Source organism: Zea mays, chromosome 6 (genome assembly GCF_902167145.1).
Source record: "Zea mays cultivar B73 chromosome 6, Zm-B73-REFERENCE-NAM-5.0, whole genome shotgun sequence".
Taxonomy (NCBI): domain Eukaryota; kingdom Viridiplantae; phylum Streptophyta; class Magnoliopsida; order Poales; family Poaceae; genus Zea; species Zea mays.
In genome coordinates, this window is record NC_050101.1 from 164,930,530 (window position 1) to 165,002,618 (window position 72,089).

The window sequence follows — 72,089 nt, forward strand, 5'->3', positions numbered from 1 at the left end:
ACAAAGCCATGATAGTGACAAATTTTGATAATGTCATGTAATGGGGGTCACAGATTGTAACCTGTAATGGGGGTCGCAAAATTTGTCATGGGTTAGCCAAAAACCATCACAAAGCCATGTTCATGACATTTTCTAATTACGTCATCGAGAATTCATCATGGATTAGGATTTCTTGTAGTGATAGTTAATACATTAATGGATGCAACTCAATCTTTCTCTCTACCATATGGTAAACGAATACAAAAAAGTGAAAGAACAAGAAAGGCCCAAGCTCAGTCATCGTCCTACCGATGGCTCCAATCAATGCCAATGTCATTGTCCTCCTCATCCTCATCTGCTACAATGGCAACTACAAATTTTCCTCGGGTATCCTTGTCCTCCTCTACCATCTCTTCACTAGATCTCACTATAGCCCAACCACCACAATGTGTAGTCGTTGTGTGTCTCTGTGCCTAGAGGAAGCTTGCTGATGTATAATAATGTTCAACATTTGACCAAGAATCTCTTTGCTAGGTGGAATGATTGCCTTGTTAATTCATAATATATAAGGAGATTTCAATATGAACTTTATTCTTCACCTTCACATTAATGTTCAGTATTGAAAATATTTCTTCAAAGAAGTGTTCTCCCTTCAAACAATTTTTTCTGTGTAGTGCGTACACTCCATAGACCGTTTCTATTCTTCATAAGTAAAATATATTCATGGACACCATTTATTTCAGAGAGAACTTACGAAAGTTGAGGAACAAATAGTTAAGCTGGAGATGGGACTCTTTGTTAAGGGAAAGGTACCATTTAAGGTCTTAAAAGAACTACAGGAAACAAAGCTGGTTAAGCATCTCCAAAACAAGGTGACTCAAAACAGTGTCCTAAAAACAAATTATTACATCATTCAAAATGTTTAGGACACTGAAAACAAATTGCACTCCATCAGCCTAAATCATGATTTTTTAGAAGTAAATTACCTTATTAGGAAAGAAACTATTGAGAATAATATAGAAAACAAAGATAGGGCACTAGTGTGGGTTGTAGTATATTTGGGCCACTTTATAGAGTGTCCTATATTATTCGAAAACATATAAAATAGGGTACTGTTGGAGTTGTTTTTATGAGTTGAGCCTAATTTTAAAATAGGGCACTGTGTTGTAGATGCATAGATGGCTTGAAAGTACAAATAAAGAATGTAATAGTGGAGGACACAAACACAGCAAAATGCCATTTTGATGCGGGGCGGTACATCCACTTCCAGACTTCCTGATGTGGAACATAAATCCAGAAGTCAAACCGAGCCACCAATCTAGAGCACAAAAGGTACACAACCCCCACTAACCACATTGATCAAGCTGAATCAGGCAAAAACATTCTTTAACACAGACATCGGTGAACATGTTAGGGCTAGTTTGGAAATTTAAATTCTATTTAGAATTTTTCGAGATTTTTTTAACAGAGAGGGGATACCCCCCTATTTCATTAAGAAATAGGAACATAGTTTGACAGACTCCAACAGAAAGCTACTTATTACAGAACTTAGCACTTCAGGCTAACGGAATAGAAGCTAACCATCCATACATGTTTTGGATTACTCCAGATTCCAACATCTAAACAAACCATCTAATCAAAATGAAGTAACTCATAAGAACCCTAACAATACCAACAGGTTTTTGGTAAAGGCCCTCGATTACAAGTCCAAACCATCCAGAATTGAACCAAACAATTTAAAACCAGAAACTGACTCCAGCTGACAAATTGCAAACAGATGGAGCACACAGCAGAAAAACCAACGCACTTGACATCAACTGCACAAACGATAGTCTACCGGCGCCCAGCCAAACTCCCTGCTGTAGATCTCTTTAACTATTCTTCTGAGAAGTGAACTTCCTTCCAGCAACATCTTTCTTGACATTTCTTTCTGAAGAACCGCCCAAGCATCCAACCATGAACAGCATAGGAGCACAATGTTAGCAGCATTAGGGGGAGATGTTATTGAAACAGCAATCATTCCTAATTTTCCATAAAGACCAGAGCACAGCACTACAACCAATAGTGATTAGATTTCTTTCATATTTTTTAAAGCTACCAAGCCATAACCCAAACATTTCATTGGCAATTTTGGGAATGGACAAAGAAACTAAAGCCATTTGAATCACTCTCCAAGTGAAAGTGGCAACCTGACAATTGTAAAAGATATGATTAGTGGTTTCCAAACAACCACACCAATTACAATTAACATTACCATGCCACTTTTTTTCTTCAGGTTTTCTTTGGATAAAATTTTATTTTCTAAGATCAACCAAAGAAAAACTTTTATCCTCTGTGGGATTTTCGCTTTCCAGATAAACCAATATGATTTTCTGATCGTATTTTGTTTAAACTTCATATATAACGACTTCACTGAAAACCCTTTCTTGTCCAGAATCCAAGAAGGCATATCTTTACTATCCTCAAGACAGTAATCTTCACAATCCTTTTTTAAATCTTCCAACATCTTAGCTCCAACTCCAAATAATCTTCTTCTGAAGATTAAGGAGTTGCAGTTGTCACTCAAAGCCTCATTCACATTTATCTCTTTATTCAGGGATAAATCAAATAATCTTTTGTATTTTATGGAGAAACGTTCATCTCCACACCATTTGTCTATCCAAAAATTAGAAGAAAATCCATTTCCAATCTTCATTTTTCTGTTGTTGCAATATTCTTCTTTGTTGTCAATGATGCCACGCCAAAATTGAGAGTCTCCTTGTTTTTTTCAAAATACATAAGGGCTTGCCTTTCATGTATTTTTTAACTATTGTCTGCCAAAGACCATCTTCTTTCTCAAGTTTCCACAGCCATTTAGTCAGTAGACTGATATTCATCCATCTAAGATTTAAAATACCAAGTCCCCCTTTTTCTTTAGCAGTACAGACTGTATCCCAATTCACCAAATGATATTTTTTTCTTTTCTCCACCATTCCAAAGAAATCTCTTTCTAAAGATATCCATATTTTTTAAAATAGAAGATGGTGCCATATAAAGAGAAAGCATATAGAGGGGAATGTTAGACAGACTGCTATTAATGAGAGTAAGTCTTCCCCCAAGGCTGAGATATCTACCTTGCCAAACTCCTAATTTTTTTTTCAAATTTCTCTTCAGTCTTAGCCCACTGAGAAATGCTCAAAGTTTTATGGTCAATAGGAACACCAAGGTAGCAAATGGGAAGAATTTTAATAGGGCAAGTAAAAATCTCAGTATAAGCATCTTTGTTGTCATTAGCATTACCAAAACAATAAACCTCACTTTTATGAAAGTTGATTTTCAGACCAGACATCTTTTCAAACAAAATCAAGATAAATTTTAAGTTCCTTGCAAATTCAAGATTGTCCTGAAGCAAAAAAAATTGTATCATCCGCATATTGAAGATAAGCACAACCATTACTTATAATATGAGGAATCAAGCCAGCAATCAGATTTTTTTCTTGTGCTTTTTCAATAAGACACGCAAGACCATCAGCTGCTATGTTGAAGAGGAGGAGGAAAAGGGGTCACCCTGTCTGACCCCTTTATGAGTAGAAAAATAGGGGCCAATCATGCCATTAGTTCTAATAGCAACCTTCCCTCCTTTCACAGTTTTCATCACCCAATCACTCCATTTGTCTCCAAAACCTTTTTGTTGGAGCATTCTACATAAGAATTGCCAATTGACTTTATCATAAGCCTTCTCAAAGTCAATTTTAAGAATAATCCCATTTTGCTTCTTTTTTTTACTTCATGAATAATTTCATGAAGAGCAACAACACAATCAAGAATATATTTTCCTTTAACAAAACCAAATTGATTTTCACTAATCACCTTGTTGATACACGAAGATAACCTATTATTCAAAGTTTTGGTGATGATTTTATAACAAACATTCAATAGACAAATTGGTCTGAAATTTTTCATTTCCATGGCATTATCTACCTTAGGAATTAAGGTAATCACACCATAATTAAGTCTTTTGATGTCCAAATTTCCTTTACAAAAATCATCACACAAATACCAAATATCCTTTTTAATAATATCCCAGAAATCCTGGAAAAATTCTGCAGGGAGACCATCAGGGCCTCGAGCACTATTATGTTTGAGGTCAGAGACAACTTTGTAAATCTCATCGAGACTAAAGGGGACAGTAAGATAATTTCTGTCATCTCCATTGAGCCTTCGCATATTCATATCATTCATATTAATAGTTGTAATATTTGAAGGGCCAAAGAGGTTTTTATAATAGTCAGTGGCTAACTTATTAATTTCATCCTCATTATCCACAAGTCTCCCATTATCGAGCAGAGAATGAATTCTCAGACGTCTTTTTTTTCCATTAGCTTTTAGATGAAAATACTTAGTGTTCTCATCTCCAGCAATGATATTTTTTTCTCTGGCAATCTGTTTCATCTTCGTTTCTTCCTCAAGAAGTAAGGATCTCAGCTGCAATTCATACTCCATCTTTTCATTTTTCTCTCTATCAGAGAGATTTTCAGACTCATTTTTGATGTCCAATCTATTCAGATTCATTTTCAGAGTGTTGATTTTCCTCCTATTGGAACCTTCTTCATTAATATTCCATCCTTTCAGAGTTCTTTTAAGTCTTTTAACTTTTTTCTTTCCAAATATCAATACTCTTCTTACTTCTAACTGGACGAGTCCAGCTAGTCCTCACCATGTCATAAAACTTTGGTCTAAATTTCCAGCTGAGTTCATATCTGAACTCATGAGGGACTTTTTTTTTCTTCAGTTTGCAGAACAAGAGGCACATGATCAGACAAAGATCTATCAAGACCTCTGACTGTAGCATTATGAAACAACAAGTCCCACTCAGGATTTACCAAAAATCTGTCAAGTTTTTCAAAGGTATGATTATTCCTATTGTTTGACCAGGTATAGAGTCTATCAGACAGATCAAGGTCAATGAGACCATGCATTTCAATAATCGAATTAAAGATAGCACTCCATCTACTAAGACTCACAGGTTTATTTTTTTCTTCAATAGTTCTAATGATATTGAAATCACCACCAAAAATGGTCGGTCCTTTACAATTAGAACAGACCAAAGAAAATTCACTGAGAAACCTACTTCTATGTTCAGCTTGAGCCGCGCCATAAATGTTGATAAAACTAAAAGTGACATTTTTATTCTTATGATGAATCAGACAATTGATCATAAACTCACAGATGTCCTGACTAATGATATCAAAAATATCAGAGTTAATTCCAACCAGAAGCCCACCAGATCTACCTCTGGGGAGAGAAGAAATCCAGATAAAATTTTTCTGAGGGTTCAGAGCCTCAAACCATCTTTGATCAAATTCCTTTTTTTTTGGTCTCTTGAAGACCAATAAAGTCTACTTTATGTTTTGTAATAAGTTCCTTTAGGAACTCAAACTTTCCCGGTTTCACCAGACCTTGGCAATTCCATATGACTCCTATCATTATGGAACCAATAATTCTGGAGTCTCTCTTTTTTAACTCTCCTTTTATTAGGTGTACACCTAACCTTTGGAGAATTATTTTTCTTTTTATTTCTTAGAGAATATTTTTTCTCTCTTCTTAGATCCTCTTTTTTATTATAAACCAACATTTTTTCTTTATCAAATTCACTATCAAGCAAGTCCTGAACCATTTTATCAATAGAATCAGAGATCTCAATTTCTTTTTCAGTCTCAGTTATGTTCAAATCAACTTCAGAAACCATATTAGAGCAACTAGCAATAAATCTTTCTGACTCCATCATTTTAATATCATTAAGATTCAAACAAACTTCCTCAGCATTTTTTCCTAGACTAACATTAAGCAAATCTGCCATCTCAACCAAAATGTTATCACTAGTGCTCAAAACAGAGAAAGGGTTAGACGACATACCTTTGTTCAGGAAAGCATCTTTAGCTACCGCCCTAGAGATGGCTTTGTCAGTTATCTTGATGTCTTCATTTGCCTCCAATCTTGTACTTTACCTAGTTCCTTCCAAAGGATCAGCTCCTTTGCCTTTGTTCTTTTTGTTCCTTTCATCTATATTCATGTCATGTTTTTCTGGATCATCTTTCTCAGAAATCATATCATCCTGAGAGTTTGTTACATCAACTCCCATGTCTTTAACTAGCACATCAAGTTCTTGTGAACTGAGAAGGTCATCTTCACTTTCATTAAATTCCACATCTCCTTCAAATCCTTCTTTTTCACCAGCTTCTTTTATCACTTCTGTCAATTTGCCAGTCTTATCAGAAGTGACCATGCCCCCAATCATTTTAGAGGTCGATCCAGAATGATATTTAATGCCCATACCATTTTCCTCTGTATCAAACTCTTCATTTTTTGCCTTTTCCCACTTTTCTCCATCACAAATTTTCCAGGCCTGTGGACATCCACAGAAGCCCTCTTTCCCAAACTAACAGAGTCATCATTCCACCCTTCTGCATCAATATTCTCTACTTTAAAGAATATGTCATACAGATAGGGTTTAACTCCCACCTCTATGACTTCAGGAATCATATCAATGCTTTTGACATGAACTTTAAATCTGACCATATCTTTGGATTCAAGAGAATTCAAATCAATTTCCTCAACGGCCCCAATAGTTGAGCCAATCTCACAGATAGCCTGGTAATTTAACAGCTCTTCAGGAACATTTTCAGCCACTACCCAAGTAGTATGAAGCCTAGATTTGGCTTTAGCTTGAGAAGACCAGGGGATAACACTAATTTTAATCCCAGATATTTTCATTTTTTAGCTCAGGAAAGTTAACAACCTCATCTAATCTTTCCTGCGATGGGAACTGCATTAAAAAACCTGAGGGACATTTAGTGGCTTTCCAAGTTTTTCCCCAAGGAAAATGGAAACTGAAATCTTGTTCCAGATCCTCACACCTAGTCTCTCCCTCAATGACTTTCACCAATCCTAAAAAACTTTTTCTAGGTTTCTTAGCAGCATTTTTTGCAAACTGAGAAGCATAGAAACCTAACCCATCAGCCGCCATACCCACTATAGGTATGGTAGGTTTGCTTTGTTTAGGCCAAACACATTTAGCAGTCACATGTGTTTCCTTCCTGCAGATCTCACACCAGAGGGGTTTGGAACATTCTCTAGCACGGTGCCCTTCCTCCCCACATTTCTGGCAAAAAAATCGGCGACCTAGATCTAGATCCATAGGAACGGGGGGAGTGGGGTGGTTCATGTTACCTGGATCCGCACTCTCACCAGATGTTGCAGCCTGCAGGTCCGGTTTGGACTCAGCCTTCATCGGAGGGGGTCTCAAGCGCCAGCTAAGGTTTCGGTGTCTTCCCCAAGGGGGAGAGTTTTGTCTCTGTGGTTTAGGAATTTGGCGATCCCACTTCGTATTCTTTCCTTTTGAATCCATCGCGGTCGATTCTTTAGGGATTTGGAATCCAATCCCTACTCTCGGCCACGGATCCGAAGGAGGAAGAGGACGAATGGGAACGGATTTCCAGCCACCACAGAAGCTGGTTTTCACCGAGGAAGGCAAGCGCCAAAGGGAAGAGAGGAAAGCAGCAAGGTGAGGAAGAGGGCGACCTCCGATTAGGTCATTGGGAAACCCTAGTTTTCCCCTTTGAGTCACCGCGCTGGAAAGACGAGGAGAAGGCGAAGAAGACGGGGAGGAAATACCTGAGGGGTTCAGACTTTTCACTGCACTGCATGGGCCACGTCCATTTGCCTCGTCTCTCACCTTCGTGTATGGGGTCGTCACCCCTGAAGTCCAGCCGCGCCAACGACCATCGCAAGGAACGGCCCATTCCTGTAGCGTCTTCCTGGGCTTAGAGTTTTTCGCTTTTTGAGGATGGGGAAGGATTTTCCCGGCAATGACATTTGAGGCATGGGGTGGTTGAGGAGGGGGACGGCCAGGAGAACGAAGGGGAGAAAGACGAGCCATCTCGCCAACCGCACGTGAATCTAATGGCTGAGCCTCGAATTTTCCGAGATTGAGGGGGAAAAGGCTTAATTTTTCTCTCAATCCTCGGAAATCTTATGGATGGTTTAAGTTTCAAAGTAGTCCTTAAAAAGACAGATAGAGGACGAGAAAGGTTCACTTGAGAAACGGTGGAGGGCGTGCGCCGGCTGTGAACAAGGAGTCAAGGAGGGGCAACGCGGGGTTGTCGCAACGTACCCGCACCCCTTACTGGGCCAAATGCTACCAGCTGCTCGCCGATGGGCCCGTGCAGCTAGCGAGCCTCAACTACGGCCTCTCTTTGTCTAAATGTCGCGCGTGTGATACTGGCTGCGATCCAAAGCCCATGGAATGCGGAATAGTCAGCCAAGAGCCCAACGAGTCCGCTGACCCTGCGGCCCTAGCCAGTAGCCACGTACCGAGCGCGCGAAAACCACCTCTTCCAGCCACACCGCGCGCCAACTCCCGCCAAAACGCGCCGCCTTCATCCCTCCCCACCCTTGCCCCCAAATCCAAATCCGCCCGCCTGCCGCAGCTCCCATTCTCGCGCCCCGCCTTCTTCCTCCAGCAGCCCCGCTCGTTCTTCCGGCCTCGCGTTCCGTCTCCGAAGCCGCAGGCAGCCATGGAAATCAACGAGGAGGCAATGGCGGCGCATAAGCGCGCCTTCCTCGACTTCCTCGACCAAGACGTAAGTCCCTCCCCTCGCCGTCCCGAGCGCCGCCGCGGTTCGCAGGGTCCTCGGCTGACGTTCTTGCCTTCCGCCGCAGGTCGGGAAGGGGGTTTACATGCAGGCCGTCCGCGACATGGTCCAGAACAAGCGCCACCGCCTCATCATCGGCATGGACGACCTCCGCAATCACAATCTCGATCTCGCCCGCAGGTGCCACGCCGGCCGCCGCTGTCTTCCCTCACTTTCTCCTTTCTCGTGCGTCTCTGTTGCCATGTTGGGCAAGTTCCTGCCTTCCTGGCTGATGCGGTCTGCCCTTGCGTGTGAATAGGGTGATCCGGACCCCCGGGGAGTATATGCAGCCGGCGTCGGACGCGGTGTCGGAGGTGGCGAGGAACCTGGATCCCAAATTTTTGAAGGAAGGGGAGCGCGTGATGGTGGGCTTCTCGGGTCCGTTCGGGTTCCACAGGGTCACGCCCAGGGATCTCATGTCCTCCTTCATCGGCACCATGGTCTGCGTTGAGGGCATCGTCACCAAATGTAACGGCTCACTTCTCCCTTTCAGCAGATGTACCACGTTATGCTCTGGTTCCTGCCATACTGCTTATTCGGCGAACTTTGTTTACATGGTACCAGATTGCGCTGTCAGGGTCTTTTGAACAAGTTCCAATTAAACTTTACTAGCATTCTTCTCGCTGATGGGTAGAAGTTTTGTGTTAGTTTCAGTTTCAGTTGGTATCTTTGTGGTAAAGGGAAACTGCAAACGGAATGGGTAAAATTGTCCTTGTTAGGTGTGTAAAAAGTTGAACATGAATGACAATGTCAGAACATACGAATTCACAATGAAACTTTAGTATTGACTTATGCTAATTCATCATTATTGCTGTGCATATAGCACACTATTTTAATGCTAGCTACTTGGTCTATCAAATTATAACTCCATAGCAGATTTCTAGTGAAGTACCTATACACCTTTGAGTGCTAATATTATTTTTTCCTCCTGAAAAAAACAGGCTCGTTGGTTAGGCCAAAAGTTGTTAAGAGTGTCCACTTCTGCCCTGTGACTGGGGACTTTCTCTCGCGTGAATACAGGGACATCACATCTTTTGTAGGCTTGCCTACTGGCTCGGTTTATCCAACAAGGGTATGCTCCTACTGTTTGCTCTCTGCAATTTTATTCAATCAACTCCATTTGGTACTGTAATTGTAATGCTGCTCAACCTGTAATGGCTAGGATGACAATGGTAACTTGTTGGTTACCGAGTATGGAATGTGTGAATACAAGGATCACCAGACATTGTCCATGCAAGAAGTGCCTGAAAATTCTGCACCTGGACAGCTCCCAAGAACTGTCGATGTTATTGTAGAAGATGATCTTGTAGATTGTTGCAAACCTGGTGACCGTGTCTCAATTGTCGGTGTGTACAAGGCTCTACCAGGGAAAAGCAAGGGAAGTGTTAGTGGTGTCTTCAGGTTAGTTCAGCTATGACCCTCACCTGAGCTGGCTTCAATTCACCTATTTCGGAAGTATGATGTGGTTTTGTATTGCTATGTCTGTAGAACTGTCCTTATCGCAAATAATGTGTCGCTTCTTAACAAAGAGGCAAATGCACCTGTCTACACTCGGGAAGATCTGAAGCGGATGAAAGAAATATCAAGGAGAAATGACACCTTTGACTTACTGGGAAATTCTCTTGCTCCATCCATATATGGTCATCTATGGATAAAGAAGGCAGTAGTACTGTTGATGCTAGGTGGTGTCGAGAAGAATCTAAAAAATGGAACTCACTTGAGAGGGTAAGTGATGTTTCAGATCATTGCTGATACATGATTTAATTAATAATGCTTTATTTATTCATCCATTCATTTCTATATTTTGGCATACAGAGATATAAACATGATGATGGTGGGAGATCCTTCAGTTGCCAAGTCCCAGCTCCTAAGAGCTGTCATGAACATTGCCCCTTTGGCTATCTCAACAACTGGCAGGGGTTCATCTGGTGTTGGTTTGACTGCTGCTGTGACTTCTGATCAAGAGACTGGTAAATTACACAACTCTACTTAGTGCATTGGTATTCATATTCCTGTAAAAGCCTCATGGCGAGTTTTTGTTCAGGGGAGCGAAGGCTTGAAGCTGGTGCCATGGTTCTTGCTGATCGTGGTGTTGTCTGCATTGATGAGTTTGATAAAATGAATGATCAAGATCGAGTTGCTATTCATGAAGTTATGGAACAGCAAACTGTAACCATTGCAAAGGCAGGAATACATGCCTCACTAAATGCAAGATGTAGTGTAATTGCTGCAGCAAATCCAATATATGGAACTGTAAGCTGCTAAGCTCTTATCATGTCTTTCACTTGCTCCATAGTACCTCTTGATTGTTTGCTATTTCTGACAACAATTCCTGGCTTTATGACAGTATGATCGTTCATTGACACCAACAAAGAATATCGGGCTTCCGGATTCACTGCTTTCCCGTTTTGATTTACTTTTTATTGTTCTTGATCAAATGGACCCTGAGATTGACCGGCAAATCTCAGAACATGTTGCCCGAATGCATAGATATTGCACTGACGATGGAGGTAGTTTTTCTGTTTTACAGTCCAATATATATTTGTTTTCAGTTCTTTAATTCTTTTCGTTTGGTTAATAAAAGACAAACCTCATAATCTGTAGGAGCAAGGTCTCTTGATAAAGAGGGATATGCTGAAGAAGATGATGGTGATGCTAATGCAGCCATTTTTGTCAAGTATGATAGAATGCTCCATGGTCAGGATAGAAGAAGAGGAAAGAAATCCAAGCAGGACAGGCTAACTGTCAAATTTCTGAAGAAATATATTCATTATGCGAAGAACCTTATTCAACCAAGGCTCACTGATGAGGTAACCTTTTCCAATCCTGGATACAGTCATACAGAGCAATACAAAGTTGTGGAGGTATTAGTGTTTATGGAAGAGCTACAGGTCTGAGATCCATGCAGAATTTAGAGTTTTTATGATGTCAAATACCCTCAATCTGCCCACAGTTTTAGCTCCAGGAATTTCTGGACCTAGTGACGACCAAGCTCCAAAAATTCTTGGAGCTGGAACTCTGCCAAACAGGCCCTTGTTTTCCATTGCAATGTGACCTTGTGTGTGCTGTTTTCTTTTCTTCCTCTTCACAACTCTTCCTGTATTTCAATGTTTCTTGATTGTTTTCTCAATTGTTCAAGAGAATCTTACATAATATAAAGGTCTCCCTTCAGATATAGCATTGAAATTCTTCTGCTGCAGGCATCTGATCATATTGCAACCTCATATGCTGAGCTCAGGGATGGTAGTGCAAATGCAAAGGTTTGATTCAAGCATGTCTGCCTGCTGTCTTGTTGATGGTACTTGTTTGAAGCTCTCATTTATTCACCTGCGTATTTTACAGTCCGGTGGAGGTACACTTCCAATTACAGCAAGGACACTGGAAACCATAATTCGTCTATCGACAGCTCATGCCAAGATGAAACTGAGGCATGAGGTATTTTGTTTATTCTACCAGCAACCTAGCCACATCAATAATTTTCTGGATGAAAGTTCACCAAGAAATGAAGCAATTTCTCTGTTTTACAAACACTTTATTTTTTGTAAGGATAAACTGAGCCGTTTGTCCTTGAGAAGATCTCATCATGGCGTCAATGTCTTGTTGCAGGTTCTGAAATCCGATGTTGAGGCTGCATTGCAAGTTCTAAATTTTGCAATATACCACAAGGAATTGACTGAGATGGAAGAGAGAGAACAGAGAGAAATGGAGATGAAACAGCAAGCTGATCATGATGCAGGTGCAACCGGTGGCACTGTGGATGGGCATGGAAGGTGATTTATATATTTTATAACTTTGTCCATATACCCTCTTGTTTCAACTTTTTAAAGAACTAGGTAGCTCATTTCCAGTATGTTTCCTGGCCCATCTGTGCCTTTTATTCCTTACCCATTCATGTATCTGAAAAATATCTCTACTCTTCACAGCTCTGGCAATGATCCAATGGATGTGGATGTAGGATCAAATGATCAGAATGTTTCCGCAGAGAGGTCACTACATAACCTGCAAATCTTAACATTCAGCATTGTTTTGTTTACGCCTGACCCTTTGCTGCCCTTGTTTTTGCAAAACCTGCAGAATTGAAGCATTTGAAGCACTTCTGGGTCAGCATGTGTTGGCAAACCATATAGATCAAATGTCAATTGATGATATCGAGCAGATGGTTAATAGGGAGTCAACTGCACCTTACACCAGAAGCCAAGTAGAGTTTATTTTGGAGGTATGAAAAAAAACAATCTACTTTTATTTCAGGCCTGTAACATATAGCTAAGCATGTCGATTGCATTAACATTCTATTTCCTTGTGCTCTCAGAGGATGCAAGATGCAAACAGGGTAATGATACGAGATGGTGTTGTTCGAATCATATAACTACCAGTCTACCAGGACGTTTACCTGTGGATCCCATGGTCATGCTGTGTCATGGTGCCTGTCTGTCTGTCTGTAACCAACTTATATGTCGAAGTATTTGTTTCTTAGTGTTTGTCCACAAAGGATTGAGGCAATCATTGCCCCCCTTGGTACTTTTAGTTCATGTGATGTATTGCTTACTTACCTGACCTAGTGATATCTAGTACTCAGTCACGTCTGGTTGTGTTCGAGTTAATTTGCAAATGCAGTTGCATTCTGACGAGTAAAATTCACACGTGCTGAGTTGCTGACGGCGTAGGCTTTCTAGGTACCGATGCCAGATGAGATTTGTTCTGATTCTCTGTTGGGTTGGCAACGTGATACTTAATTGTATTGTAAAATCTATAAGGTTAGAAAAACTACACTACATTGCACTGTAGAATGTGAAATGTCAATAAGGTTGTCTTTAGTTTTTTTAAAGCTAAACAAGATTCCATTAACCACTTGTGTCTGGTATATCACCGGTCACCAGCAAAGCTACAACATTACACACTCTAGGTACATCAGATATTGAAAATCCGGAGAACTCAAGGTTTTAATCTCCTCGAACAGAACTCCTAGCACAGACCATCAACACTTGAGTTAGACAGCGCTTCAGCTAGAACAGCTGCATCAGTCTCTAAAACAACAATTCTGATTCCCAGAACAGCTGCATATTCCAAGCCCTTGAAACAAGCTATTGCTTCAGCATGTAGAGCTGACATCAGAGCATAAGAACCTGCTCCTGCTGCTACAACTATACCAAGATGATTTCTGATTACAAAAGTCCCATCCAACATTTTTAGAAGGAGTAAAAGCAACGTCACAATTAGGGGGTGTTTGGTTTCTAGGGACTAATTTTTAGTCCCTACATTTTATTTAATTTTATTCCAAAATTGTCAAATACAGAAACTAAAACTCTATTTTAGTTTCTATATTTGACAATTTATAGACTAAAATGAAATAAAATAAAGAGACTAAACCTTAATCTATAGAAACCAAACACCCCCTTAATCTTGTACACATCTTCGAGAGGAGCCCTCCATTTTGGCTTTGTGGATGATACAGTAAGAAGTTTGCACACACGGGTTGCCTCTCTCTATGCCTGAAAATGGAAGAAAACATCATTAAACACTTCTTGCGCCAATTTCCTCCTTTCACCAGAAATAATCTTATTACATGCAGACCACCAACACCATAAAAATAAAATCATTTTGCATTGGCAATCATTATCAAATTTTCAGATTATATGCAACACCACCAAGGAGAATTCTCTCCCATTAAGGGCTAGTTTGGAAATCCCATTTTCCAAATGGATTTCCATTTTCTCAAAAGAAATTAGTTCATTTTTCTCTGAGAAAATATGAATCTCTTAAAAAAATAGAGTTTCCAAACTAGCTCTAAAAGGATTCTTTTGCCCTCCATATTTAGCAGTTGCCAGCCGTGCCTTCCCTCCTTGCATTTGAAAAATAGATGATCCGGTACTTCATTAAACCTTGAGCACACTGGGCAAAGAGTGTCCAGATCCCCTCCCATTCTTACTATATTTCCCCGCTTCACCTGCAAGTCATTGTGAGCCATGCGCCATACAAACATTTTTTGAATTTATTCGGGACATCCATTGTCCATACCCTACCCCAATCAAAAGCACTCTCTTTAGGATCTGAGGTGGAAGCGTCATTATTATCTAGGTGACATCTGATTTTTGTGACTAGGACATATGCAGATATAACAGAAAAAAATCCTTTCAGATGAGGGTGCCACGCCAAGAAATCTTCTCTCTGGACAGAGATTGGAAGGGATAGAATGATGTTGGCATCTTCTGTACAAAATATGTCCCGCGCAAGCTCTTCATCCCAATCCTTATTATTATTAGAGCTTGTTCGTTTTCATCTCAATCCATGTGGATTGGAAGGGATTGAGTGAGTTTAAATCTCAAACAAGTAAAATTTTTTTCAATTTTTTCCAATATCATCCAATCCATATGAGATGAGAGTAATCAAATATGCCCTTAACTGGATTTATCAGTTCAAAAATTCTTTGGACGACGGATCGACCCCTTGGAGTAATTATCTTCCTGGTTTCTCCACGTGGGATCCATGGATCCTTCCAAATATTGATAGAATTGCCATTACCAACTATATATATATATATATATATATATATATATATATATATATATATATATATATATATATATATATATATATATATATATATATATATATATATATATTTCTAATAGTTAAAGGAAGCCCAGGCCGACCACCCCGCAAACTGGTTCAACCAGCGCGCCAAAATAGGTTGTCGGGTGCGCCACCTGCTCCACGTCTGTTAGCGCAAAAAAAGGAATGCATGCATGAGTCAAACACGATCCAATGCATGCGCATAAATTTAGGAAAGATATGTGCGACAGTTTCTGTTTTTAAAATCCTTTATTTCCTCCATAAATTTAGGATCGCTGCAACAGCCATGCGTTAGACGCGTAAGGACCATTTTATGATATGTACTGAGACTAAATATGCTACACTGTGTTAATAATTATGCAATTCGATATACTGCGTAAAAATCTGTTACCAGTTGCATGCACACAAATTTATGATAAAAATAATGTGCAATAAAAAGGAAATGAATTACACGCATAGAAACAAAAAATCGTATTTAATATTTTATTTCCTTCATAAATATAAGATCCCTCCAACAGCCATGCAGCTAAAACACATTAAATCTAGTTTATGACATATACTGATACAAATTATACTATATGGTGTAGGTATTTATGCAATTCGTTACACTGCGTAAAAAATCTGGCATGTTGTTCACTGGTGGACGCACCTCCGGGTTGGAGCGTAATAACCTTAAGTTTTGAGCATAAAATCCCTCAATTATAAGCGTATATACCGAGTCAATGTGAGAGGTTGATAGCTCTAGTAGACTGTTATTACGATCCTATTTTATGGCAGATCCGAAAACATGGCAGTCGCATGTATGCGGTTATACAGATCCTAAAATTATGGCAAAATGCATGCATGAGTCAAACACGTTCACTTGCATGCGCGTAAATTTAGGAAAGATATGTGTGGCAGTTTCTATTTTAAATGCTTTATTTCCTCCATAAATTTAGGATCGCTGCAACAGACATGCAACTAAAACTCGTAATGACCATTTTATGCTATATACTGATACTAAATATGCTACACTGTGTAGATAATTATGCAATTCGGTATACTGCGTAAAAATCTGCTACAGGCTGCATGCACACGAATTTATGATGGAAAGAATATGCAATGAAAGGAAATGAATTGCATGCATAGAAACAAAAAAAATCACATTTAATGTTTTATTTGCTTCATAAATATAGGATCCCTCCAACAGCCATGCAGCTAAACGCATTAGAACTAGTTTATGATGTATACTGAAACAAATTATACTACACGGTGTAAGTATTTATGCAATTCCTTACACTGCGTAAAAAATCTGACATGTTGTTCACTGGTGGACGCATCTCCGGGTGGAGCGTAAAAACCGTAAGTTTTGAGCATAAAATCCCTCAATTATAAGCGTAAATACCGAGTCAATTAGAGGTTGATAGCTTTAGTAGGTTGTTATTACGATCCTATTTTTATGACAGATCCGAAAAACATGGCAGTCGCATGCATGCGGTTTCTATTTTTATACAGATCCAAAAATTATGGCAAAATCGTGGGAGTTTACATTGCATGCGCGCAAATTAAGAACAGCATAAATCAAGGAATTGTCTTTCCAATGTGCATGCAGTAAACTGATATACGAACTCTGTGTTAAAGCATAAAATCATACAGTTTTTAGCGTAAATAATACATGTGGTAGGCATAAAACACAATAAACGAAAAGAAAAATGCGCCGGATCGGAGGATGTCACGCGCGATCATCGCTGCGCGCATCTCGCCCCTTCCGTGACGTCGCTCGCTCGAACATCGCGCCTCATGCGTCGCCGTCGCTACTCGCACGTCGACGAGCGTCGCTTGCTCGTCGGCCTTGGAAGTGCCGCCTCCTCGGGGCTTCGGGGACGCCGCCGCTTGCCCGCACAAGGGCCTCGCTGCGGATCGAGGAACCTCCGCCACCGCGCGTCGAGGTAATGGAGTTGCGGCCACCGGCCTGGGATCCGCCGTCGCCGCACAAGGGCGCTGCCGCCGCTCGCCCTCTGGATCGGGGGCCGCCACCGCCGGCCTGGGAACCGCCGCCACCGCATGTCGAGGTCGGGGAGCCACGGCCACCGCAGCCACTGGCCGGGGTCCGCCGCCGCGCGCGCTATAGGGCAACCGCCATCGCTAATGAATTGAGATGGGGCATGAAAAACTGAACCCTAGCACTCCGGGTCCTATTTTATAGACGTCCGGATATGGTCCGGCTCGACCGGATTGCACTGTCTGGCCCAGGCTTCCTTTAGTTATTGGAAGCCCAGGGCTTCTAATATACAATATATATATATATATATATATATATATATATATATATATATATATATATATATATATATATATATATATATATATATATATATATAGAAAAAAGAACATGCATCGTCGGTGAACAGAGCAGCCATATAGCCTATAGGACGGTTCAGTAGCCAACGGGGGGTGGTGCATGTTCGACCGAGGGGCAGGTCATATGCCACCGGTCGTGATTTTACCAAAAAATAGCACGTCACATGCCGTGCAGGCTGCCGCCTGCAGGTGGCCGCACCGTGCGGGCCTCAAATCTGCCACACGCATTGTACAGCAGCAGGCTGTGTGTGCCATTCCCGCTTGCCGCCTGTGGCTGTGCCGCTGTGGCCGCACTGCCATGCCCGTGTACTCCTATGGACTGTCTACGAGTGCTAAAAAATCCAACTACAAACTCGCCAAATGGCTGCCCTACGCTTGGGGCTGGAAATGGATGTCTAGAAATCTGAATTATCTGTATTCATATTCGCTAAAACGGTTAATTTGGATATCCATATCCGTATTCAATTTCAATAGGGATATTAAATAGATGTATCCGAATTCGATTTATAGTACTTTTCTCTATCTGATTCTATATTCGTATTCGAAAAAACATGAAACATCCGATACTATCGGTATCCATGGAAAAAAATATATCCCATGAAACCATTTAAAACCTAACTTTATCACTAATTACTAATTAAAATGATTTAAGTTTAATAATATAATAAAAAGATATATCATCTAAAATATTAAAAAATATTTATATGATAAATAAATAAATATATCAAACTTATATTTCTAGTGATATTCAATAATAAAATTCAATAGATTCCATAAACATTCAATTATAACTCTCCACTTTATATATAGTGAATACATTTCAATGGAGTTCCATAAACATTCAACTATAACTCTCCACTTTATATTATATAGATAATTTTTTTTCATGTTTTCATTTAAGTTTTGGTACACACATTTATATAAGACATTCATTCATTTTAGAACGAAAAATTTGTTTTTCTTGGTACTTTTACTATTTTATATCAATTTTATTTTACTTGTATCTCTACTACTAATTATGTTAGTAGTGTAGGCGTCCAACACCGCGTGGCGCACGTTCTGCCACGCCCGCATCCCGCGTACGCCCTCAGCAGCCCCAGCCGCGCATCCCGCAGCCTCCACGCTCCTTCCATCCTCGCGAGGATCCCCCAGCCGCTCCTTCCATCCTCGCGGATCCGGATCCGCGCATCCCGCTGCCGCGTCGCAGCCGCTCCTTCCATTCGCGAGGATCCCCCAGCCGCGCATCCCATCCTCGCGAGGATCCCCCAGCCGCTCCTTCCGTCCTCCTGGATCCGAGCGTGACCCCTGGCCCCGGCGTCGGCGGGCGTGGCCCCTGGGCCACAACGGCGGGCGCGACCGTCCCAGCCTGTGTGGGTGCGGCGGCTCCGTTCGCACGGCTGCGGGACGGCGCGCGGGCAAGCGTCCCCGGTGCGCGGGCGCGCGGCGCTCGGTGGCGGCGGCTCCGTTCGCACGGCTGCGGGACGGCGCGCGGGCAAGCGTCCCCGGTGCGCGGGCGCGCGACGCTCGGTGGCGGCGGCTCCGTTCGCACGGCTGCGGGACGGCGCGCGGGCAAGCATCCCCGGTGCGCGGGCGCGCGGCGCTCGGTGGCGGCAGCTCCGTTCGCACGGCTGCGGGACGGCACGCGGGCAAGCGTCCCCGGTGCGCGGGAGCGCGGCGCTCGGTGGCGCGCGGGCACAGGCACGGCGGCCGGCCCCCGGTCTGCGCTACGGCCGCGGCCTCGGCATGCGGCAACGGAGCCCCATTCGCACGTATGGTACATCCTCTGAGGGGTCGAGGCCGAATCCGCCGATGAGAAGGCCGAATCCACCGATGAGAAGGCAACAGCGGTGATGGAGAGGCTGGCGGTGGCCACGAGGGCGTTCTTCGCTTCGGCCTCCGGCGGCGGCACTGGCGGTGAGGTCGGCGACAGCATGGGGAGGAAGACCACGGCGGCTCGGTGCCCTCCTACCATCGGCAGCACGTGATCTCGTGTATGATGTCGACTCCCAGCTCTACTACCACACCAGGTAGCTGCCTCCTTTCTCTCTACGTGTTGTAGGGTTCCACTGATTGGGCGTCGATGGTAGAATTTCGTGATGAACTAATGAAAGGATTCGACCAAGGGAAGTTTAGATGGTGACAACCGGCTTCTGGTGTATGAATTTATGCCCAAGGGAAGTTTGGAGAACCATCTGTGAAGAGGTTCTCTGTTATACTCTGGTTTCTTTAGATATACATCTCCGATAGATCTTGAGATCTGCAGACATGACCTCCCCTCATAAGTAATATCACCGGAAGTATCTTGACAAGACTACATGAATAAGAACAAACGATAGAAACTGGGAGCACAAGCTAGCTTGATGGTTTTGTGAATAAAGAAATAAACAATAGCAGCACTAAATACATCGTTCTGCTGTATATGGTTGGTGCACTCACCTTTCACTAAAGTGAAAGCCTGAACAATGAGGGTTAAGGGGGAGGGCAGATAGTATTAGTGAGTGGGTAGTATATTGCACCACAAGTTACATCTTACCATCCACATAAATTTAGTAATAGAGTTCTCAGCCACCAGGTTACATGTGCCTCCTTCAAAAATACTTATGCTATTAGAGTATTTGCTCTGGTACTAATCTTTTTACTGCATCAATTACATATGCACCACACAATAAATCATCTTGCTCCACATGGTTAGGTTCAAATGTAAGTTACCTTCGTTTCTAATTATTGCTAGCAATTGGTTAGGTTCTGAATAAAATTGAATGCAAAAACTATAGTTCAGTTTTGTTCTGTAATAGAGTTCAACTCATTATTAAAGTTAAGTTCTGGAATTAAAGTTCAACAATATAGTTCTCAGCCACCATGTTACATGTGCCTTCTTCAAAAAGGATTGTGTTATTAGAGTTCAGTATTAGAGTTTAGTACTGGTACCTGGTACTGCTCATGGTCCCATGACTACCTAATGTGAGAACAAAGGGGGGCATCCAGAGCACTGACTAAATCATTCAATAGTAGCAGTAACACACTAAGTATTATGTACACTAGAATCTTGACATGGCATGTATCTACAATCTTTAAATTATCTGGTATGTATTTTGTATACCTCTATCAAATGATAGCATGCAACCCAAGGTTCTCAGGTCTTGCAAATTTTGTTGATTTAACAAACTATGACAACTGGATATTTTCAGCATTCTTCATAAGCAAGTAACTGTGTGTTAGGGTCAAGAAATACTTTCTGTATGTAGATATGGATCTAATTCTCTAACCTCCTAACAAACCTGCTACTTCTCTCATCCAAAATTTTGTAAATAGAATTAGCGTAAGTAATTCTGCATCGGAGACGCCATGCCACGATGCAGTTCTTGATCTAAATTAGCGAAGCGTCGGAGGTACGGGCATAACGATACTAAATTCTTGCGTTTCTTGATCTCTGTTGGATGCCTCCGGACGAGCCTGGGGAGCGCGCCGTTCGCGGCTTCAGCTTCCACGACATGGTCATCGAGACGCCATGCCACGATGTGCGCCTCTAGGACTTGGACGCTGAGGGGGTCCGCGACGTGCAGCTCGCCTACGCGGAGCGTGTGCGGCAGCTCGGGGAGCACCTTGCGGTGAAGTATGTTCAGGTAGAGCCGTAGAGGGGGCTTTTAACGTGTGTGCATCCCATTTCTGCTTAGTTTGTCTTTATCATACGACTGGGACATTTAGTAAACACAAATATGTTCATTTTCCAGATTGACTTGCTTCTACTATCCGATTGTTTGTGGATAACTTTTTTACTTTTTTATGCTGATTTCATTATGATGTAGGTGTTGCATTAGATGTGAAATGTGATGATCTAAATGGGGAGGAGAAGATGCAGCAACATGAGATGGTGATGGATACATAAGCACAATAATTATCATGATTCCTGAGGCCAGCATAAAATTATTTAGGCTTCCTTTAATGTTGTAAATAGTCTAATTCTTCTTATAAATCTTTTTTTGCAGCCAAATACTAAAAACGACGATGGTGTCACGATATTGTTACCCACTATTGTTGCATGTTCCCTCCCATGCTTGGAGGTCCTAATCGAGGTCTGTAGTATAATATGATAAGTAAAACATGTGTATTCCCTCTGCTATACCTTCTTACTTCACTGTCATTTTCTACTAAGACCTTTGGCTCTTGGCACACAAGTCAAACTCATCACTGATATCTTGCACGATCTATTTGATTTTATTTTTGAAATTGACCTTTGCACCCACAAAGATACATTCGTTTCTATGATTCCATATCCACCATGCTACCAAATGATCAACAAATTAAATCCCCTATGATATTGTTGAGACCTTGGTTCCCCTTTCATACGAGTTAGACACACACTTCTTGTATTTTTTGTAAGTTTACAGGTGTTATGTAGCCTTTTGAACATTTATTATAAAACTATGTTCATGATTTGTTGTGTGATCACAAACAACTCTGGGAGTCAGGGACTACGCCACTACCGAGAGCTCCGGGAGGGATATTGCTGGCCAACGGCGGCCAGGCGATCGCCTCCATGGCATGGAAGCTTGAGGGGTCATGTCCATTAGGGAGAGCAGAGGAGATCCGATGAGTCCATTCTCTAGAGTCCAGACTCCAGACTAGGATAGAACAAGGCTGAGGCATCCAGTTTCATCAGTTCATCACGTCAGTTACCAGGCGCACGCCACATGGCTGATTACCAAGGTGGGCCTTTCCTATCCTCTTCACACCTTTCTTGATGCAGTGTCAATCTTTAAATAATCTCGACATATATCTTCTCCTTTCATTTTCTATGCTAGAGTTACCTTCATTCGATATATTTTTTCCTTTTATTTATCTTTGCTTCAAACAAATATATTATTTTCTAAAGTACTGACTTTTTGTGTCCTGTAAAAGTAAAACCTATTTGAATAGTCAAATCTTAGTTGTATCTATAACAAGATGAAAGTGGTGGCAGCCAAGATGAAAGTGGTGGTGGCCGCATCAAAGGAGAAGGTGCAACAAGACGAACCGAAAGGTGAGAAGATTTCTTTTCCCAAATCAACTTGCATCTACCTGTGATTGTTTGTGAACAAGTTTTTATGCTAATTTTTTTATGTAGCTGCTATCTCAGATGTGAAATGTGACAACCCAAAAGAGGAGGGCAATGTGCAGCAAACCAAAAGGTTAGAGGATTTCACTTCCTCAATTTCTTTGGTTACACTGTTTGTTTGATGCTGATTTTGTTATCATGTAGTTGTTGCCTCAGATGTGAAATGTGATGACCTAGAGCAGGAGGAAGATTCCAATAAAAATGGGGAACTGGAGGAGTGTAACAAATGTGTAATTTATTTTTTTCCACTCTATATGCTATCTTAGAAGTTTCAAAAGTTCCTTGTTTGTGCGTAATTCAAAATTTACTATTAGTCATTGTTCCTGAACAACCCTTGATTTTATTTCTTGAATGTGCACCTGATTCGTCTAATGGAATCATAGAACCACATGTTGTGCTACTATTTTGGTTAAGAATTACAATGATCTTAAGGCATTTGTTTTGTATGTTGTCTCTTAATTTTGTCTACTTTTTATATTTCATTTTTCATCTGTATTGTTGTGTGCTGATTACAAAATGAAAAATGTATGATACCAACCATTAATATTTTAGGACTCACTAAGCAAAGCCAAAGATAAGTGTTTGAACAACTATCCATCTACCTATGTGATATATATAAAACCCGTAACAACGCTTCATCTATGTAATCGTTGTGCACTAAAATTTATCGAATAATTTGTACGCCGTCGCAACGCACGGGTACATACCTAGTTTGTACAAATGTCATTTATTAAATATCATGTATTGTTGTTTACCTTTTGTTGTATGATTCGATTGTTTAAAAATATTATTTATATATTTTTGTTGACTTGGATATGGAAGATCACGAGAAATCTATTTTAATTTAAGTTTGTTTTGACTATCTATTGACTATCTATAAACTTGTACTTAAATAAAAATCCATATGTACATATGTTAAATTTTAGGGTATGTTATTTGAGTTAAATTGAGTAAATATTTAAATAACCTATCCATTTTATATTTGTATCAAAGATATTCGAATTCGTATACTAATATGAACTAAAATATGGTAAACTGTGACATTCGAATCCGTGTGTATTCGATCCGTTAAACTTCTCAGATTTGCCATGAATGCAGCTGCTCGTGCCGCGGACCACGGTAGTACAGCCACTCCCAGTCCCAGATACTGCTGTAGGATTACTCCCCGCTCCTCTCTCCACAGTCCACACACACAAACTGTATTTCTCATTTTTTCAAGAATCATAAAAATTTTAAAGACATGCACGTCTATAAAAAGGGTAGTAACATTTGTGATACCAAATAATCAGGAAATCTGTTTCGTAGAATCGCAGTTATCTATTTAGAGACATAAGTATTAATAATATTCTATATACACTGAATCAATCCAAACTTGGACGCGCATCTTTTCAGTGACTGAGGCAGCAAACATGTTGTTGGCTAATGCAAAATGTACGAATACGCAACATCATATACACATGTAGCGGCTGTGAAAATGGCAACACGCAAAAAAAAAAAACGGGTCAATTCGAGAAGGCGCGAAGAGAAAAGTAAAAGAGGAAAAAAAATGGCATTGAGTGGCCAAGAAATCAAAGGCATACGTCCAATCGTATACGAACAAGGCGAACAGTACGGCGAGGCAGAGCAGGCGCAGCCTTTTTCTTAATCACCACGGCGCCCTGCCTGCCGTCGTGCCCGTGCGAGCCCTCGTGGTAGGCCCGCGGCGGACTGCCGGGCGCTCAGCTCAGCGATAGATGCGCGGCGCGGGAACGCAAGCGCTGCGCCTGCGCTGCACACACGCGGGCACGGCACACGGCAGCGCCGGTTCGCAGGCCGTCTCTGCCCGGTCGGCCACGCGCCGGTCCAAGGCACAGTGGCACACGCCGCGGTGCCGGTGCTGGTGCCAGTGCCAGTGCCAGTGCCACGCGCGCGCACGGGCGGGCCCGCGGCGCTGGTCAGGTCGTACGCTCCCGGCGTCGCGACTCGCAGCCATTGGGCTTGGGCAGCGGGCAGGGCCGCCCTTGGTCGTCTTCGTCTCCAGTTGGACGAGCGTCGTCCACTCACTGCATGTGACGACGGTCACGGCATGTAGAGCTGGTTCCGGCACTTGCACCGCCACGCCTCCGGGTAGTACTCCGTGGTGACCAGGACCCCCGGCGGCACGGACACGTGCACCGGGTAGCATGGGTTGCAGCTGCCGCATTTGGACGCGCACCGCGGCGGATGCGAGCCCGGGCCGCCCGACAGCAGGCGCCGCCGTCCGGTGTAAACCATCTCCTGCAATCACACGCGAACGAAAAAGAGAAACAATTAGTCATCAGTACTCCCTACCCTATTAGTAACAGGTTCAACCGAGCTAGAGCCCTTTCCTAGCCGACATATGATGGTGTTTTGATTGCCGCAACAGAAAGCATGGTATGGTATGGTATGGTCGCTCAGGGTACGGTGGGCCACCGGGCTCTGCCGCCGTCGGGACGGGACGGGGACGTCGTCATCGGACGTAGGCCGCCGTGAAGCTGGCGGGGTCATCGGACGACAGCGCTGCGTGCTAATACTGATCGAGACCGGCGGACTCGCCGCGGCCCTTCTACGTACGAGAGGCGGGGTCACGATTCACCACCCCCTGCATGGAGATGGACGCGCCCGGCTCGCAGATTCGCAGCTGCTTGGAATGGTGCCGCACCGTACGTGCGATTTAGACATGTCACCTACTACACACATGCATGCATGCATGCTTGCATAACTCTAAGCCTCTACTACAAGTCTACAAGCTAACAACCCAACGCCAAACATGGAGCGCGGACATCCCGCATGATTCAGTCTCTGTGTTAATTTCTTTGTGTTTGATACGGTGTTTAATTTCTTCTTCATAGCTGTACCAACTTCGTTGCACAGCGAACCAGATCGTACCCGTGTCGTGTTCGTTAATGAATGAATGAATGAACGAATCGAGACGACGAACGCACCTCATCGGTCGTCGCCACCTGACCGCCGGGATGGGCTGCTGCCGCTGCCATGGTCCTCCCGCCGGAATCTGTTCATCGAGAGAAGGAACTGGAATGAGAATCATCACAAGGCAGTACAACGTTGCGCGCTACAAAATGGAAGCTGTCAGCTGTGCTCTGCAGCCAGCGGATCATGCGGCTCTGCATCTACTACTGAGACAGTGGGACTTCACCCAAGCTACCAGCAAACCGCATGCGCACTCACCTGAAGGAGGGCGAGCAAATTTTCCCCCGTTCTTTAGAAGATATAGTATTTTGGTTTTGTACGAAATATGAGCAAAGCTAAGCTTCTTTTACGCAGGATCGGAGAAGATTGAACAGAGAGCTAGCTCTGGGGCGGCTCACCTGAAGCGGGGGTGCCGCCACCCACCAGTGTCCCCGCGAGACGACGGCCGCCGATGAAGGCGAAGCAGAGGGAGACGACGAGGGCAACCACCACCGCGACGCCGACGCCCAGCGTCCGCGCGGATCCGGAGCCGCCACTCCACCACCTCGTCGACTGCCTCCCCATGGGCAACGGCGGCGGAATCGCCTGAACTCCCACCCACCGTCCGCGCCGTACCTCTCTCTCTTGCTTTCGCTTAGCTAGCAACGAGCCAACGACCCGGCCGACCTGCGCTGCCGGACGGAACAAGACGGCCACTAGGTAGCTGCAAAGCGCTAGGCCTCGGAGGTAGGTGGATTAGATAGCTCGCTCTAGCTCTAGCTCTATCATCTCAAGCTAGCGTGGATCAGGGCTCGCGTGCTCGAGCGGCTGGAGAAGGAAGTAGCTACTACTATAGCAAGGATCGGAGAGGCAACAGCCAAATGCGTATCCGAAACCCGGAAACGGCCGGGGGGCCGGGCACGAACAGACTCGAGACGACACGAGGGAGGGTGGATGGCGACGACGAGATGATCAGATGAGCGGACGTGAGCGAGGCAGCCTGCTCGCCTCTGGACGGTGTTCCCCCCGCACGCACTGTAGCCGCATCACATCGGCCTGCCTCTGGGGCAACTGATACACAGCCAGCAGCAGCAGGGAGTGCGTGCGCGGCTCCGGCACGCACGGTGTTGGCCTTTAATATCGGCAAGCACGCAAGCGTATGATGGCCTGGGAGGAACTCGGACGTGTGCTCTGGAATGCTGCCACCTAAAATCGCTCCGTACAACGTGGACTGCTGCGGTTCCTTGTCTCTTTTTTCTTTGGTCTTCCTGAGGGCCAGTTCGGAAACTCGAACTCGCTCTCCTCCAATCCTCGAGATGATTTGAGTTTCCACTTTCCATTTCCAAAACAGTCAAAGGAGAACGCTGCCCGTACCCGTAATGGACCTGTAACAGTACTGTACTTTCGGGCTCACATTTCATCTTTATTACACCTTTAGAGTCGATTTGGTGACAAGAGGGTCATTGAGGATTGGAGAGGATTAAGAAGGAATAAACTAATTTCTTCCTCAATCCACTCTAATCCTCCGTGATTCCTGGTCACTAAACCAGTACTTAGGATTTGTTCGGTTGCGCAGGATTTGTTCGGTTGCATGTGAATTAAAGTATATTGAGAGGGAATAAATCTCTTTCTATTAATTTTGATTATGGAGGAATTTAATCTAGACACAATCGAACAATACCTTAATAACCATAATCATCAAGGGGGAACAGTATAATCACACACGTTCCACACAGGGTAGTAGGTAATCATCGTCAAGCTAGGGGGTTAGTTCTGTGTGCACTCGCCACTGCCGATTGGTGTTTCTTTTCTTTCTCTCTCTGTCTCTCTCTCGGTCAATGGGATCTGAGATTTCAGAAGGCGATCTTTTTGGTTCTTGCACGGGGTTAACAGGGACATGCATGGTCTGGACCACCCAGTTGCATGTGTGCGGCAGAGACACACTGTGGCACTCACCAGGCTTGCGACATGCACGTTGATGGCGTCCTGTCCCGCAGGTGGTCCAAGGCGCGCTCGCCGGCGAGGTCATGTGAGTGGCAACCGACCGCGACAAGCCAATGGCCCCGGTCGTCGTCGTCGTGGGACGTGGGGGCTGGGAGGGCTGGGCCGGCCGCTGACAATTATTCTGCAGCTAGCTGTTGGATCCGACGACGAGGATGGAACGGGAAGCCATGAATTTTAATTCCGCCTCTGATACAGCCATAGTACAGGAGGAGTAGTGTTTTCAGTGAATACCATTCGCTCTGATGAGGTGCACTTCAATGAATGCCATTACGTACCATGCATCTCGACGAGTAGTTAAGGATTTAAGGGCAATGCCGAGCAACGGATGCAGCAGCAGTAGGTCCTCCGTCGCTTTCCTCACCATGCTAATGGTGGCCAGGTCGAGCTCGTCGCTCATGTGTTCTCGTTGTCATGCAGAGGCCCTGTTTGGGTGGATGCTACCTGACAGATCTGACGCAGAACGCGATGGATGGGGCGGGGGCCTCGTTGAATACCTGTTCGCTGAACAGTGGTCCTCGATCGTCGTGTGTGTGTCCTCCTACGTTCAGCTGACCGCATTATGCATGGCTGGCCGCGCGCACCGAAACGATACGCCGGAGCCCGGATGCATGTGTGTGTGTGGTTAATCTTCTTCTCCATCTGGGATTTGGTACGAGAAAGAAAGAAAGAAAGAAAGAAATGCGATCGACATGCGTGAATGGGGACAGCATAAAAGGGCCCCGTGCATGATCGGGAAGATCCTGGGATGCACACTTGGCATGCAATCGTAGGATACCGGCAATGCGATGGCGCCGATCGCATCATGCATGCATGTGATCTGCCATTTCATCAACGAACCTTAACGACAGCTGTTCGTGCCGGTGCCGACCATGCGTCTATCTGACTCTGACTAGTCACCTGAGCCGCGGATGCATTTGCATGGCAGCCGATCGACGGCCATGCATCCATACTCCACTGACCTCCTCCAAGAAGACGTGCCGCAAAGCGGAAGCGCCCGGCAGCACACGTTTGCGCGCGCATGCAGATGGCCGGCCGGCTTTGCGTTGCCTACTTGCATGCATGGCTGGATGCGTGCCGTCCTCGTCGTCCTGTCCCTTCGCCGGCCATGCCCTGCAGGCTGCGGCCGGTACGTCTGCCGACTGCCGACTGCGCTGCGGCCTTCTTCGAGCTCCCCACACTCCGCCATTCAACCACGTAATAGCTCCTCCTCCTCCCAGTGAAAAACAACGCCCGGATGCAAAATGCTTCGCGCCTTCGTCGGCGAGGACTGCACTGCACCAGACCAGTCACATACCATGTGTCCATGTGATTGGATACCTCATACCTACGTGGTGTACACATGTAGGCTCCCGCCAGCCTCGCCAGCCGGATACGTCCGTTCCCAACTTCCCATGCATGCAGGAAATTAAGCCTAGGTTGTATCGCGTACGAGCCCACCAAATATGAGTTATGGTCAATACATACATGGAGTTTGACTATGCATGCAACCAAACACGTACTCCCTCCGGTTTCCTATTAGTTGTCGTTTTGGATAAGGTTCGAGTCAAACTTATAAAATTTTGACTACAAATAACTATTTTGTTATTTAGTTTTGAAACCTAATATTTATATGCACCAATTTGTCATAAAAAGTACTTTTATAAAAGTATAAATGTATTAAGAGTTCATTTGTATTTTAACAAAAAACATTGGTCAAAGTTATATTTTGGAGACCGTGTCGTTGTCCTAAACGACAACTAATAGGAAACCGGAGGGAGTATTTAAGAAGTGTTTGAATGTACGAGAGATAATATCTAGTTGACTAAAAGTTACTAGTAAAATTAGCTAACTTATACTACCACCATTTTTTTATATTTGTCACTGTATGGTTCAACTTTGAACTAAACAACGTCAAATAAAAAATTAGAGGGAGTAAATGGCTAGCTAATTATTAACTAATTTACTAAACAATAGCTAATAGCTAAACTATTAGTTAAAGTGTTTGAAAATTCACGGTTGATTTTAGCCGCTAACTATTATCTTTAGTGCATTATTCAAGCACTCTCGATTGAGTAGGACGCCCTAGGCCATGCAGGTGTTGCACGCTATACATTTTTTTGGTGGCAGCGGCCGGTAGACTCGTAGTCGTAGTCGAGCTCGCCGCGTTCGTATCTTAGTCTCGGAGGTGACGTTGCACGTCAGCCATCCATCGACGGGCATTTGCGTATATATATATATATATATATATATATATATATATATATATATATATATATATATATATATATATATATATATATATATATATATATATATATATATATATATATATATATATATATATATATATATATGCTGGAGACGAAAACACTTGAAACCGATATTTTGTCTATACGAAAACGACTATCGGTCGGTTAAAAAATTACCCAGTTTCATAATCAATAAACTTATTAGCAACTATAATACGATGTTAATAGATATTTAAAATCCAAATTTTAAGTACGTTAATTTGTAGAAACGATATTATCTTTACGTAAACGATACATTACGAGACCTTGGTTCAGTGCCGACTCTAGTGGATAATACCAGCTAGTATGCCCTGGCATACCCCATAAATTCAGTGTATACAAAATAGGATGTTACGCTAATAGTCTTGTAGATTGTACTTCCTTTGTGTTTAGGTTTATGACATCATGATCTATCTAATAAAGTCTTAAGATAGTATGTTAGATGGATTATATGACCATAAAATCGACGATACAATGCTCGATTGCTCGAATTTTTCAACGTACGTGACTCTTGAGATGACGCTGGACACTAGACATCTAGATGTAGGCTCACGAAAACGACAAAACACCCAAACAACTTTACGATGGGTCTTAAGATTTCGACAATCAAAAGGCATGAAAGGATCTAGGTTGATCAACAACTCAGTATATATTATGTGATTCTTTTGTATAATCACAAGTAAGAGCTGATGAATTAATCTATGCAAGTATATTTTTTTAATCATTTGATATTATGTTTTTAAGTGGATGAAGATAACATGATTAAGATATTGATTATGTCACTAAAAGGTCTTAGCTAAAAAGTCGTATGAACTGTTATCATGACTTTTCATCTATTTATATAATTTATAAACTATTAGCATGGTTTTAAGTCCAAATTAGCTTAAATCCATCCAAATATGGGTAAAACTTGAAAAAAATGAACTTGCGATAGCTTCGCTTTCGATAAGTTCTAAACACCCATAGGAACCTATTTAATACATCTATAGAGGTTAGATGACTCAGATTCAAAATTTCACTCTTTTGGAGCTAGTTTGAGCAAAAACAAAAATATGACCTAGAAAAATCAAAATGGTCGAGAACTATGACTTAGAATAGTTGGATAATGTCTAGATATGTTTGTCTAAATTATAGGAACGCTTTCAAGAACAACCAAAATAAGTTGAAGAAGAAAAGGCAAAAATCAAGTTAAGTCAGCTATTTCGAGAGCACCAAACCATGGTTCGGTGAGCAACTAGCCGTTATACCTGAGAAGGTCTAGAGAGGGAGTTTGCCCTGGCGCAATGAACTATGGTCCAGTGAGCAATGAATCATTTGCGCAGAGAAGACTTTAGAAGCCTCTCAGCTGCTTGTTGCAATGAATAATAAGTCCATGTGCAACAGACCTGTTGTGTAGAGAGGCAGTTTTTTCGTTTGCTCAGCCTAGCGCAACGGACCTTTCAAGCTTCAACGGCTAGTTTCCGATTCCAACGGTCTTGATGACGTGGCGGGGGTCCGGTGGCACATGGACCCAGTCCGATGCCCTAACAATACTTGCCTCCATTAGAACGATCACTTGCTGGGACAGTTTACCAGTGGTCTAGTGGCGCAACAGACCGTTATTGTTGGAGGTCTGGTGTGACCGTAGTCTGTGCAGTTTTTGCTGCACATATATAGGGTGGTCGGGCTATAAATACCCCAACCAATACATTCAAGATATTAGAGCTACACCAAATCTACATACATTCATTGCAACAACCCCAAGTCTCCAAAAACCTCCCAAGTGCCACATTCAATTGATTCGAGCTAGAGAAGTGATTAGAGAATTGTGGAGAGGTTGCATTTGAGTTTGTTGCTTGGTTCTTGTCCTCTTGAGTTTTATTTCTCACTCACATTCTCATTCTTATACTTGTAAAGCTAGCAAGAGACTCCGAATTTATGTGAAAGATCCTTGCAGAGACTTCGTGTCTCTTGATTTGAGAAGGAACACTCAACCCGTCTAAGTGATCGATTGAGAGAGGAAAAGAGTTGAAAGGGACCCGTCCTAAGTGGACTCCGCAATAGGGACATAGGTTCTTCGGAGCCGAACCCTAGGAAACAAATCGCCCATGTATTTGTGTTGAGATTGATTTGTTTCTTCCTCCCCATGTCTCTAAGTTCTTTTGCTTGTGCTTGATTCTAAATCAATTGTGTTGCTCCCAAGTAAATTCCGCAATCATTTTGTGCAACACGTGCAAGAACTACTCTCCCTCACTCCGATCGAATCACTTCTTGTTCTAACGCCTAACTGGGGGTTGAGTTTTTGTATTTAGTGATAAATTCTAGATTTCGTCTATCCACCCCCTCCAGGCAACTTTCGGTTCGTCGTTCTTGGTGCATTACCTCTAGGAGTTGAGCTACATAGTTTAATATGAGTACCAGCTATGTCTTATTTGCCAAAGCCAGAAGAGAAGCCGAGGAGGAGAAGACGGGAAGCCGACAATAGAGGTGCAACATTTGCGAGAAAGTAGAGACACGAATGAGGTGAGACGTGACATCGGGAGGAGGACACTTAGGGGCTTGGGCTAGGGTTAGGGCTAGGGAAGAAGATGCTCGGACGCCGGAGCCAGCACAAAAAGAGAATGATGCACGGTAAAAAAAATGCACGAAGAGGAGAGTTAGGATAGGTTGTGTTCAGGAGATCGTGCAAAACTTTTTTAACTGTAGATAGCATTGTTTACACAATGAAATTTAAAATTAAGAGTGAAATAGAGAATATGATAGAAGAGCTGTAATGGATAGCCTTAGCAAATACTAGGAGAGAGAGAGAGGGATGTGGTGGTCCAAGTGAACCGGACCGATTATTACAGGCTGAGTCGTGCTGTGTCTCAACGTCGCCCTGTGCATCTCTATTCTCTATGTCATGCTTGTACTTGAGTACTTGACAAAAACCGTGCTTCATGTTTGGCTGTCGTACAGAGTGCTGAGTGCATGCTCGTTCGGTCTATATATCGGTCACTGAGCACTTGTGGCCGGCCCGCCGTACGTTGCCGCCAGCTTGCCCGGTCCTGCGCCGGCACGGCAGCACGACCAGTCGGACTCTCGTCCCAGTAAAATCGCGGCGAGAGAGTGAAAAGTAAAGGCTAGGTTGGGTCACATCGCCGAGTCGGGAATCGGGTTCGTTTGGGGTTCAGAGATGAGATTGGAAACCGGAAAGAGGCATCTGTCTGGCCGTCGTCTATCCATCTCTTTCCATCTGCCGTTTCCTGGCCAGGCCGGGGTCATGTGCTGCAACAGTGGTACATGTTTTGCAACAGTGGTACATGTTTGCTAGCTGTTGTTCCTCTACTGCTTCCTCTGTTTATTTTTAGTTATCGTTGGATAGTGCAAAATTAAACTATCTAACGATAACTAAAAAGAAACGGAGAGGGAGTACGATGCAACGCGGCGGTGTACATGTGGCATGGTGTGGCAGTAGCAAGACTGGTGTGGTGCGTACCGCTCGTTCAAGTGCAGTGCAGTGCAGTGCAGTGTTCCTGTGCTCGCTAGGTGACTACTGGTGGTTTGGCTAGCAATCTGCTGGGAGCATCATTGCTGCCGAGAGTCAAATAGCTGGGAGTGTAAAAATTTGCTGGGTTCTGTCGGTGTTATCAAGGGATACCCATGACAAGACCCATAAACATTTCTCTAGCCTATTCGCAGAGCAAGCCTGTGAGATGGTATGATCAAGTACTCGACGAGCAAGTCTGTCACGTGATACAAATAATCAAGTTCTCATCGAGCAAGTCTACGAGACGGGGTGTATGACCAAGTTCCGCCGAGCAAGTATGTAAGGCGAGGCATACGACCAAGTTCCCGCCGAGCAAAGTCTATGAGGTAGGGCGAACGACCAAGTTCCCGCCGAGCAAGCCTGCGAGGCGGGACGTACAACCAAGATAACGCCAAGTGGACCCGCAAGGAAGGAACCCAGGCCGTGACGATCGTGACATGACACATCATCACCAAACTATATCCGTGCCATGTGTACAGTGCCAAAGGGGACTACGACAACTGGGTCTCTACGGTAACGACCCACGTACCAGAAATGATAGGATGACGCGCCTATTGCTTACTCACATATGTTGGAGGGCAACACAAGGACATTGATAGAAGATAAAGTTGTACTGAACATGAACCTCAATCTTACCGTAAGCACGTTCTGCGAGACCCATTAGGCACGACAGCGTAGGCGTCGAGCAAGCTACAGAAACTCGTACGTCGGACGGACGAGACAGAACGCCATACTTTTGGTACATCAGCACGCGGCCCGTCAAAAAGAGTCATACCGTATGCAGGCACACCCCAAGACTGACCTAAGGGCCCGCTACGCACTACCGCGCAAGGCATTAGTTGTAGAACTCATGCTCTCTGTCTCTCATGTAAGGACCATTCCTTGAAGTATAAAAGGAAGTCCCTCTCTTTGTATTCGGACACAAGCACGCATCCTGTAAATACGTCTCAAAAGCAATATTATGATCAGTACTAAACTGAACTCGAATGGAAGCCTAAACCAGTGTAAATCTAGTGTCTCAGTTCTTCCAGAGTGAGTCTGCATTTGTATCCCACCAAACATAAATTTATTGCCGGCCGGTTTCCTAAACACGAGAGGCTCCATCCTTGCGAGTCCTTTGCTCGCCATCTTGTCTGCATCGGAACTGTGCATTGCACCGGGAGCATTTGTCACTCAACCCGTCACTCGCTCGTACTGTTCGTGAACAGTGTCCGCACTACGCGGTGTATGTCGAGTGCGACGAAGCAGACGTTAGAGAAGCGATACTTTGGTCTTGTACTCTTGTGTGTCATCAGTCATCGCACGCGCGTTGTTGTGATGTTCAAGCAGACAGATTTTCCAAGAGGGGCCTGTGACCACTACCTATCCACCCAAATTCTTCATCAGCCTTTCTGCCAACCACTACGTTCATGTGATGTGAGCTTGGTTTACGATCTACGACTAGTGAAAACTCTCCTGATGTATCCACGCCTCACCAACACACGCCTCTTTTGCACGAATGGATACTACTTGGGAGATTTCCTGCAGGCGTTTTTAAAAAGAAGAAAACACATCTGCACGCCAACTATGACGGCGAGACCGCATGCAGTGCGAAACTCACCGATCTAGGCTCGGTAGAGCCTGCTCGCTGACCTAGCTAAAGGCAGCGATATTCTGATCGGACCATCAGCAGGCGAGTGGTATGGCTCCCTTTCCTTCGATGGCGACCACCGATCCATCCCTTCCTGCCTTGGTGGTGCAAGAGAGCCTTGCCTTTGTCCAGGTGGGGGGTTGTTGTAGATTAATGGTGGACAACACCGGACGTGGTAGAGAAGACAACGGGATCGACGTGACTAGCTCAGTTTCCGCCGCAGCATACATCAACGTGCCATCTATCATCCTCTTCTTTAGCTCAGTTTCGTCCCAGACTCCCAGTGGCCAGTTTTTCTGCAGTTGCGACGACAGTGATAATAGCCGGGAGGCAACTTCCATGCTCTGGCGTTCTGGCCATCACGTTTCTCGCGCGAGGAGGATTCCATTCCATGCCACGCCGCGCCTGCGTCCACGCCCTAGCTCGGCGCTTCCTGTGATTGCTGGACCCGCGCTCCTGCCCGAGTTCTCCTGCTCGTGGCGGGCTTCCCAGTCCCCCTCTGCTTTTGGCTCGGTGCGCTGCTCGAACAACTCAATGGAGATAATTGCCTGGTTCAGTTTCTCAGGGACCACCTGCGAGGGAACGAAGGTTATTGGCGAGCGCGGTGATGTGGATGTCAAACTCGCTGACCGACTCTCCATCCATGATTGTAGAGACTCTCATGGATGCGAAATAAGCTGTGAGAAATTGTTGTCCTAGGCTCGCTCGTATGTTAACTGGCTTGCTAGTATGTGTAAAGCATTTCTGTAAGATTGTAGCCCAAAGTCCCAGCAGCATCCTACTCTCTGTTTGGTCTCCTCTCAAAGAAAAGCGTGTGCTACAAAGGCGCAGACGATACACGAACTGCTTAGATATTGAGAAAGAGGATGGATCGCTCATCAGAGCACGCGTTTCATTGGCAGTAAAATAGCATACTACACTGATCCTTTAGTGCTTGTTTGGGAGTAGGGATGATAGTGGGTAAGATAACCGGTGGGCACACGAAGCCACACCCATACCCACTAGGAAAAAAATTGACCCATACTCATACCCACTACCCATCATGGGTACAAAATTACGTCATACTCATACCCACCATGGGTAGCGGGTACCCATCGGGTACCCATACTCATTAACATTACGATAGACATGATTATTTGAATCACAAAAATAAGTACCAGCATAGCAAATGTATCGAACCCAACATAATTTTATCATATGTTCATCAATATTCAACATTAAATGGCAATATCATGCCTTCAAATCACACAAAACATAGCATTGATTCTACAAAAATGTGGACAAAACATAGCATTCATTTTATATGAGACATATAAATCCGGACCCACGTGTCATATATTAGCGGGTTCCCCATCGTGTAGCGGGTATGGGGCAACAGAGAACATACTCATGCCCACCGTACCCGATGGGCATAACAAATGACCCAATAAAATACCCATGGGTATCAAAATCCGCCATACCCGTGCCCTAATAGGGTTTTTACCCATCGAGTTTTGGATTTCGGGTACCCATTGTCATCCCTATTTAGGAGCAGACTACAGAGAATGAAGATAATTGAAGGGATTAAAATATTTTTATTATTAAAAAATAAATAGCGAAAAGACTTTAACCCCTCGAATCCCCTTGCTTTCAAATATGGAAAGTCGGTGTGCCTGATTTCTGATCTTGCAGACAATCACTTAAGTCACAAGCCAACCAAACAAAACACGGTAATAAGTACCCTGTAACCGATCGATAACGCTGCTAGTTGGTCCCGATTACCGTTGCCACTACGTACGGTACCTTAATCTTGTCGCTTAGCATGTACTCCCTCCGTTTCTTTTTATTTGTCGCTGGATAGTGTAATTTTGCACTATCTAGCGACAAATAAAAAGAAACCGAGGGAGTAGTGATTTTTTGTCTATTTCCCAAAGCAGACGTGGGCTTTGATTCAGCGCCGCGGTGGACGGACACTCGCATCAGCTGCTTGCGTTTGCGGCTTGTGCTGCCAAACACACGAACTCCGTCAGGCTTTACTGAATGAAGCTCTTCCTATCTAGAACTAGAATTAACGATGCAGCATTAGTCTAATGCAACTGCCCCTTGAGAATCCTGATTCGTGATGATTTCAGATTTTGTTTATGCACCAGTTGGCAAATTACAATTAGTGTGGCGTGTAACGAACTTGCCCCAACCGCCTAGATGAGTTAGGCCATTTCCAGCAGCTTAGTCATCTCTATACTAATATTCAAATTCCACTATGTGTGAACAGTACGGTGTACAGTATAAAACAGTTTTGGGGTGAACATATGAGTGAACCGCTGAACACGTCAAGGTCTAAGTGACAGATTAGGCGAGAGAGCGAGACATGCTTCTGTTCGGTACTTCCAGGATGCATGTATTCTTAAGGAGGTACTCGTACTATGGTCTATGGTAGATGGAGAACAGAAGATTTAGGGTCTATTCGGACCCATTAACACTGAAAACAATGAGCTAGTTAATGTAGTTACTAATTTTTAGCTAGCTAATGTAGTTTTTATGGGCACTGTTTGAATCCACCTGCTAGCTAGCTAATAAAATAGATGGTTGGGTAGTAGTGTGTTGAAGACGCCTATATGAACTATTAGTAGTACCTATTAAGAACTTGAAACCTGCTAGTACAACTAACAGTTAGCAGCCCTCATGTTAATAGACAGTTGTATGCAGGTGCCAATGCATGCCACTTGCATGCATCTCTAGTGCAATAATTTCTGCTGGACCACTAAACACAATGCGAAGTACTTACTACTCCTTTCCTCGCTAACGCTCCAGCCAGTGGACATCACTCTCACACCACGCGCAACCCCAACTCCACACGGCTACATCGAAATAGAAACAACTAAGGTGTCATTTAGGGTGCGTTTGGTTGCAATGACAGGACGGGATGGGATGGGACGATCACTCAAATTAGATTGTTTGGTTCTGGGTCAAGGGTTGGGACAGTACTATCCTGTGTTGTCCCCTGTTGTCCCTCAAATTTGGAGGGACGAGAGAGGACGTCAGGGGACGATCCCGTCCTAGCTGTCCCACAACCAAACACACCCTTAGTTCACATATTAGTAACGTAGTGGATAACTGATAACGTTAAATTATGTTTGTTTAAATCCAATCGTAATCAATACTACACTACAAATAGATATCGTCTTATTCAAATTTGTTACCGCGGTATTCAAATGTGAATCATTATTATTATCATTTATGTTACCTTTCGCGAACCAAACAGCACCTAACTTAAACGAACACATGTGGGAAGAATCTGTTAGTATTTTTGTCCATCACCCTACGTACGTGTCCGTGTTATCATCCAGGCGGGCGCGTGGACGCGAAGCGCCTCTGCCGACAACCGCGTTTGCCAGCGCTTTGCTCCACCCGCACGGCCGCGCACCGGCGAAAACGGCTTCGCCGTCGTCGGCCCCGCAAGGTGTGGTCGCAGTCACATATCATGATCGATCGCAAACAACAACAGAAATCCGCGATACCAATGCAATTGCGCCTCCTCGGCCTGGGCGTCACGCAACCTGTTTCCTTCCTTGGCTGACACTGTCGGCTGTCGCGATTGCGGCGCCGCGCCGTCATGGCCTGCCTATCGGTCACGCACGGGCCTTGCTTTGCCGCGGGGGGCAAGGGTCACCCGCACTGCACGCGTGCCAAGGGAGACGCGGCCGTCGCTTTACCGCATCCCAGGCCCGGCGGCCGCCGGGGCGAAGGATCTGGACGGCGTTGGCTCCACGTTGCCGGGACGGCCTCTACGCGTGCAAATTTTTTTTATATTTTTTCGAATATGATGGAGTGAGGTAGAATACACTTTAAAACCATGTTGGATTACATAGAGATCAAAGAGGATCGAAAGAAATTAAGGTCTTTCTAGAGCTCCTCCATCAGACCATCACACCGAGTATGAGCTCCTAAAAAAGAGTATGAGCTCCTAAAAAAACCAGACCGAGGAGACAGAAAAAAAACAGTTTCTATTTTTCTCTTTATTGGACCCACATCACAGGATAAGCTAGAAAAGAGCTAGTGCTCTTTCTAAAAATAAGAATGTAACTGTTTTCTAAAAATAAGAATGTAACTTTTAGAGCTAGTGCTCTAAAAGTGAAGGAGTTGCGTAGACTTTTTCTTTTTCTTATAGAGGCCTATATGAGCGTGGTGAGGATAAGCACGACACCTCTAGCTTTGCGAGACCATCGATTTTGCTGAAGTAGTGTACTTCACTGCACACGAAAGCAGTAACAAGTGGAGGAGAATGTTTGCATGGCTCAAGCCGTTGATAAATTTTCTCTGATGTTATTTTTTGTGAAAAACGATTTCTCTGATGATATTTGTACGAATAACTTTTAAAAAGTTAAAAAGAATGAAGAAGAAAAAAAAACCACGCTCCGGCCGGCGGCTTTGCCGCTGTCTTTCCCGGGCCGTCCACGCAAACCCGTGCTAGCTGGAGATTTGCCAGCCCACCACTCTGGGTCGTTGCCTCCACGCTCACCGGCCGGCGCGCACGCCAGCGGCTCGTCAACATTTCCAGCTGCGGCCACGTGGCATCCCGCCACGCCTCATCCTGAGTCATAACTGGATCGGAGGGACGGATCGGGTCAAACGCAGCGTGGATTTGTTTTTAATCGGGGACGCGAGGCTTTTGGGGCCTAACACGTGGCTAATTGCGCATTTTTTTAGTCTATTTTATTTTTCTTAAGAAGGGAAAGGCAACCGGTATTCTATTCTATCGCGTGCGTGCGTAGCAGGACACACCGACCTGGCCGTACTAACTTGTGAAGCCTGCATGCCCACCGTGCTATTCATTCAGTTTTGTCAAATGATTCCTTTTACCGCCGAAGGTTTGACGGCGCCGCCGCGGCGCCGGCAGGCTAGCTGCCTTTAGATTAGACATATTTCTCGCCGGATGCGCAGGGGCATGTAGCGTCCGGCGCACGTAGTCGTGAACGCAGCGGTGCGTGGTACTTGAGTCGGCACGGGCCTTTGTCAATTTTGGCCACCCATCTCTGACGACGTGAGAGATCTAGCAGCCCTGTACTTGGGCCTAGCTACTCGCCGCCATATGCCCCTTCTCCAGTTCTCTTGCCTCTCTCGGCATAGCATACAACAAGTGCGTGCCAACTTGGTTAGGCATTTGTTTCTGCCCTGCCACAGTTGTTGTTTGGCCGTTCGTTATGTGTTGGATTTTTTATGGTCTTGACCCATTTATTGAATAAACTTTATAGTGTGTAATGGTGGAGAAAACCAATAATACCACATTGGAAGTCCAAGTGTCTTTTGGCTTGACTTATATGGTGTGATTTATTCCACTTAACTTGGAAAGTCAAGAAATGGACAAGGGCGCCGCCGGCCGGGCCGGGCGTGGCAGGCAACTAACCGCGCAAACCTTTCAGCTGCATGCGAGACCGTTGTCCTTAGGCCTGCTAATGGCAAAACATCCAACCCACTCCCACCCATACCCAAGTCTAATAACTTTGATATCCATTCCACACCCACCTAAAAATATTAGAAGAAAGTTAAACTCAACCCATCCAATAACATTATTGACCCCAAACCAACCCGTAATTGGGTGGAAACCCATGGAAAACCCGTGGGCTTAGCATATTGTCTCACATCAAGCCAACTGCATAGTTTCAATGACATACAAAAACATAGTTGCATACTTGCATACACAGTAACAATTTTGGTCGATAAACATTTAGGTCTCGAGAGAATAACAAAAAACATCTGTTAAAGATCCTTAATGAACAATAATCTTTTTGGCAAGAAACATAAACTAGTAGCAGTGAAAAGAGTCTGTGATCAAGCTTGAAGCTAGCAACAATGAAAGGGGACATCTAGATAGCATCAGAAGCCCACCGGACGACGCATAAATCTCCCTGGAAGTGAAAAGAAAAGCACCATGAGTGTATATTGCTTTCTTGTTGAATGTAATATTAAATATTTTTCTAAATAAAGCAAATATTCTCTTTATTTAGAAAAAACAACACATATTTTGTAATCCCACGTACATATGGAAACAAATAAACCCTACACTACACAAATAAAAAAAGAGGATATATTGTTTACTAACCCATTTCCACTGGTAGGAAGAGTGTTGCTGCTAGCTGGGTCCAAACACAACTGGATAAACTGAAATAGCAAAACAACAATTGTTAGGAAAGTAGAGTGATTACTAGCATACTTAGCAATATATTACAGTAAATATAGAGAGAGTAAAAGCAACTAATAAGCTATGTGATTACTAGCATACTTATCAAGTACCTTGAATATTTGGGTACTCATACAACCAATCCTTGCAACATACAAGGCATTCAAGTGTTTCTGGTGTCATTAAGCTTCGATTATCAGCAAGAATGCGACCACCGGCGCTAAAAGCAGACTCCGAAGGAACAGTGCTCAAAGGTATTGCTAATAAATCACGCGCCATAGCTGAAAGCACTGGGTATTTGTTTGCATTTGTCCTCCACCAACTTAGAATTTCAAATCTTTCATCTGTTCTCACAAATTCTTCTTCTAAGTATGCGTCAAGCTCAGACTTTGCAAGACGTCTTCCTCTTGTTTGGGACCACTGAGAAAATTCTTTATCCAACCTTCTTTTTCCAAGAATCGGTGGGCCCAAAGTACTAGTATTTGTAGCAACAATAGGTGAGACTGTAGTATCTTTTTGAACGATTTTTGCATATTCACCAAAAAATTTGGTGAACCATTGTTTGGCCAAGGACATGTTTATCTGGATGTCGATAAACTGTTGACACGTCTTCTCATAAAAAAAGTCCAAAAAATCCATCTTCTTTGACGGGTCAAGTATAGTGGCTATGACAAGTGCCATATTATACTTGCCCTTCTCCCAGTATTTATCGAACTTAGAATCCATTGCTAGTGCCAAATCCTCAAGCACACAATTGATTTGCCAATTTTCATTTCTTAGAGCTTGATGGATACATAACACATTATGCAAAAACAAATGAGATGTTGGACTTCTATGTGCTGAGAATGCTTTTGTAGCTTCCTCAAATGCCCCAAGAAACTCTCCAATTGCCTCAGAATTTGTCCACTCTTCATCATCTGGTGAAGGCTCAAGTTGTTCCTCAGCATATCTCTTCAAGACAACTTTGTACTCAATGGCCTCCATAATCATGTTGTGTGTCGAATTCCAACGATTTGGAACATCAAGAATTAATCCGGCCTTTGAAGGCAATCCAGACCTCTCAGCAATCTCATTAAAAGCTTGTATGCGAGAGGGTGAGGATATGATATGTCTGACCAGATCACGAATCTTATCGATTGCTCCATGAGCAATTGCCATTCCATCTTGAACTAGGAGATTCAAGATATGTGCACAACATCGGATATGAAGATGCTCGCCTCCAAATAACATGTCTGAACGTCCACTTTCTCGAAGGAGGTCACATGCTGATTGATTGTTGGAGGCATTATCCAATGTGATAGTAAACACCTTCTCTTTTATCCCCCACTCTATGAGACACTTCGTAATTACTTCTTCGACTGCTAGGCCCGTGTGTGGATATTTGACATCTTTGAATGCAATAGTCTTCTTTTTCAAGATAAAGTTTGCATCAATGTAGTGGGCTGTCAAGCAAAGATAACCCAACTTCTGATTTGAGGTCCAAAGATCAGATGTCAAGCAAATCCGAGAGTTAATACTCTGTAGCTCATTCCTTAGCTCTTGCCTCATCATCTTGAATCTAGCAATACAATCATTTCTCATCGTCTGACGCCCAACACCTCTGAACGATGGTTGCAATGACTCCATCCACGAGGCAAAGAAAGGATCATCAAACTTGTTGAATGCGACCTCGGCACTGATGCACCACTTAACCATGCACTCACGAGTCTTTCGAGGGTCAAACACAAATGAACCTTCTCCTGTCCTTTTTCTCATTGTAGCAATGAATCGCTTGCGGTCCTCAACTGGAATTGTAGAAAGGGAAGGAGACGAAGCTAGCTGCACCAAGGGAGATGGTGCCGCCGCCACGATGCGCTTGTGGGTGAAGTCGTCGTCCACTCGCCCGTCTTCTGTCTAGCCTAGACGGTCTAGGACAAGCGCTATAGCATATGGGCCTCTGTCCTTTGAGTTGGTCGGTGTCTCGGTGAAGTAGTGAATAGATAATCAAATGGATGAAGGCCCATAGAGCATACCGCCTTTACAAACCCATCAAAACCCATGGATATAAATTGTTTCCACCCATAATATAAAGAAAACCCACCCGTTACAACCCACAATCAATTAAAACCCATCACAACCCATATAAACTAAACCCATTTCTATAACCCACCCAAAATACCCATTTATACCCACCCCGTTTGCAGGCCTAGTTGTCCTTCAGCTGCCCGTCTCTTGGTGTGTCGCGTGCAGTCTCTTCTCCTTCAGCTTCCCTCTGCGAGAGGTTAAATAGAGAAGAACCCCTGGCACTTGACACACACGAGAACAGAACCATTTCAGAGTCACAAGTCCAGCCGCAAGTGAGGGTGTTTCCATCTCGTAGCTCTGCGCGCACAGAGAGGCGAGAGGGCAGGTGCCTTCGAAGCCCTTGCCGTTCGAGACCTTGCTCGAGGGATCGGCAATTAGGTTTTTTGGGAGCGTCTACACGACTGCCCAACGTCTGTCTTTGTCTTCATCGCTGGTTCCTGGCGTCTTCATCTCGTACGACATGACAAGTGAAGTTGGACAGGGATCTAGATCCTCGCATGGGAGGGTATGATCAATTCATCTCCTCACTGTTTTACATTCTACAGATTATATATGTTACATATGTTCATACATGTTGTTTCATATATAGCCATAAATTTATCCAATCTGTTTTGTCATATTATATCATGACATGTCTGATGTCTGTTCATACTAGTAATATGATAAATCTGTTTGTCTCAATTTTACAGTCATGATGTTTATGTTGCTGTCTGTTTATTCTCAATTGTTTTGACTGTTTATATGTTTATTATATTTATATGATTCATATGCTTTATGTTATCATGATCCATATTGTTATGGATATATTTAAGATTGCGATTTCTATGATTAAACATATTTTATATGTCCTCATCATAATGTTAATTTATGGAATTAAAATGATATGGAAAATGCCTATATTTCTAACAATCCAAAAACCTAATGTTAGGCATTTTTCTGTCAGAGGTTTTGCTGCTGTGCTAAAGCCTGATCCTTTTGATGGTAAAAACTTCTTGATATGGAAAGATAAGATGGAATTGTGGCTTACTGCAATGTCTTGTTTTCATGCCGCTGAGGGCAAGCCTGTCAACTTACCTCCTGAGGATGAGGCTAAGTTTAAGGCTGAAGACAACCTCTTTCGAGGAGCAGTAATTAGTGCACAGTATACTAAATTCCAGAAAAGCTATATCATCCTTCCCACAGGAAAAGAGCTGTGGGATGCACTTGTTGGAAAGTTTGGAGTAACTGACGCTGGTAGCGAGCTGTATCTCATGGAGCAGCTGTATGACTACAAGATGGTTGAGAACCGATCTGTAGTGGAACAGGCTCATGAGTTTCAGGCACTAGCTAAGGAACTCAAACTTTTTCCTTGTCCTTTGCCTGACAAGTTTGTGGCTGGCGGTATAATCGCCAAGTTACCACCTTCTTGGAAGGACTTTGCTACCTCTCTCAAACATAAGAGACAAGAGTTCAATGTGGAAGAGCTCATTGGTACTCTTGATGTTGAGGAAAGGGCTAGAAACAAAGGACAGTGGAAAAGGTGTTGAGACCTCTACTGCTAATGTGGTGCAGAAGAGAAACTTCCGCAAGTTTAACAAGAAGAAAAACCAGTACAAACCAGAGAACGCAAATAAACCTGTTCAAACAGCACAGTTTTAAAAGAAGAACAACAATAACAAGGGAAAGGGAGCATGCTTTGTCTGTGGCAGTGATCATCATTGGGCAAGAGAGTGCCCTGATCGCAAGTTCACTCAAGACAAGAAATCAGCTAATGTTGTAACCACTGAAACTGAAGGTGGAACATCTGGGTATGGTAATTCTTTACCATTTGTTCTTTCATTCTGTAATTCACTTGAGTGGTGGATGGACAGTGGTGCAAACATTCATGTGTGTGCTGATGCCTCTATGTTCACTTCCTATCAGGTCGGGAGGTCTGGCGCCTTGTTAATGGGAAATGGGTCGCGTGCTCATGTTTTTGGTGTTAGTACGGTCATTCTGAAGTTTACTTCGGGAAAGACGGTGCCATTGAAGAGCGTGCAACATGTGCCCTCTATCAAGAAGAATCTCGTTAGCGCTTCTATGCTATGTCGAGAACGATACAAAGTTGTTCTTGAGTCTAATAAATGTGTTGTGTCGAAGCATGGTACTTTTGTTGGTAAAGGATATGACTGCGGAGGCTTGTTCCGCTTATCACTGCATGATGTGTGTAATAAACTGGTGGATTCTGTTAATTTTTCTGATGAGTCAGATTTATGGCATTCACGTTTTTGTCATGCAAGTTTTGGCTGTCTTATGCGGTTAGCAAATATAAATTTAATTCCTAAATTTAACTTGGTCAAAAAGTCTAAGTGCCATGTGTGTGTTGAATCAAAACAACCCCGCAAGCCTCACAAGGCTGCTGAGGCGAGGAGTTTGGCACCTCTAGAACTTGTTCATTCTGATCTGTGCGAGATGAATGGAATTTTGACCAAAGGTGGTAAAAGATACTTTCTCACTTTTATAGATGACTCCACTAGATTTTGTTATGTGTATCTCTTAAAAACAAAAGATGAAGCGTTCAATTATTTTAAGGCCTATAAAGCTGAAGTTGAGAACCAACTTGAGAGGAAAATAAAACGTTTAAGGTCCGATCGAGGTGGAGAATATTTCTCTAATGTGTTCGATGAGTTCTGCGTGGAACATGGTATTATTCATGAGAGGACACCGCCATTCTCACCACAATCCAATGGGATTGCTGAAAGGAAAAACCGCACTCTAACAGATTTGGTGAATGCCATGTTGAGTACAGTGGGATTATCCAAGGCATGGTGGGATGAGGAGATTTTGACGGCATGTCATGTCCTGAATAGAGTTCCAACAAAGAACAAAGAGATCACACCATTTGAGGAATGGGAAAAGAGAAGATTAAATCTCTCATATTTACGCACTTGGGGTTGCTTGGCTAAAGTGAATGCACCAATCAACAAAAAGCGTAAACTTGGGCCTAAAACTGTTGATTGTATATTCCTTGGGTATTCCTTTCACAACATTGGGTATAGGTTCTTAATTATAAAATTTGATGTGCCTGATATGTATGTTGATACTATCATGGAATCAAGAGACGCAACATTTTTTTAGAATGAGTTTCCCATGAAGAATACATCTAGTGATACAAGTCATGAGACTATAATTCCCCATGAGCACGAACTGTCGATTCCTATAGATCATGCTGAGGATTTCTCACGTGCACATCTCTAAGGAGGATGACACTATAGTCACTCGAAAGAGCAAGAGACAGAGGGTTGCAAAATCCTTTGGTAATGACTTTATAGTGTACCTTGTGGAAGACACACCAACTACCATTAGTGAGGCATAATCCTCTCCTGATGCTGACTTATGGAAGGAAGCAGTAAGGAGTGAGATGGAATCTATTATGTCTAATGGAACTTGGGAGGTCGTTGACCGTCCTTATGGTTGTCAACCTATAGGTTGCAAATGAATCTTCAAGAAAAAGCTTAGGCCTGATGGTACAATCGAGAGGTACAAGGCAAGGCTTGTGGCCAAAGGATATACCCAAAAGGAGGGTGAAGATTTCTTTGATACCTACTCACCAGTGGCTCGATTGACTACAATCCGCACATTAATAGCCGTGGCGGCCTCTTATGGTCTTATCATTCATCAGATGGATGTTAAGACAACTTTCCTTAATGGAGAGTTGGATGAGGAGATCTATATGGATCAGCCAGAAGGGTTCATCGCGGATGGTCAAGAGAACAAGGTGTGCAGGTTGATAAAATCATTGTATGGCCTAAAACAAGCACCTAAGCAATGGCATGAAAAGTTTGATAATACTCTTACAACAGCTGGCTTTGTTGTAAATGAATCTGACACATGTGTGTATTATCGATATGGTGGGGGTGAGTATGTTATGCTGTGCCTTTACGTTGATGACATCTTAATCTTTGGATCAAATCTCAATGTGATTGAGGAAGTTAAAAATCTTCTATCGAGCAATTTCGAAATGAAAGATTTGGGAGAAGCTGATGTCATTCTAAACATCAAGCTTGTTAGAGAAGCTGATGGTGGGGTAACTTTGTTGTAATCCCATTATGTGGAAAATGTATTGAGTCACTTTGGTTTTAGTGACTGTGATCCTGCTCCAACACCTTATGACCCTAGTGTGCTATTGAGAAAGAATCGGAGAATAGTAAGGGATCAATTGACATACTCCCAGATCGTTGGCTCACTCATGTACCTTGCAAGTGCAACAAGGCCAGACATCTCTTATGCTGTGAGTAAGCTAAGTCGGTTTGTGTCGAAACCAGGAGATGATCACTGGCGTGCTCTTGTGAGAGTGTTGCGGTATTTGAAAGGTACTATGACATACGGTATTCATTATACCGGAAACCCAAAAGTACTGGAAGGCTATTGTGATCCCAACTGGATTTCTGATGCTGATGAGCTTTATGCCACAAGAGGATATGTGTTTCTGTTTGGAGGTGGCGCTGTTTCCTGGAAGTCTTGCAAGCAGACTATCTTAACGAAGTCTACAATGGAAGCAGAACTCGCAGCATTAGACACTGCTGGGGCTGAGGCCGAGTGGCTTCGTGATTTCCTATTGGACTTACCGGTAGTTGAAAAACCGATACTGGCTATTTCCATGAACCGTGACAACCAAACGGTGATTACAAAGGTTAATAGTTCTAGGAATAACATGAAGTCTACAAGGCATGTTAAGAGGAGATTGAAATCTGTGAGAAAGTTGAAAAACTCCGGAGTTATAACTGTGGATTATGTCCACACATCGAATAATCTGGCAGATCAATTCACTAAGGGTCTGTCACGCAATGTGATAGAAAGTGCATCGAGGGAAATGTGTATGAGACCCATGTGAAATCTACTCTAGTGGTAACCTGCTCTATGTGATCGGAGATCCCGTGAAGTAGAGTGGAGAAATAAGTTAGGAGTAGATTGTGAGGAAAGATCCCTTCCTTAACTCATTTCTGATGCACATCTTTCCTATCTGTAAGGCAGGATGGTTTTTACCTTAATGTATTCCAAGAGTCTTATAAAGGTGAGATGTTGTCCTACAGAACATCTTTTGAGGAATACACCTATATGAGTCAGACTGCTGGTCACAGTCTATGGGACTTGGGTAATCCCTAAATACTCATGAAAGGCACTGAAGTGTGACTTATATGCTTCTAAACAGCGGGAATACCCTTTTGCAGCCTAGTATCAGCAAAGGATTTGAGTGAATCTTATTTCGCACAAAACTGTCAATTCAAGGCATAGTCCATTGTTCAGTTGTGAATGAGTGAAACTCTAATTCTAGATGGATGTTCAACTTAACAGTCTCCATCGAAACACTGGTATATCAAAGGATTGTGATTCTGATACTTCATCATTACAAATCCTAGAGTTTGGTGGGGATTGTTGGATCTTTTATGGGCTTGACCCATTTATTGAATAAACTCTATGGTGTGTAATGGTGGAGAATACCAATAGTACCACATTGGAAGTCCAAGGGTCTTTTGGCTTGACTTATATGGTGGGATTTATTCCACTTAACTTGGGAAGTCAAGAAATGGACAAGAGCGTGCCACACGCGCGCGCGCGCCGCCGCCGCCGCCGGCCGGGCCGGGCGTGGCGAGGCAGGCAGGCAGGCGAGCGGGCGGGGTGTGGTGTGGTTGTGTTAATTTTTAGCACCCACTAACCGCGTAAACCTTTCAGCTGCATGCGAGACCGTTGTCCTTCAGCTGCCCGTCTCTTGGCGTGTCGCGTGCAGACTCTTCTCCTTCAGCTTCCCTCTGCGAGAGGTTAAATAGAGGAGAACCCCTCGCACTTGACACACACGAGAACAGAACCATTTCAGAGTCACAAGTCCAGCCGCAAGTGAGGGTGTTTCCATCTCGTAGCTCTGCGCGCACAGAGAGGCGAGAGGGCAGGTGCCTCCGAAGCCCTTGCCGTTCGAGACCCTGCTCGGGGGATCGGCAATTAGGTTTTTGGGGAGCGTCTACGCGACTGCCCAACATCTGTCTTTGTCTTCATCGCTGGTTCCTGGCGTCTTCATCTCGTACCACATGACAAGTGAAGTTGGACAGGGATCTAGATCCTCGGAGCGCATGGGAGGGTATGATCAATTCATCTCCTTACTGTTTTACATTCTGCAGATTATATATGTTACATATGTTCATACCTGCTGTTTCATATATAGCCATAAATTTATCCAATGTGTTTTGTCATATTATATCATGACATGTCTGATGCCTGTTCATACTAGTAATATGATAAATTTGTTTGTCTTAATTTTACAGTCATGCTGTTTATGTTGTTGTCTGTTTATTCTCAATTGTTCTGACTGTTTATATGCTTATTATATTTATATGATTCATATGCTTTATGTTCTCATGATCCATATTGTTATGAATATATTTAAAATCACGATTTCTATGATTAAACATATTTTATGTGTCATCATCATAATGTTAATTTATGGAATTAAAATGATATGAAAAATACCTATATTTCTAACATTATGCGCCACCACTGGTCACTGCGGTCCAACTGGAGGGTACTGGCACGAACCATATCTGTCGATTCGGTGCAAAACGTGGACTTCGTGGGGGCAAACTAATACCAGTACGTGCGATGCGACATGTAGCTTTTATATCACACGATCCACCTGGTTGCATCAAGAAGCAACGCATCTGCCTCTCCTTCCAGGAGCGTAGAGCCGGTCGGGTCCTGTGTGTATGGTGTGACCGTGATCCAGAGTGTAATATTCGATTTCCACATGTGACATGGGGGAAATGAGCAACTGCCTGCACCATGGCTGGGGACTGGGCGTGGTTGCTGACAAAGGACCTGCAGGAAACTGTCCTCGCCCGTTCGAGAACAGGAATTTGTCCTGCAAACTGCAGCGCAACCTTGGAAGATTTCCATTTCCTTTTTGGTGAAAAATTGAAGCTTTCCATTTCTTATCCCGGCCTGCAACAACGAGACCATGGACGCGATCCGCTCAAACCGGTTCTAGCAGCTTTACCAACCCCTCTCCCTCAACTGCCAGACCCAAGCCGAGTCACACACGACTACACGAGGCCAAGTACCCCCGGCCAAATCCGGCCGGCCGTGCACCGAGATCGAGCGGCCAGCGTTTTGCCCCCTTTTTTTCTGTTATGGCCCAGCGCGTCAGGCTGTCGACAACATCTCGGCTTCAAACCGTTTCGCCTCAAAGATAGTGTTTTTTTTCTTTTGGTGGGAAAAAAGTAAATACTCCTACTAGTGTTGAGTTGGAGAACGACAGCAATAAAGAAAGGAAATGCACATGCCATGACATGGGTATCCATCACATCTGGGGCCACAACAGTCAGGAGGATTCCGTCCGATTTCCAGCCTCTTCAACCCCAGCTCGCGCACAACTCAACGCGCCAAGCCACCCACGCCGGCCACCCCGTATATATGCTACCCCTCCCCGCCTTCCGCTCCGTGTCTTCTCCCATCTCATCGTCCCATCCCATCTCCAACTCGTCTCACTTGTCCATCCATCCGTGTTTCTTCACCGCCTTCTCTTCGGATTGAGATTGTAATCAGAATCGGATTGAGATTGTAATCAGAATCGGATTCCATCGTTACATACTCAAGGCACATACAGCAGCACCAATGATGAGCGACGCGTGGCCGTCATCCCCCTACTCCTCGTCGGCGCCCGACGGGGAGGTCCTGCGCTCCCTGCACCGCCTGGCGCGGGACCTGTCGGCGGCCGAGGCGCCGGCGCCGTTCCTGCGGCCGGTCTTCGCAGCGGTGGCCAGGCGGGCGCGCCTGCTGGCCGCCGTGTTCGACGACCTGCTGCTGTGCGGCGCGGCCGCGGGCCCGCTGCTGCTGCTGCTGCTGCCGCGCTCCGCGTCCCTGTGCCTCCGGGAGCTCCTGCTCGTGCTGCAGCGGTTCAAGGCGCTCGTGGCCGACTGCGCCACGCGCAGCCGCACGCGCCTGCTGCTTCAGTCGGATGAGGTGGCCGCGCGCGCGCGGGAGCTCCAGCACGACCTCGCCACGCTGATCGACCTGCTCCCCGCCGCGGAGCTCGGGCTCGCCGACGACGTGTCGGACCTCCTGGCGCTCGCGTCGCGGCAGTGCCGCCGCGCGGCGGCCCCGGAGCTGGAGCTGAAGGCGGGCGTGCTCGCGCTGATCCAGGAGGTGGAGCGGGAGATCGTGCCGGAGCGGGAGAGGCTTGAGGGTATCCTGGAGGACGTGGGCATCAACGACCCCGCCAGCTGCAGCGACGAGATCGAGACCCTGGAGCGGGAGATCGGCGACCGCGTCGCCGAGAGGTGGACGTCGTCGATGATCGCCCTCGTCGGCCTCCTCCGCTACGCCAAGTGCGTCCTCTTCAGTGCCGCCACGCCGCGGCCCGTGGACTCCAAGGTGGATCTCGACGACGCGGAGCCACCGTCGCCGCCGCCGGACTTCCGGTGCCCCATCTCCCTCGAGCTGATGGGCGACCCCGTCGTGGCTTCTAGCGGTCAGACGTACGACCGTGACTCCATCACGCGCTGGTTCGGCTCTGGCAAATCCACGTGCCCCAAGACCGGGCAAGTGCTGCTGAATCTGGAACTCGTGCCCAACAAGGCGCTCAAGAACTTGATATCGCGGTGGTGCCGGGAGAACGGCATCCCCATGGAGAGCAGCGAGTCCGGGAAAGCCGAGCCGGCGCCGGCGGTAGGCGCGAACAAGGCCGCGCTGAAGGCGGCGCGCATGACCGCGTCGTTCCTCGTGAAGAAGCTGTCGGCCTCTTTCTCCCCCGAGGCGACGAAGCGCGTGGTCCAAGAGATCCGGCAGCTGGCCAAGTCCGGGTCCGACAACCGCGCGTTCATCGGGGAGGCCGGCGCCGCGGGGCTCCTCGTGCCGCTGCTCCTGTCCGAGGACTCGGCTCTCCAGCTCAACGCCGTGACGGCGCTGCTCAACCTCTCCATCCTGGAGGCCAACAAGAAGCGCATCATGCACGCGGAGGGCGCCGTGGACGCGCTCTGCCACGTCATGGGCACGGGCGCCACGTGGCGCGCCAAGGAGAACGCCGCGGCCACCGTGCTCAGCCTGGCGGCCGTCCACGCGTACCGCCGCCGGCTCGGGCGGAACCCACGCGTCGTCGAGAGCGTCGTGCGGCTCGCGCGCACGGGCCCCTCCAGCACCAAGAAGGACGCGCTCGCGGCGCTCCTGTGCCTGTCCGCCGAGCGGGAGAACGTGCCGAGGATCGTCGAGGCCGGCGCCGCGGAGGCGGCGCTGGCCGCGGTCGGCGAGGCCGAGGCCGAGGCCGCCGCGGCGGTGCTGGCGTCGCTGGCGAAGCGCGGCGGCGCGGAGGCGATCGTCGCGCTGGACGGCGCCGTGGCGCGGCTGGTGAACGAGATGCGGCGCGGCACGGAGTGGTCGCGGGAGTGCGCGGCGGCCGCGCTGGTGCTGCTGTGCAGGCGCGCCGGCGCCGCCGCTGCGTCGCAGGTGGTGGCGGTCCAGGGCGTGGAGTGGGCCATCTGGGAGCTGCTGGGCACCGGCACGGAGCGCGCGCGCCGCAAGGCCGCGTCGCTCGGCAGGGCGTGCCGGCGGTGGGCGGCGGCCGCCAACGCGGAGCAGAGCACAGAGTGCCCTGCCGCCGCCGATGCGCCGGCGCTCACGTCGGCGGCGTGAAGTGAAATCCACTACTCAACTACTGCGCGATCAGTAGTAGAAGCTCCAAGAACAAGCCGAAGCATTTTTTTCTTCCCACCACGAATGTTGTACAAAATTTGTTCTTGGCCGTTAAGGCCTTCCCGATTCTTTGGTCCGTGGTAGTGAGTAATTGATCAACTGTAAATACAAGATAGGTGTAGTACGTACATTTTTTTTCTTTTTCATCAAACATTGTTACGCATTCATTGTACTGTCTCAAGAAAATACAAAGGTAAACAACAAAATCACTCCATGCAAGACAGCTTCTCCAATGATTGTGTACAGGTACAGCCGATGAGTGCAGCTAGGCTGGCATGTCGTCGTGGGCTCGTCGCTGCCGGTGCCGGGGACAGAGCTACTTCCAGCCGTCCGCTCGGTTGATCAAAGGAGTGGCCGCCAGCGCACGGTATCAAACGAAATAACGAATGTGCGGGTGCGGCTCAGCTGGAAATGCTTGGCGAGGGAGGCTACACGGGCGCAGACCCAGCTTGCATTCGCCGGCTTTTGAGCAGAAAGGCCGCCGCTTTGCTTTGCTGCCAGCCAGTGTGCATCTCGATGCCAATGATATATCTTTGCCGCGTCGCGTACTCGCGTTGCTTCAACGACGCTGCCCTTGCCCTTGCCGTTCCCTTTGAGAAAGCAAAGTCCCCTTCCCTTTCTGAACGAACAGATACTCCTGTATCGTATTCTAACGTGTGGCTGTCCATGGGTCTGCTCTGAGTTCTGGTCGACCGACGACGTGCGAGCCCTGAAGAGCCGAGATGCAGGCGCTCTCCGCTGGCTGATGCGTGATTGACTGACTGGGGGTGGGGGCGATGCTTTGTGTGCTGGTGTTGCGGCGGCCGCCTCTGCGTCTGATCGAGACGAGAGCTTCCTTCCACGGAAGCGCTGCCTGTGTGCTTACGCGTTCACGAGCCACAAGCTTAGAACATGCTTCGTTGGCTTTACTACGTAACCGGTGGTGCGTACGCGTTGAGCTGACCAAGGTGGCTTGCATCTGCACGCAAGCTCTGACCTGATGTTCACATGGTCTTGCTGGACTTGTCAAGTTGTTTCTACTATAGTACGCTGTCCGTGGCAAGTTTTGCTTCTTCAACAAATTTGGCTATGTAAAAGGAGAGAACCCAACAAGTCCGTTGACACCCAGGATTGTTCCAAGGTAATTTTAGTGATGGAGCAAGAGCAAGAGCAAGATGGCAGTGCGAATCTGTCAATTAAAGCATAGCAAAGATGAAGTCAGAGCTGGAGATCAGCAATATATGTGTGCATCTATCGAGTGCATGCATACAAGGCAAGCTACGTAAAGCAAGTCAATTTGGACTCGAACATACATGTGCGATTATTTGGGAGCCAAAGATGGGAAACACAGCTCACGTAAGTATTTTTGGTTTTGCAAAGCGCATACGCTTGTGCATGAGATCTTGGCCTTCACGTTTTCTGTTGGGACGGGCTGACGGCTAACCAAATTTGATAAGTTCGAGTTTCATCGACCGGCTGATTTGGCTTTTGTACATAAAAGACAAACAGCTTGTAGCTTGTTCACTGCGGCTTTAATCCGATCGCGGTTTCTATAGTATTTTGTCTTTATGGATTACAGCTGCAGCAATTACGATTGTAAGTCAGCCGAATAAGCTTCTCCTTATCTATATTATTACCACTATATAATTTATCAGTTTTGTCGGCGTTTCGAAACCCGGGGGTCCCTGGACCGACGAGTAAATTGTCGCCACGTGCCCCAGCCCAGATGAGTCGGCGCGAGACGGAGCGCGAAGGGGGGAGGCAGCCGGAGGGAGACAGGCGTGAGAGGTGGAAATCCCGCGGCCTTCGTGTTTGTCCCACGCCCAGGTCGGGTGCGCTTGCAGTAGGGGGTTACAAGCGTCCACGCGGGAGGGAGCGAGCGGCCTCACGCGAGCGCCATCCCGTCCTTCCCCACGCGGCCAACCCTCTGTAAGAGGGCCCTGGTCCTTCCTTTTATAGGCGCAAGGAGAGGATCCAGGTGTACAATGGGAGGTGTAGCAGTGTGCTAACATGTCTAGCGGAGGAGATCTAGCGCCCTAAGTACATGCCGTCGTGGCAGCCGGAGAGGTTTTGGTACCCGGTTCGTGTGGTGTCGTGGCCGTCGGAGGAGCGCTGGAGCCTGGCGGAAGGACAGCTGTCGGGGCTGTCGAGTCCTTGCTGACGTCCTCTTGCTTCCGTAAGGGGGCTGAGAGCCGCCGTCGTCATAGAGCGTGTGGGGCGCCATCATTACTTGTCTGGCTGAGCGAGCCAGATGGGACGCCGGTCTTGTTCCCCGTAGCCTCAGTCAGCTTGGGGCAGGGTAATGATGGCGCCTCCTGTTGACGTGGTCGGTCCGAGCCCTAGGTTGGGCGAGGTGGAGCCGTGGAGGCTCCTCCGAGGTCGAGGTCGAGTCCGAGCCCCTGGGTCGGGCGAGGCGGAGACCGTCGGCTGAGGCCAGGGCTGAGTCCGAGCCCTGGGGTCGAGCGAAGCGGAGTTCGTCGTCTTCCGGGGCCGAGCCCGAGTCCGAGCCCTAGGGTCGGGCGAAGCGGAGTCCGTCGTCTTCCGGGGCTGAGCCCGAGCCCTGGGGTCGGGCGGAGCGGAGTTCGTCGTCTTCCGGGGCCGAGCCCGAGTCCGAGCCCTGGGGTCGGGCGAAGCGGAGCCCGTCGTCTTCCGGGGCCGAGCCCGAGTCCGAGCCCTGGGGTCGGGCGAAGCGGAGTCCGTCGTCTTCCGGGGCCGAGCCCGAGTCCGAGCCCTGGGGTCGAGCGGAGCGGAGTTTCCTATGGCGCCTGAGGCCGGACCTGGCTGCTGTCAGCCTCACTCTGTCGAGTGGCACAGCAGTCGGAGCGGCGCAGGCGACGGTGTCCTCTTGTCAGACCGGTCAGTGGAGCGGCGAAGTGACTACGGTCATTTCGGCTCTGTCAACTGGAGGGCGTGTGTCAGGACAAAGGTGTCAGGCTACCTTTGCATTAAATGCCCCTGCGATTTGGTCGGTTGGCGTGGCGATTTGGCCAAGGTTGCTTCTTGGTGAAGGCTGGGCCTCGGGCAAGCCGAAAGTATGTCCGTTGCTGGAGGGGGCCTCGGGCGAGACGTAGATCCTCCGGGGTCGGCTGCCCTTGCCCGAGGCTGGGCTCGGGCGAGGCGTGATCGAGTCCCTTGAATGGACGAGCCATTGGCAATTTTGCCATTATCATTTGTGGGCTTCGCCAGTATGCCATCGGACCCACAAATCATAGACACAGACGGTCCCACCAGTCATAGACACGGGATGGCATAATAACAGGCAGTCAAAATTGAGAGTGGCAAAATAGCAAATTTCTCCGAATGGACCGATCCTTGACTTAGTCGCACCCATCAGGCCTTTGCAGCTTTGTGCTGATGGGGTTACCAGCTGAGAATTAGGAGTCTTGAGGGTACCCCTAATTATGGTCCCCGACAAGTTTAAACTTTGCAAAATCCACCTAACCAAATCACCCTGACACCTATAATCTTCATTAAACTCACAAAAAATTACACTCAGCCTTAACACACCGTCAAAACCAATGATTCAAATTTTATACAATCCTCTCTTCCTTACTAAAATCCAATAAAAAATATTATTTGGACCATCCTTAATCCCTCCCCCTCTCACCTCCGTGACACCAGGCCTCGGCCTCCCCTCGCGACACCACCGTCCCCTTCCCCTCTCCTCACTACCTCCTCTCACTCGCGTCGTCGTCGACATCTCCTCTCTAGGATCGTAATTTCACGAGCTATATGCTAGTAATATAAAGAGTGACAACCGATTAACATTTCAAGACCGAAGCAAGCTAAAGCGCTACAAGGTTTCTTTTTTAAAAAAGGTCTGAAAAAATTGAAGTTGTGTGGGATCATTGAATCTCGAAATCTAGAGCGTTAAATTTATGAGTAGTTCGAGTCATGAGCTTCGAACCGAGACAATAGGCTCGAGGGCTGTAAAAATGGTTAGGGGTTAGACCAAAGACACACATTTTCAGTCATACTCAAGCCATTCCATGAAATTCATAGAAAGAGTCTCACTCACCTGAACCAACGAATCAGGCAAATGTGAATCATTGGATTTGTTACAAAGTTCTAACCTGAAAGGGAAATAGTCTCAACATTTCCTATAATCGATTTTGGTGTTTGACGACCATCACAAACCTTGTGGACTAACCAGTTTGCCCAGTTGATCATTTCGCAGGTGCATAAGTTCATCTACAATTATTCTAAATCGACTGTCCGGAATACCATAGATTATTCCGGACAGGAGAAGCTTTTTTTGGAAAAACACCTAAGCGCGGACCGTCCGGGCCCTTGCGGCGGACCGTCCGCGACACCAAAGTGAGCCTCGGACAGGAACACTGCATAAACGTCAGTCAACACTACGGACTGTTGATAGTCGCCTAGAGGGGGGTGAATAGGGCGAAACTGAAATTTACAAATATAAACACAACTACAAGCCGGGTTAGCGTTAGAAATATAAACGAGTCCGCGAGAGAGGGCACTAAACAAATCGCAAGCGAATAAGTAAGTGAGACATGCGGATTTGTTTTACCGAGGTTCGGTTCTCGCAAACCTACTCCCCGTTGAGGAGGCCACAAAGGCCGGGTCTCTTTCAACCCTTCCCTCTCTCAAACGGTCCCTCGGACCGAGTGAGCTTTTCTTCTTCTCAATCAAACGGGAACAAAACTTCCCCGCAAGGGCCACCACACAATTGGTGCCTCTTGCCTTGGTTACAATTGAGTTTTGATCACAAGAACAAGTGAGAGAGAAAGAAAGCGATCCAAGCGCAAGAGCTCAAAAGAACACGACAAATCTCTCTCGCTAGTCACTAAAGGCTTGAGTGGAATTGGAGAGGATTTGATCTCTTTGGTGTGTCTAGTATTGAATGCTAGAGCTCTTGTAGTAGTTGGGAAGTGGAAAACTTGGATGCAATGAATGGTGGGGTGGTTGGGGTATTTATAGCCCCAACCACCAAAAGTGGCCGTTGGGAGGCTGTCTGCTCGACGGTGCACCGGACAGTCCGGTGCACACCGGACAGTCCGGTGCCCCCTGCCACGTCATCACTGCCGTTGGATTCTGACCGTTGGAGCTTCTGACTTGTGGGCCCGCCTGGGTGTCCGGTGCAAACCGGACAGGTACTGTTTGCTGTCCGGTGTGCCAGTATGGGCGCGCCTGACTTCTGCGCGCGCTGCGCGCGCAATTAATGCGCTGCAGGTAGCCGTTGGCGCGGAGATAGCCGTTGCTCCGGAGTCGCACCGGACAGTCCGGTGTACACCGGACAGTCCGGTGAATTATAGCGGACTAGCCGTTGGCGTTTCCCGAAGCCAGCGAGTTCCTGAGGCCGCTCCTCCTTGGCGCACCGGACACTGTCCGGTGTACACCGGACAGTCCGGTGAATTATAGCGGAGTCGCCTCTGGAAATTCCCGAAGGTGGCGAGTTTGGAGTTGGAGTCCTCTGGTGCACCGGACATGTCCGGTGGTGCACCGGACACTGTCCGGTGTGCCCGACGAGAGGTGCCTTCGGTTCCCACTTGGCTCCTTTATTGAATCCAAAACTTGGTCTTTTTATTGGCTGAGTGTGAACCTTTTACACCTGTATAATCTATACACTTGGGCAAACTAGTTAGTCCATTTATTTGTGTTGGGCAATTCAACCACCAAAATTAATTAGGGACTAGGTGTAAGCCTAATTCCCTTTCAACTGTCCGATGGAGAAGCGAGCACCGTCTAAGACCAAGCGCGGACCGTCCGGTCGGTGAAAACCAGAAAAACCCGAAGGTGACGGGTTCGGTAAAATGTATTTTTAGCGTCCTCGCGGACCGTCCGGGGTGCACGACCGGACCGTCCGTGACTGCTTTATCTGACATCTGACGACGCATTAAATGCTCTATAGCCGTTGATATAGCCGTTACTGCTGACCGTTGCGATTTTAGCCGTTGATGTGCAGGGCCGGACCGTCCGGACAAGGGGTGCGGACCGTCCGCAGTTGGCAGGAAAGGAGCAACGGCTAGGAAGTGGTTTGAGGAATAAATACAACCCCAACCACCTCCATTCACTTCAACCAAGCACTCCAATCCTTCACATTCAATACAAGAGCTAGCAATCCATTCAAAGACACAATCAAAGCTTCCAATCTCTCCAAGTTTCACAATTGAGACAAGTGATCATTAGTGATTAGTGACTTGAGAGAGAGAGAGTGATCTGTGTGTTATTTGTCGCTCTTGTCGCTTGGCTTTTGCAATCGTGCTTTCTTCTTTTTCCATTCTTATTCTCAAGTGACTTGTAATCAAAGCAAGAGACACCAAGTGTGTGGTGGTCCTTGCGGGGTCTAAGTGACCCGTTTGATTAAGGAGAAAGCTCACTTGGTCTAAGTGACCGCTTGAGAGAGGGAAATGGTTGAAAGAGACCCGATCTTTGTGACAACCTCAACGGGGACTACGTTCTTTGGAACCGAACCTCGGTAAAACAAATCATCGTGTTCATCCGCTTTATTTCTTGGTTGATTTGTTTTCCCTCTCTTTTGGACCCGGATTTAATTCTAACGCTAACCTCGGCTTGTAGTGTGAGCTTAAGTTTGTAAATTTCAGATTTCGCCTATCCCCTCCTCTAGGTGACTTTCATAACCCTAGTGCATGCACTCAACTCCCCCCTTTCCCCTTCCCAGTTCCCCACATCCGATCGGTGGCCGACATCGACCTATAGGCTCTAGGTCGTAGCCTTACGGAGTCACTCTCTATCTCACTCTCTAACAACCTCCTTATCCCACTCCTTATCTCACTCACCATTTCAAACTTCACTTTGTAAATAGTGTATCTACAGTGCTAAATCGTGTTTTATACGCTCGTTTACACGTTATTGCTGGAGATGGCCTCAGGATCTCACGCCCCAGCCCCACGTGACCGCCACCGACTGGACTCCAGGTCAGGACTAGGAACCAGCCTACCTGCGACGATGGTGGCGCCAACGGACAGTGTCGACTCACGATCCCCATCGTTGGCGGCTCGGCGCCACCCACCTCCTATCGTGACCGGGCATCAAATCACCACATCACCCAATCCATCGCCAGCCCTGCTTCTGCAATGGTCGATCCATTACTGGCCCTATAGTCCTTGGCCAGCATGCCACCGGGTGGTCGACGCCGGGTTTTACCACCATTCGTCGCTAACTCGTTCCCTGCCTCCAAATAAACCACTAGCGAGAGGTCAGCTGAAGCCACCATTCTTGGGAGATATGTCCATACTTCATTGATTTGTATGCCCGGGAGTAAACTGTGACATGTGCATTTGTTTGTTCAGGTGACTAAATTGATTTTGTAATGTTTCCTTATGACTGAAAGGTTGTTACTCATATATGGACATCAAAAAAGTCATATGGTTGTCCTAGAATTTGTATTGTAACTGAATGTTGCTAACTTTGTCTTATACCTAATAGGTACCCGATACCCGTTCGATACCCGTCGGGTACAAACACGAGTACCAAATTTGATCCACATGTATAGTCGCGGGTGGGATTGAGCAATTAATATCCGCGGGTATAATCGCGAACGAATATTTACTCTACCTGACCCAAATCTAACTTGTTGCCATCCCTATTCAAATTCATTTATAAAAGCAATACTTGTTATGTGTATCACATCTCATCATTTTGTCAAAACAAGGATCATCATCTAAACCATAACCAACCAAACCTCAAAATTTATAATCGTGTGAGCGTCCATGCTACTCTTAACCATGAGCACATTTGCCATGATAGTTTTCACTCTACAAAGTTGGTACACTTTTCCTACAAGAAGTGATTTCATTCCTCCATTCTCGGAAGTTTGAATATATTCATCTAGTTCGTGGTTGCAAGCCACTTGCACACTTCCTTAGTGTATGACCAGAAGATCACCACAAGGTTTTTTACCAGCTTCCTCTATGTTGTACGCATCTACTAATGTTTCAACCAATAGAAAAGTACTACTTTCCTAGAAAGGCCCCTCTTGTGTCAAATGGGCAGTAGGAGTACACCTCCTCACTCCCACACATCACCTTCCCGACGGTTTTGACGTACCCCACCATCCCCGCACCACGTGTTGGCACATGCAAAACTGGATTTCACTAATTACTATGCGAGGCCACGCCCATACTTGGCTCGTGGTTGTACGATTCTCATGAGTGGTCGCTCCACGAACCGATCCTTATAGGTTCATTTAATTTGAGTGATAAAACAAACAAGGGAAACTACCGGTACCTTCGAATATAGTTCCTGAACTACCGATAACCCCGGACGTAGCTCTCCCACAACACCCAAATTTAACTTCCATTTCTCATAAAGATTACTTAATTCAATGAAACCATAAATTAATTGACACTAATTTTTAAATCTAAAAGCATGGCTAAGCATCAAGGACACTTGCCTTCACTTAAGTAGCGTTGCTCAACGAACTCTCAACGTTGCTTCTGGATGTCTATGTAGCCTTCATGGAACATGTTCCCGTCTACGATGATAGATCACACAAGCATACATTAAAAAAATAACAGTTAATATGCATACAAAATATATATAAATTTTTTAACGAAAATAGAAAATATTGTGCGAAACAAATTAACAAGATATATTATTATATTATACTATTTTATTATCTTTTACCAAAACATGTAGATCAAACAACGAACGGAGACTCGATCATCAGTAGACTCACAATGACAGAAATAGCTTGGAACACGATGCACAACGCAAGGAAGCACCAACGCGGGGATAAATAATGTGTGAGCAACAACGAGAGAGCACAAAGGAAAAAGAACGCACAAATGTGTGGAGAAGGGAGAGAAGGTTGGTGTGCAGAGAAATGAGTGGGATAAGGTTGGTTTGGTGGAACATAGAATTGAATGGAGGGTAGTAATTTCTTTCCTATTTAAATTTGAAGAGAGAAGATTCTTTCTACATAGATCCTCTCTAATTCTATGTCTACCAAATCAGTCCTAATAGAGAAAGAAAGGAGAGGTGAAAGGCTTATTTGTTAATGCACATAAGTAGCGGGGGAGAGGAATAAAAGAGAAAAAAAAACAATAGTGGAAGGGGAAGGGAAAGAGTGCCAGCCACCAACGAACTATGCATACGAAATGAATGCAACAGACAAGAACCATATTATTTATATAAAATTGATTTTAAAATTAAAGTGATACACAAATAAATCTTAGAATATATTAGAAAATAGATAATGATATTTATTTTAGTCCCAACCCAAAATGAAGATTTTGGGGTGTGACAGTTCCCGGCGGCCGGGCCGATGCCATACTATCTTGAGAGTCTACCTCATCATGATATTCAGCAATTAAATATTCTGTCCTTTGTCTAATTTAGATTTTATGTTGATACGTGAAGGTCTTTACTCGAACAATTTGTCCGGTGGTGTGGTTGTGCAATCTGCAACGTTACATGACTATGAATCTATGATGATGGAAATATGTTTTGCATTTTTTTTGCTTCTACCTGAAAGTGGCAACAGAAAGGTCGTTAGTTGCTGCTACTTGCAAGTTGCAACATTATCTTGATTGAAATGATGTATCCCTGTACTTGGAATGTCACCTATTTCAAGGCCAGGGATGTCAAGCTGATACATGTCCTTTTAGGCTACATGGAATTTTGCCATGAGTTTCTACCTGTTGTGGTTCATCGGCTCAGAGGAAGTTCATCATCATGTTGCCCCCTTTGTATTTCAAGAAGTATACCTTCATGGTCTCTGTCTCATCCGAGCTATTTCAATAGGTATTCAGAAAAGCAGTTGTGTTTATTATTGCCACAAGTGGACGGATTCAAAGAAGGCCTCTTAAGAATGCCAAGCATAGTTTCCGCTTCTGTTTCAGAGCTTGTGCAAGCTCGCCGCCTCCGAGCCTGTCCAGGGGGCGTTGTCTAGCGTCCAGTTCACGGATGAAGACGATGTCGACGCCCACCACAGCACGCTTTTCAGGGGCTACCCTCACAACCTTAACAGCAGACACTCTGCCCTGGCCCCGACGAGAATTCTGAGCACATTCTCTTCTAGTACCCGATGACGGCGGCGTTCTGGGCTCGGGTGCGCGTCTAGATTGACCCTGCGACAAGCGCAAGAAAAAGAAAAGAAAAGCTCTAGGAAATCGAGGGCCGGACCGCGTTTCCCACGCCCATTGGCACGCGCTCACTCTCCTTTGCTGCTGGAAAATTTGGAAACATGGCTACGACGTCATCTTCCGGCGCGATGACACGCCGATGAACCGTCTGACGCGCTGCTGCATCGATCAAGAGCTAAGAAACGGCGATGTCGGATACCTGCTAGGGATAATTACGTAGTAACAGAATGGTGTAATATGTTCTTAGCCATACGAAATGTTCGAAACTGAACCCTCCGGCCTGTCTTGCAATCCTATTTGGCTTCTTGGGCTGCAGACATTTACAATAACATAATCAGGTGGGGACGCTCCCCTCTTGACCGTAAAATAGGGTATCTAATTAAACTAAGCTGACATGGTTTTTTTCTTCTCTGGCATGGACACTCTAATTTTTCTATGAATCCAGTGGTTATGAGTGAAGCGATGAATAATTATTCGAATCGGTACGACTGAAGATGCGATCGATTATTTTATTTTTCACACTTCTACATGACCTTTTGCAGCTCTATTTACCAGGTTTTTGAAGGACATGCATGGTGCAATGGTAAAAGCTCAGGTTGTGGATTCGAAACAACCTCTTCGTATTTATGGAGAACGGCTTGTCTTGGGTTATCGCTTTCGTAAACCCCACTCACTCATGTGTGAGAGCTCGTGTCATTGACTGGTTTAATGTTAAAGTAGGATAAAGCGGGTGAGACAATATCTTCTCGATATTTTAAGATTACGCCGTCACTAAAAATTACTTCGATGTTCACCTTGTCCTCGCGTGACTCTTATCCAAACACTACAGAAAATGTAGCCACTCTCTTCCATACCTCCTTGTATGTTCAACCAAATACACCCTGAATCTGCCCCTTTTCTATAAAGCAGCCTTTTATATATATTATACACAGATCCTATCAGTTTGGGCAATGGGCTCACTACAATAGCTACCTGCCATCATAGAGGCGAGGCGGATTGTGCACAAACATTCTAGGCCATCTCAGTTCGTGTACAAGTGGTTGAGGCTCAGGTATTTTGTGGTACCTCGAGCGATCAACGTTGTTGAATGGCTGAAATGGTACAGGGCACAATGCCACAATTACTAGGTTAGCTACCACTGGCGAGGAAAGATCTTGCTGTATCTACGATGGTCACGGCATTATGAACCGTATATTAATGGTATGAAGTATGAACACAATGCCACAATTATTAGGTTAGCAACCACTGGCGAGGAATGTCATTATGAATCGTATATTGATGGTATAAAGTATGAACACATTCCTTAACTACTATGCAATGTTTTTCCTACAAAGTTTGCAGACAGCATTCAAATGCTCATCTCATGCAAAATAAATGGTGCCTTTTGATATATATATATATATATATATATATATATATATATATATATATATATATATATATATATATATATATATATATATATATATATATATATATATAGGGTGATGGTAATGGGAGCCCTGGGCTTCTATTAGTATGGGAAGCCCCAGTCAGGTAGATCTACGTGCGCTCGATCTGGTTCTGGTTCTGGCTCTGGCTCGGACGGATTGCAGCGTAAAACGTAAGCTAAAACAGCGTAAATGAGTACAAAATTTAGCGTAAATCTTATATCTGTTTTGTAACAACAAACGGGGCCTAAAATTACGGCATAAAAATCGCATGCAGCCGATCGTGCGCGGATTCTGGCTCGGGCGGATTCCAGCGTAAAACGTAAGCTAAAACAGCGTAAATGAGTACGAAATTTAGCGTAAATCTTATATCTGTTTTGTAACAGCAAACGAGGCCTAAAATTACGGCATAAAAATCGCATGCAACCGATCGTACGCGGGTTCTGGCTCGGGCGGATTCCAGCGTAAAACGTAAGCTAAAACAGCGTAAATGAGTACGAAATTTAGCGTAAATCTTATATCTGTTTTGTAACAGCAAACGAGGCCTAAATTACGGCGTGAAAATCGCGTGCAGTCGATCGTGCGGGGGTTCTGGCTCGAATGATTTCAGCGTAAAACGTGAGCTAAAACAGTGTAAATGAGTACGAAATTTAGTGTAAAACACGCGCACAATCTCACTTCGCAAGAGATTGCTGTAAAACACATAAAAAAGTGTCATAAATTTAGCGTAAAACGCAGTAAGACTGTTTTTAATGGAAGCATAAAACACAACAAGAAGTGTCGTAAAATTTAGTTTGAAAATGCATAAATCACGATGGTCTCAGAGGGCACTTGTTTTGTTCACAGTATATCAAAATATAAAGTACAACGATATTTTGCCAATATTGTTGCAATCATACACGATTTTTTTGACATGACAAAAAATGAGGAGCTAGCCCTGTTTTCGGTACTTCAGACACTTGGAACCATTAGCCTTTAGCTAGGTCGTGGTCCGAAATGGAAGCATCGCTGCCCGGCTCTTGTTAAAACAGGTCTGTGTAAGCCTGTATAAAGCATAAAGACACGTCAAAACAAGCATAAGTAAATCAAACAGAAACCTAAATGATTCACCAGTTAAAAGACATGGATTGAGAGGAATGATATAATATAATAGTAGAGTTATGCATTCACTTAGCTCATTCTGCTCTCCTACAACCTATCACATCATTTATTGATTTTCAGATTTTTGTATCTTCCATCATTTATTCTTATTCCTTTGTTACTTATGGTTAAATTTGAACCTTACATTCTTGAACAATCTGAGATCATACTACCAAATCATTTATACAAAAATAAATTCATGAACTATGTGTAATACATCTATTAATTGCGGATTGATTCTATATAAATAAATAGATCATAAATTGTGCAATAGTCATAAATACATGTCTATAAAAGCATATACATCTAGTAGTTGTGGACAAATTACATATATAGATAAAAAATAACATAAATACTGCAATGTTGTCGAGATCTACATGTGTATGTGGCAATATATGGAATCAGAAAACATCATCTTCAATCGTTTATTTGTAGCAATTGATGGGATATTAATTTTTCAACATGCTACTATTGGAACATAGATACACATAGAAATCAGCATAAAAATACCCTGTCGTGGCATAAACCTAAATAAATTTTGTCATATATGCTATGTAATGGACAACCAGGACAGATGCAATGACTCAATGTATAAATCATTAATCATACATGTATAAATAATGAATGAAATACACCTTCAGAAATAAAATACTACAACGTATCGTGAGCTATATGAATGAAAGAATGAAACCGGGATTGCGAGAATGGTTTACCTGGCACCGGTCCCGGTATTCCTCAGGAAGCTGTTCTGCAGCCAGCAAACCATCAAGCATGCCAAAAATACACCTTCAGAAACAACAATGTCACATTAGCTATTTTACTAGACTGGAGAAAAGCGCAAACCGCTGTAGGACTTATGTATCGTTGAGAACTGTGAGCAGAATAACATGTCCAGAACTAAGATCAACTATAATTTGGATTGTACGGAGTATTGATCTTCAAGCCTACAAGGGTCATTGGTCACCCCTCAAATTATTTTGGAGAAGAGAGAGCACAATAATAGTAGAACAGCACTTACACCGTCCATAATAGCAAACCATACAAGTTCTTTTGTCCTTATTATGCAAAGCTGGTATACTAAGAGCCAGGTATCCCACTGAAAATAAAAGCTTTGACCAAAATCATAATCTATATTATAGAGAAGAAAATAAAGTAGATATTCTAGCATATGGCTAGTATTTTCACATCTTAACTGTGGCATCTGGTGTGTCTAAAAAGCATGTATAAGAACACTAACAATTTGTTGTCACAACACATGTAATATAATGTGCAGCTGAATAAGTAACAACAAGTAACACTATAAAAAAGATTCACATGATTTGAGATTTGAAGGTTCGTACCTATGGAAACTGCACACATCTGCAATAAATTGCAGCCTCATATTAAATCCTGCCATGTCAGAAAAATCTCCAGACTTATGTATCCTTTTAGTCTCCTCTGCTATATCACCCAGTTCTCTCAGAACAACATTGTGCCAATACAGAATCTCATCAATTGGATGAGTGACAAGCTAACTTGATTCTATAGACTCACTCTTTCCAATTTTGGTGTGTTCAAGTGAATATGCATGTTTATCTGTTTGGCCAGAGCTAGACTCACATGTAGAACTGCTTTCTGATTTCCCTCCAAACCACGTGAAAACAACCTTCACAAAGTAAAAAACTGAAGTGAACTACGCCAATAACTTTACAAATGGGAAGTTAAGATGTGTGATGCCATAATCATGAGGACCTCTTGGAGGAGTTTTTCTTCAGGAACTATTTTACTTAGGCAGTCAAGAATATCTTGATTCTCATCTATAGAAACAGAAGCTAGATTGTTTACAGTCACATGGCCTGTACATATACAGGCAGTCAAGAATATCTTGATTCTCATCTGTACAAATAGAAGCTCCTTCATGCGGTCACTGAACATGGCACGCCTACAAATTATAACATGAAGTAAAAAAGCATGTGTTCTTAAATGTTCTCTCCCTCTGCCGAAACCAACTAATTAAAAAAAGGAGAAAAAGAAAACAGAGCATTCAACAACCTCACTGCCTCGTCGTCGAAGGCCATCTCGAGGAGATCGACGTCGCTGTCCAACCTGGCGGTCGTCTTCTGGGCGCCGACGTAGATCCAGGTGAAGTCTTGGCTCGTGGAGATCTTATATCTGTTTTCTGGGCGCCGACGTAGATCCAGCGGATGCCCAGCGCCTGGATCCAGGTGAAGTCTTGGCTCGTGGCCGGGTTGTGGTTGCCGATGAAGTGCGCGTTGATGTGGAGGCCAGCGTCGGTGAAAACGCAGAAGTCCCAGTCCCTGCTGCCGTGGAAGTAGAAGGTGCTGCCGCCAACCAAGGAGACCCCAGTGAGCCGGCTCTAACCTCAACGATTTCTCGGGCTTGACCTTTCCTCGCTCCTCTACATCTACTTGCAGATCTTGTTGCCGACCTGCTCCCAGACCGTGGTCGTTGCCCCCCTGCTCCACCACCGCCAAACCGTTGTCGTACCCCTAGATCCAGCGGTTCCTGGGGCAGGAGAATGGGCAGGTGAGGCCTGTAGCGCTTCTCGAGGTGTGGGAGGGGAAGAATGGCGAGGTGCAGGGGCGAGCGTCGTGGAGCGGATGCAGCGGCGACTGGAGTGTTGGAGGTGGGGGTTGGCGGCGGATGGAGTGGTGGTGGTGGGGGTTGGGGGAGTTGATCCACATCTCACGTCAGGTGGTTGGGGCGGCGGTGGAGGTGTGGGTGTGGGGGAGCACGCGCTAGGGTTCGGGTGAATCGACTGACCAACCAAGTTGGATTGACCACATTTTTTGACTGGGGCTTCTTTTACTTATTGGAAGCCTAGGGCTCCTAATACTATAACTATATATATATATATATAGGGCAGGTATAACGGGAGCCCTGGGCTTCCAATAGTTAAAGGAAGCCCAGGCCGACCACCCCTGCAAATTGGTTTAACCAGCGCGCCCAAACAGGCTGTCAGGTGCGCCACCTGCCCCACGTCTGTTAGCGCAAAAAAAAAGGAATGCATGCATGAGTCAAACACGATCCAATGCATGCGCATAAATTTAGGAAAGATATGTGCGGCAGTTTCTGTTTTTAAAATCCTTTATTTCCTCCATAAATTTAGGATCGCTGTAACAGCCATGCAGCTAGACGCGTAAGGACCATTTTATGATATATACTGAGACTAAATATGCTACACTGTGTTAATAATTATGCAATTCGATATACTGCGTAAAAATCTGTTACCAGCTGCATGCACACGAATTTATGATAAAAATAATGTGCAATGAAAGTAAATGAATTACACGCATAGAAACAAAAAATCGTATTTAATGTTTTATTTCCTTCATAAATATAAGATCCCTCCAACAGCCATGCAGCTAAAACACATTAAATCTAGTTTATGATATATACTGATACAAATTATACTACATGATGTAGGTATTTATGCAATTCGTTACACTGCGTAAAAAATCTGGCATGTTGTTCACTGATGGACGCACCTCCGGGTTGGAGCGTAATAATCTTAAGTTTTGAGCATAAAATCCCTCAATTATAAGCGTATATACCGAGCCAATGTGAGAGGTTGATAGCTTTAGTAGGTTGTTATTACGATCCTATTTTTATGGCAGATCCGAAAAACATGGCAGTCGCATGCATGCGGTTATACAGATCCTAAAATTATGGCAAAATGCATGCATGAGTCAAACACGTTCCCTTGCATGCGCGTAAATTTAGGAAAGATATGTGTGACAGTTTCTATTTTAAATATTTTATTTTCTCCATAAATTTAGGATCGCTGCAACAGACATGCAACTAAAACTCGTAATGACCATTTTATGCTATATACTGATACTAAATATGCTACATTGTGTAGATAATTATTCGATTCGGTATACTGCGTAAAAATCTGCTACAGGCTGCATGCACACGAATTTATGATGGAAAGAATATGCAATGAAAGGAAATGGATTGCAAGCATAGAAACAAAAAATCACATTTAATGTTTTATTTCCTTCATAAATATAGGATCCCTTCAACAGCCATGCAACTAAACGTATTAGAACTAGTTTATGATGTATACTGAAACAAATTATACTACACGGTGTAGGTATTTATGCAATTCCTTACACTGCATAAAAAATCTGTCATGTTGTTCACTGGTGGATGCATCTCCGGGTGGAGCGTAAAAACCATAAGTTTTGAGCATAAAATCCCTCAATTATAAGCGTAAATACCGAGTCAATTAGAGGTTGATAGCTTTAGTAGGTTGTTATTACAATCATATTTTTATGACAGATCCGAAAATATGGCAGCCGCATGCATGCGGTTTCTATTTTTATACAGATCCAAAAATTATGGCAAAATCGTGGGAGTTTCCATTGCATGCGCGCAAATTAAGAACAACATAAATCAAGGAATTGCCTTTCCAATGTGCATGCAGTAAACTGATATACGAACTCTGTGTTAAAGCATAAAATCATACAGTTTTTAGCGTAAATAATACATGTGGTAGGCATAAAACATAATAAACGAAAAGAAAAATGCGCCGGATCAGAGGATGTCACGCGCGATCATCGCTGCGCGCATCTCGCCCCTTCCGTGACGTCGCTCGCTCGAACATCGCGCCTCATGCGTCGCCGTCGCTACTCGCACGTCGACGGGCGTCGCTTGCTCGCCGGCCTTGGAAGTGTCGCCTCCTCGGGGCTTCGGGGACGCCGCCGCTTGCCTGCACAAGGGCCTCGCTGCGGATCGAGGAACCTCCGCCACCGCGCGTCGAGGTAATGGAGTTGCGGCCACCGGCCTGGGATCCGCCGCCGCTCGCCCTCTGGATCGGGGGCCGCCACCGCCGGCCTGGGAACCGCCGCCACCGCATGTCGAGGTCGGGGAGCCACGGCCACCGCAGCCACTGGCCGGGGTCCACCGCCGTGCGCGCTATCGGGCAACCGTCGTCGCTAATGAATCGAGATGGGGCGTGAAAACTGAACCCTAGCACTCCGGGTCCTGTTTTATAGACGTCCGGATGTGGTCCGGCTCGACCGGATTGCACTGTCTGGCCCGGGCTTCCTTTAGTTATTGGAAGCCCAGGGCTACTAATATACAATCTATATATATATATATATATATAGCATTGAATGTTGGCTGCATCTGTATGTTGCACAACACATGTTAAACACATGCACTGGTATATGGTTGGAGATAAAAGTTTCGTCCTATTAATGTCGATGTAGAAGGGTTCGATTGCCATCAGTGGCGGATCTAGAAACACATTAAAGGAGGGGCAGAGATAGCCAGAATGTAAATGAATGGAGCCACTACGGAGAGAATGTGTGAATGCCGAATCACAAACATGTGTGATAGTCCGAGAGGTCCACAACTTGTTATGCCCTTGTCTTACGTGGGCCTACTTCCCATGTAATTACGATAGGTCTACAACTTGTTATGCTCTTGTCTTACGTGGGCCTACTTCACTAGTTCGCTAAAAAATCCCCTAAAATTAATCTAGAGTGTTATTAACTAAAAATTATGGTCAAATTGTTCTTAAACGAGTCTCCTAAATATACCAACTTTCTAAATATTCCTACCTAGCCTCCAGACATTAGGAGCTGTTTTTGCACTCCCAGAAGCCTATTCATCGTACCGATCGCACCACAAAATCACTTGCTCATCACCGAGTTCGCGTGATGTACATGTGATGCATTTTAAATGATTTGAGTTGTAGAAAGGATGAATCCATCATCCTTGTCTGACGAGTCTGAAGATGATTCATCCAAAATCTAGAGAAAAATGACCAATGTAATTCATAATAAATTAAAATAGTATATCAAAAGAAGAACGATGATTATAAGGCTTTGTCATACAATACAAATAAAACCAAAATTTAAACCACAAGTAATAACTAGAAAAGCTAAGTTACCATAATATAGAAATATTTAACAACCTAAGAATTGAAAATTGTTGGAGGCAAAGATTGCTTTTGTTTAATATGTATGTGCAATATGAGTTTAGAGGTTTTTGTAAGAGCTAGTGAAAATACTCTAAATGCTGGGTATTTTTTCTGTATTAATCGGATCATGCAATTTAGTCCTGATTGAAATGCTGATGAGGCGATGGTATGAACACATGCCATATATCTGAAACATATAGGTTAAACAATTTAGAGAATCTAATGCAGGGGAACATAAACTTAGATGCCCTGTAAGACCATATTTCTAGGGTGTTTGGTTCCCACGTCCTAAACTGAAGTTTAGTTTCTTTTAGTCCACAAACTGTCAAACGATATAACAAAAGCAAGCTTCTTAAATAGAAACTTTAGGGACTCCTAAAGTTTAAAAGGGTGACTACTAAGCACCCCCTTCGTTCAGCTACATATATGATTGGTAGGGACATGGAAGAAAATATGACTTTCTAATATACCATTGTATCAAGTGAAGCAAATTGATTTACGATATAAGAAAATAGGACTTTGTAATATACCCTTGTATCAAGTAAAAAATTGTATAATTCATACTAGATTAATCAGAAGTAGTACACTTTGTTTTTCATATGCTCCTATCATCTTTTTTACCTCTCACACCATTCTTGGGGATTCATTT

The 72,089-nt window shown here is 44.9% G+C and overlaps 4 protein-coding genes and 1 long non-coding RNA gene across 5 annotated transcripts; 3 read left to right on the plus strand and 2 right to left on the minus strand.

The window, feature by feature from the left end:
- Positions 1-8,386: 8,386 nt before the first annotated feature.
- LOC542738 (replication origin activator 2) lies at positions 8,387-13,281 on the plus strand. The gene is made up of 16 exons (NM_001112248.2): positions 8,387-8,600; positions 8,680-8,792; positions 8,911-9,119; positions 9,593-9,723; positions 9,814-10,052; positions 10,140-10,376; positions 10,467-10,621; positions 10,696-10,904; positions 10,999-11,161; positions 11,256-11,461; positions 11,852-11,911; positions 11,994-12,086; positions 12,258-12,421; positions 12,575-12,637; positions 12,726-12,867; positions 12,961-13,281. Exons 1-16 carry the CDS (start codon positions 8,535-8,537, stop codon positions 13,015-13,017), a joined length of 2,307 nt encoding a protein of 768 aa, NP_001105718.1. The 5' UTR covers positions 8,387-8,534; the 3' UTR covers positions 13,018-13,281.
- A 7,830-nt stretch (positions 13,282-21,111) lies between these two features.
- On the plus strand, positions 21,112-23,091 carry LOC103630484 (uncharacterized). The gene is made up of 7 exons (XR_555087.3): positions 21,112-21,184; positions 21,368-21,432; positions 21,548-21,634; positions 22,031-22,268; positions 22,522-22,581; positions 22,666-22,729; positions 22,801-23,091. It is a non-coding gene; the product is annotated as an uncharacterized lncRNA (long non-coding RNA).
- A 900-nt stretch (positions 23,092-23,991) lies between these two features.
- On the minus strand, positions 23,992-26,663 carry LOC100216643 (EPIDERMAL PATTERNING FACTOR-like protein 6). The gene is given in 3 exon segments (NM_001348780.1): positions 23,992-24,912; positions 25,602-25,669; positions 25,986-26,663. Coding segments are annotated over 3 exon segments (432 nt in total). The 5' UTR covers positions 26,152-26,663; the 3' UTR covers positions 23,992-24,714.
- Positions 26,664-41,050: 14,387 nt separating this feature from the next.
- LOC109940126 (zinc finger BED domain-containing protein RICESLEEPER 2) lies at positions 41,051-42,686 on the minus strand. Its single transcript, XM_020539219.3, has 2 exons — positions 41,246-42,686; positions 41,051-41,113 (listed from the first exon to the last, which is right to left on the minus strand). Exons 1-2 carry the CDS (start codon positions 42,681-42,683, stop codon positions 41,085-41,087), a joined length of 1,467 nt encoding a protein of 488 aa, XP_020394808.2. The 5' UTR covers positions 42,684-42,686; the 3' UTR covers positions 41,051-41,084.
- Positions 42,687-50,437: 7,751 nt separating this feature from the next.
- LOC103630485 (U-box domain-containing protein 16) lies at positions 50,438-53,108 on the plus strand. Its single transcript, XM_008651535.4, has one exon. It carries the CDS (start codon positions 50,817-50,819, stop codon positions 52,827-52,829), a length of 2,013 nt encoding a protein of 670 aa, XP_008649757.1. The 5' UTR covers positions 50,438-50,816; the 3' UTR covers positions 52,830-53,108.
- The last annotated feature ends 18,981 nt before the right edge of the window (positions 53,109-72,089 follow it).

Bases quoted from the DNA above. Each gene is read 5' to 3' on its own strand.
- LOC542738 (NM_001112248.2), top strand. From the start codon at position 8,535: ATGGAAATCAACGAGGAGGCAATGGCGGCGCATAAGCGCGCCTTCCTC. The intron at 9,120-9,592 runs GTAACGGCTCAC...TGAAAAAAACAG, and splicing joins TGAGGGCATCGTCACCAAAT to GCTCGTTGGTTAGGCCAAAA. The intron at 12,638-12,725 runs GTCACTACATAA...CAAAACCTGCAG, and splicing joins CAGAATGTTTCCGCAGAGAG to AATTGAAGCATTTGAAGCAC.
- LOC109940126 (XM_020539219.3), bottom strand. From the start codon at position 42,683: ATGATGAGGCAAGAGCTAAGGAATGAGCTACAGAGTATTAACTCTCGG. The intron at 41,114-41,245 runs GTACTTGATAAG...TTGCTATTTCAG, and splicing joins TGAGTACCCAAATATTCAAG to TTTATCCAGTTGTGTTTGGA.
- LOC103630485 (XM_008651535.4), top strand. From the start codon at position 50,817: ATGATGAGCGACGCGTGGCCGTCATCCCCCTACTCCTCGTCGGCGCCC.